The sequence below is a fragment of the Papaver somniferum genome, chromosome 2 (assembly GCF_003573695.1).
Source record: "Papaver somniferum cultivar HN1 chromosome 2, ASM357369v1, whole genome shotgun sequence".
Classification (NCBI taxonomy): domain Eukaryota; kingdom Viridiplantae; phylum Streptophyta; class Magnoliopsida; order Ranunculales; family Papaveraceae; genus Papaver; species Papaver somniferum.
Window position 1 is genome coordinate 63,801,370 of NC_039359.1, and position 72,089 is coordinate 63,873,458.

Consider the following 72,089-nt stretch of genomic DNA (forward strand, 5'->3'; position numbering starts at 1 on the left):
AAAATCGCAGGCTTTGACAATAAACAAATCTGTCTCACACAGACAAGTCTATCAAAGGATCAATCTGTCTCCCACAGAAAAACCCTAAAGTTTTTGTTCCGTCTTTTGATAATAATCAAGGTGAACAGGAACCAATTGAAAATCCTGTCTTATATTCCCGAAGAATAGCCTAGATAAATCAATCACCTCACAACAATCTTAATCGTATGGTAGCGAAACAAGATGTTGCGGAATCACAAACAATAAGACGAAGATGTTTGTAACTACTTTTTATATCTAGCCTATCGGAGATATTAATCTCAAGCCAATCAATCTGATTGTACTCGTACGATAGAAGATGCAAGATCAAATCACGCAACTACGATAAAAGTAGTATAGGTCTGGCTTCACAATCCCAATGAAGTCTTTAAGTCGTTAACCTGGTTTTAGAAGAAGAAAACCAAAGGTTAAAGGAGAATCGACTCTAGCACGCAAAGTAGTATCACACGTGAAGTGTGGGGATTAGTTTTGCACAATACTAGATGTCTCCTTTATATAGTCTTTCAAATCAGAGTTTCGCCTTGGTCATAAAGCAAAAAATATCCACCATTAGATGAAAACCTGATTTAGATTCAAGCTAATATTTCTCAACCGTTAGATCGAAAACTTAGCTTGTTATACACAAATGAAATGCACGCTTCTAGGTTTGTTAACCATACCAAAACGTGTACATTTGTTGGTTCAACAATAGTTAACCAAAAGGTTAGCCATATGAACATTTTATAACAACCATATTCTTCTTAACCATAACTAGTTCAAATGACTTCAAATGAACTAGTTAGAGAGTTGTTCAATTGCAAGGAAATCTTATGTACTACACAAGATACAATTGAAGCAAAGATGATTTGATTCACTTGAATCGGTTCATGAACTTTTATAGCCACGGTTTTCAAACTGCATCCCTTAGTCTTTATAAGTTTAAGTTCAGAAATCATCTTCAGATATATAACCTTCTTAAGTTCGCACACTAGGTTCGCGAACTTGAGCAACCGGTCAGAATTTACAAACTCCAGCAGAAAATCTCGGCAAAGACTTTCCGCCAGTTCGCGGACTGGGTTCGCAGACTGGTACTCACCCAACAAGTTTGTCAACTCCAGCAGAATTTTTTGGGATGAGAAGTTCGGAAGTTCGCGGACTGAGTTTGCGGACTTGGCAACAAGCCATTCTTTCGGTTTCTCTTGATCAACAAAGTTCGCAAACTTTGGTTCAAGGGATAGGACTTATGCACATATGTGTTTCCACAACAATACTTATGTCCATCATTGGTTATGTAATCTAAACTCTCATTCCAACCATTAAAACATTCTTGGAGGACGTTATACAGTTGTTACACCATTTCTTGTCAAAGCAATTTTCAAAGTTATTGAAACATAATATGACTTTCGTCACTAGGTAAAGATAAACATGATCGAAGTGAAACGCTTACCAACACATATTTCGAGATATAGATAGGCGAGGTATACTCTGCTCGAAATACCAAATGTATATAATTTAAGTTTATATATAGCATACGACTTTTTGTCTCAAGAAGTAGGAGATAGAGTAGATAGACTTTTGAGTGACAGCTAAGCTCAAGTTTTCACATACCTTTTTGTCGAGAAGTTCCATCGGTTCCTTGAGTAGTTCTTCTTCTTGTATGATGAATCGCCATGAAGTCCTTGAGCTCAACTACACTTTCTATCCTAGTCCGAGACTTAGCTATAGTAGACTAGAAATCAGGACTTATAGTTTTGATCACTAACATTGACAAACATGCTTGAGATAGCAATGCATGCGAGTTCGACCGAGCAATGCTCTAACAATCTCCCCCTTTGTCAATTTTAGAGACAAAACTATCAATACATTTGGAATACAAAAAAGATAAGGAAACTTTAGTAGCTCCTATTCCACATGTATGATCTTCAACATTCCTCGAAATCTTCGTCACTTCCAAGTACTCCAATGATCCCAAAGGTTATAAGTTTAGCATCACCGATGTTGAAGATCCGTAGCTCTAACAATGAGAAAGCATCGGTCTCGATCATTGTTATACAGTGTCATAGTATTACTACACAGTGTCAAAGTCCAATTGTATCACTACTTCAAAAATAATACTATGGTGATATGTATCACTCCCCCTTAGTCAATACTACATCTCACATGGAATCCACTCCCCCTTACACAATTATCCGGAAACCATATGTATTTATAGTGTGAATTACATATTAATTCTCCCCCTTTTTGTCAATAAAATTAGCAAAGGTACAAGAATGGGATCATAATGAAATTTCCGTAAGAGACATTTCATGACTAAAAGAAAATACATACCATCTAATTTAGATGCAATCATATAGCCGAAGCTAATAACATTCATCAAGGAGTTTAAAGATAGAAGATAACCCCTTTAAATTGCCATAGCCGCACACCCCTCAAGATATGACCATTAAGCACAAGTTCAAAATAACTCTCCCCCATTTGATGTCATTCCCGAAAGAACAACAAGAGCGACCTTAATTTCGAAAGAAAAGAAGGATTTTTATTGGACACCAAAAACCATAAGAATGATTTTCTATATCCAAAAACTCAATCAAATTAATCACAAGTAAACCCATGATTAATTTAATCGGAATACACAACCAAATTAAACACAAAAAGTGGTCAATTTAATTGATTATGATCAACATAAGAGAACTTACAGATCTACGACTAAGTTAACCATAAGGAAATGATTAGATTAACCGTTTATATACTCAACATAAGAAAAACTTATGGAGTATTGTAATATACACATAATATGGATCAGGGATGATCAATACTGCGGAATACACAAGGATTCATTCTATTTTACATCATTGTTTGCATAACGACAATCAATAGACATCATCATTGTTCACAAAAGATTTTAACCTATCTTCCATCAAAGAATTGAAAATATAGGCTTAACTTTTGTATTTGTCAAAAGTCCATTCATTCTTATATCAATACGTGAATATCGACAACAAACGACTTTACTTTTGAAAAAGTATGGGACAATCATAGTTCACGGACGCAAACAAAAATATCCCATAACACATTGCAATATATAAAATCATATAGATTAATACTGCAAAAATCATCTCTCAAATAGTTTTTAGAATTTAAACCAAATAAACCTAAAAAACAAGAAGATGAAAATAATAGCTATGTGTAGTCACAATCATTGCTATTCCAAAACACTAGTTATTCTTCCAACTAAACCAAAAAGAAGACATACTAGGCAAATAAACAGATGACAAGATAAAGAAAAGCAGGCTCCAGCGCTACTCCGAACACGAATTAAGATCATATGGACGGTTCAGGATCCTCACGAGACATAGGGTTTTTGAGCTTGTGATCGACAACATCCATTGCATCATCGAATAGGTTATTCTCTTTGCGAAGATCATTGATATGAGATTTTATGAGACCAAGGTCAGATGAAAAATTTTCCAACTCAGTTTTCAACGCATCAATACCTTTTAGAGCAACAATGAGCTGTTGTTTTGCTTCCTCAAAATACTTAAGAAAGTCATGAACAACTTCAGCAGAAATCATATCATCCTTCTCAGCATCCTCAAGAACATAGGCAAAGTAACATGAAGCGTTAGGATGATCTTCATCTACAAGTGTTCTTTTCCTCTTGGACTCAACAAAAAAACCTTTGTTTAGGAATCCCTTTGCAAAATCACCATAGCAAGACGAGGAGGAAGACATTCTTGACAATCCAGAAACCAACCTAGAGTATGCATTCGTGACTTGAACTCAATAGGTCGGTTATTTATTCTTAGGGAAGGGATTCTAGGGTTTCTTAACTTAGTTGACTCGTGCCAGAACAGGTATCCGTTCGAGAACAACATTTACCCAGAAAAATATAAACCCAAAAAAAAACTTTTGCTACAAACAAACAAACACTCAATAAAATCCATTAGGAAAGCAATTTAGAGTAGTTGTAGCAAGAACCAATAAAAGGACTTTTAAAGACGAGAAGCAATATTTTAGACACAAACAATACTTTAGGCATAGCAGATATGCAAACAAAAGGTTAGCTATGGACGATAAGAAAATAGGTTAACTTACCAGACGCATAAACCAAAAGCATACCTGATTATTAACACATCTTACTCAAGAGAATTTTTATGAGCAAGTTCTTTAAACCTTGTGATTAATTAGCACATGTATGAGCCACATGCTCATCAAGAGATTTTTGTTTTTGGTCAAGTCTATTCTTCCTCCTAAATTTAGAGAGGGATCCTTTTTTACAAGAAAAATTATCATAAAACTTATTGTCATCAAAATACGAGACATAGTTTGAGTTCTTACCAGAAGAGATTTGACATGAGGAGGAAGACAATCTGTTGATAAGTTCTTTATACCTTTCAATTATCTCTTTTAAATTTTCACTCAAATCGTCAATTTTCTTTCTTTCACATGGGATATCATTCTCATCAGGGACAACGATGCTTCCAGAGAACAAGACTCGATCTTTCTTTAAACGATGTTTATTAAGACGTCTGTTATGCTCTTGAGTGTTCGAGGAACTCATTGAACTGACTTTCCTGGTAACATACATAGGGTAGGTACGAAAACTAATTGGTTTGGTCATATGAATGTCAGTCACACCTTTGAGAATCAAATCTAAGGTGTGTTGAAGTTGAACCAAGGATTTTTTATTCAACCTAGAGTTTCTTTTTTGTTTAACAGAACTCTTTGTCTCACAGACAGACAAACTTTCTGATCATCAGAATGATTGGAAAGTGACGTCCTAATATCATCGTTAGAAGATTTATTTTTTCTATTAGGTGTGCAACATCCTTGATTGATGGAGATCTTAGGAACATCCGTTCTTACTTCTGAGCATAAAGCATCTTTAGTTGTGTCAGAAGTACTTGGAATATTAGATTGTTTTGAACATCCTTGAGTGGAGAGCTTACTAAAACGATGTTCAATTTCCAAGGCATCTCTTTCGAGGCTAGCCTCAAGAGTCGTGCATGAAGACTGATATTCATAATTACCGTTGTGTTGGCAATCTCTTAATACACCAAGAAAAACATTGACATGGTGTTTTAGTTGATTAAATCTATCATCTTGAATTCTAACGAGATTTAGAATCAATTTAATCTCTTCAGCTGCATCCCGTTCACTAGAAGAGAAAGTCTCTTTCGAAGGGTAATCAGGAACACACATGTCAGTGTTAGTCTGTCTCGTCAGAATACGCGGTTCATCTATATTTGAGACTGAAGAACCTTTCTCTTTCATAGAGTTAGACGAGAGATAGCTTTTATTTCTGGTGACGCGTTTATCAGAGATAGTACTCTTGTCCATAGTGTCAGATAGCCACAAACACAGAATTGTAAGGTCTTAAACGTGTTTTCCTGCTCTGATACCAATTGAAAAAGCGGGGGTCTAACAACACCACCCAATATTTCTCTTAGAAATCTGTATGAACTAACTCGAATAAACTTTTAAGAGAATCAACAAGACTCAATCAATTAAAAGTATATCAACGAGTTTATATCTCTTTCTTGATTTGGTTTACTCAAGCAGGAACTGCGAGTTCTAATCAAATACAAGGAATAACTTGGATGGTACCAAAGACCAATATCCAAGTGTCAATCAATGTAAATCAACAACCGAAAGGTCGGATATTCTAATTGATTGATCTTAACGCACAACCTGTATTATTTCAATTATAAAGATAAATAATATAATGCGGAAATAGAAATAACACAGACACCAGAATTTTGTTAACGAGGAAACTGCAAATGAAAAACCCCGGGACCTAGTCTAGATCGAACACGCACTGTATTAAGCCGCTACAGACACTAGCCTAATCCAAGCTAACTTCGGACTTGAAAAGGCTGAGGTCTAACAACACCACCCAATATTTCGCTTAGCAATCTGTATGAACTAACTCCGAAAATATTTTTTATAGAATCAACTAGACAGTCAGACTCAATCTAGGTAAAAGTATCTCAAGGAGTTAATATCTCTCTCTTATTTTGATTTACTCAAGCTAATAGAAATCAGCGAGTCTTTAATCAAACACAAGGAATAACTTGGATGGTACCAAAGACCAATATCCAAAGATCAATCAATGACAATCAACAACCAAAGGTTGGGTTACTCTAAATGATGATCTAACGCACAACCTGTATTATTTCAATTATAAAGATAAAACAATATAATGCGGAAATTGAAATGACACAGATACCAGAAATTTTGTTAACGAGGAAACCGCAAATGCAAAAAAAAACCCGGGACCTAGTCCATATTGAACAAACACTGTAATAAGCCTCTACAGACACTAGCCTACTCCAATCTAACTTCTGACTGGAATGTAGTTGAATCCCAATCAATCTCCCACTGATCCAAGGTACAATTATGCTCCTATGCCTCTGATCCCAGCAGGATACTGCGCACTTGATTCCCTTAGATGATCTCACCCACAACTAAGAGTTGCTACGACCCAAAATCGCAGGCTTTGACATTAAACAAATCTGTCTCACATAGACAAGTCTATCAAAGGATCAATCCGTCTCCCACAGATAATCCCTAAAGGTTTTGTTCCGTCTTTTTATAATAATCAAGGTGAACAGGAACCAATTGATAATCCGATATTGTATTCCCGATGAATAGCCTAGAGTTATCAATCACCTCACAACAATCTTAATCGTATGGTAGAGAAATAAGATGTTGTGGAATCACAAACAATGAGAAGAAGATGTTTGTGGTTACTTTTTATATCTTTCCTATCGGAGATATCAATCTCAATCCAATCAATATGATTGCACTCGTACGATAGAAGATGCAAGATCAGATCACACAACTACGATAAAAGTAGTATCGGTCTGGCTTCACAATCCCAATGAAGTCTTTAAGTCGTTAACCTGGTTTTAGAAGAAGAAAACCAAAGGTTAAAGGATAATCAACTCTAGCACGCAAACTAGTATCACACGTAAGGTGTGGGGATTCGTTTTGCACAATACTAGATGTCTCCTTTATAAAGTCTTTCAAATCAGGGTTTGCAATCAATGTTATATTAGTAACAAAGCATTCAATATTCACCGTTAGATGAAAACCTGATTTACATTCAAGCTAATATTTCTCAACCGTTAGATCGAAAAGTTAGCTTGTTACACACACTTGACAATGCACGCTTCTAGGTTTGTTAACCGTACCCAAACGTATGCACTTGTTGGTTTAACAATAGTTAACCAAAAGGTTAACCATATGAGCATTTCATATCAACCATGTTCTTCTTCACCATAACTAGTTTAAATAACTTCAAATGAACTAGTTACAGAGTTGTTCAATTGAAAGGAAATATCATGTACTACACAAGACACAATTGAAGCAAAGATGATTTGATTCACTTGAATCGGTTCATGAACTTTTATAGCCACGGTTTGCAAACTGCATTCCTTAGTCTTTTTAAGTTTAAGTTCAGAAATCATCTTCAGATATATAACCTTCTCAAGTTCGCAGACTAGGTTCGGTGACTTAAGTTACCGGGCAGAGTTTACAAACTCCAGCAGAAATTCTTGGGTATGAGAACTTCGCCGGTTCGCGGACTGGGTTCACGGACTGAGTTTGCGGACTTAGCTTCACGCAAGTAGTTTGTCAACTCCAGCAGAAATTCTCGAGTTTGAGAACTTTGGCAGTTCGTGGACTTGGCTCCCGCCATTCTTTCGGTTCTCTTGATCAACAAAGTTCGCAAACTTTGGTTCAAGGAATAGGACTTATACATAAATGTGTTTCCACAACAATGCTTATGTCCACCATAGGTTATGTAATCTAAACTCTCATTTCAATCATTGAAACATTTTTAGAGGATGTTATGTAGTTGTTACACCATTTCTCGTCAAAGCAATTTTCAAGATGATTGAAACATATCTCGTCACATGGTAAAGATAAACTTGATCGAAGCGAAAAGCTTACCAACACATATTTCGAGATATAGATAGGCGAGGTATACTAGGCCCGAAATACCAAATATGTATAATCCAAGTCTATATAAGTTCAAGTCTTCACATACCTTTTTGTCGAGAAGTTCCACCGATTCCTTGAGTAGTTCTTATACTTGTCTGATGAATCGCCATGAAGTCCTTGAGCTCAACTACACTTTCTATCCTAGTCCAAGTCTTAGCTATAATAGACTAGAAATCAAGACTTATAGTTTTGATCACTAACATTTACAAACATGCTTGAGATATCAACGCATGCGAGTTCGACCGAGCAATGCTCTAACAATCTCCCCCTTTGTCAATTTTAGTGACAAAACTATCAATACATATGGAATACAAAAAAGTTAAAGAAACTTTAATAGCTCCTATTCCACATGTCTAATCTTCAACATTCCTCGAAATCTTCGTCACTTTCAAGTACTCCAATGATCCCAAAGGTTGTAAGTTTAGCATCACCACTGTTGAAGATCCGTAGCTATAACAATGAGAAAACATAGTTCTCGATCATTTTTATACAATGTCATGGTATTATTACACAGTGTCAAAGTTCAATTGTATCACAACTTCAACGATAATACTATGGTGATATGTATCACTCCCCCTTAGTTAATACTCCATCTCACATGGAAACCACTCCCCCTTACATAATGATCTGAAAACCATATGTATTTGTAGTATGAGCTACATATTAATTCTCCCCCTTTTTGTCAATAAAATTGCCCAAGGCACAAGAACGGGATCGTAATGAAATTTCCGAGATAGACATTTCATGACAAAAGGAAAAAATACATACCAACTAATTTAGATGCAATCATAAAGCCGAAGCTAAATGCATTCATCAAGGAGTTTAAAGATACAAGATAACCCCTCTAAAATTCCACAGCCGCACTCCCCTCAAGATATGACCATTAAGCGCAAGTTCAAAATAACTCTCCCTCATTTGATGTCATTCCCGAAAGAACAACAAGAGCGACCTTAATTTCAAACGAAAAGAAGGATTTTATTGGACACCAAAAACCATGAGAACGATTTTCTATATCCAAAAAACTCAATCAAATTAATCACAAGTAAACTCATGATTAATTTAATCGGAATACACAATCAAATTAAACAAAAGAGGTGATCAATTCAATTGATTATGCTCAACATAAGAGAACTTATGGAGACACGAAAAAAACTCGACTAGATTAATTACAAGAGAACCCATAATTAATTTAATTGGAATACACAACCAAACTAATCACAAAAGTAATCAATTTAATTGTCATTTGTTTTTATCGATATAAGAAAACTTACGGAGCAATAACTAAATAACCAAACAAGATGATTAACTTAGTTCAATATGCTCGACATAACATATCTCACGGAACACCACCTAAGCTGATAAATCAACTTGGTTGTATAGTACTCAACATAAGATGCATTACGGAGCCTCACAGTAATACATAAAATATGGATCAGGGATGATTAATACTGCGGAATTCACAAGGATTCATTCTATCTTCAATCAATATTTGCATAATGACAATTAATAGACATAATCCTTGAAAACAAAAGATTTTAACCTATCTTCCATCAAAGATTGACAATTTAGGCTTAACTTTTGTATTTGTCAAAAGTCCATTCATTCTTTTACCAGTACGTGAATACCGAACACGAACGACTTTACTTTTGAAAAAGTATGGGACAAACATAGTTCACGGACGTAAACACCAATGTTCCATAACAAATTTCAATATAACAAATCATAAAGATTAAAATACTGTAAAACATCATCCTCCAAATATTTTTAGAATTTAAGCCAATAAACCTATAAAAGAACAAGAAGATGAAAAATAATAGCTATGTGTAGTCACAATCATTGCTATTCAAAGTACTAGTTATTCTTCCAACTAAACCAAAAAGAAGACATACTAGGAAACGTGAAGCTTTCCCAAGGCCTCTTCAGATAATTCCTTCTCGTTGTTGTAAAAACCATTGATAATGGGATCATTCAATTCTTCCAACTCTTTGGTAATAACTATCAAATTACTAAGTTCTCTTTCCAGTTTACGTACAGTGTTCATTGTTAGAGACAACATTCATTCGTAGTGAATTAGTTCTTCCAAAGACAAAGCGATTTGAGATTTTAAGTCGTTTGTTTTGCTGATGAATTCCTTTACCAGGTTCCTGAAGTTAACATCACTTTGATAAAAGAACAAGAACCAGTTTGAGGAAGGACCATTACCATTAAATGCAGCCTTCACTTTCTTCACCCGTGTGGAGGAAATTTTGTACACCGACGTACGTTAGCTGCTTCAACTACATCCTTGCTTGTGCTTCCTCTAGTTACAGGAACCATGAAACAATATTCCTTTGGGAAATAACACAACGTTTACAAACGACTAAAACCCTACACAAGAAGACTTTTGTAGTTCATTATTTGTATAGTTAAACAAAAAGTTTTAACCAGGAAAATATTACTTGAGCCATAAAGACGCAAAACTCCATTTTATCAAGTTAAATATGAGGATGCGAACGTCTATGGGGTTAGATAGAGACGTGGTGAGCCAAAAGCTCCTCTTGTTTACCACATAGTGGTTTACCAAGGTTTGTTGTATAAACATATTTCCTACCTCTTCTGATTCTGGAAGCACTGGTTTTCTGAGACCCATGTTGATTATCCAGATTCATCTTTTGCATGTTCCTTTGCAATCTGGAAATTCTTTTGTTGTTCCTCTTGAATCTCCAACACTTGCTTTGAACATGATTTGCATTTCGACAAAACGAAAAAATCAAGGATCCTTTGTCTTGTTGAATTGCCTTCTGTTTATCACAACTGTCGACCTTTATTTTTCTATGACAAGTAGAAACAATGGGGTTGACAATGCCAGCAGTTTTGTCTTTAAATCCTAAACCGTTTATATTTCCAAAGGACTTCTGACCAAATAGCATTGCTGAAATTTTGTCAGAGCTTCCAGACAATCTTTGTAGATCATCTTTAAGAGTGTTAATCTCTTTTTCCTTTGGAGCAATGGTTCTGGTGAGTTCATCATTGAGACGATCTATCTCAAGATTTTTCACCTGGATTAATGATTCTAGTTTCTTCAATGAAGCTTTTAATTGAAGGTTTTCTTGATGAACCTCTTTATTCAAGAATTCAAAAATCTCTGTGTCATTAGCAGCAAGAGCTAACAGTGGATGTTTATGACATCTGATGCTTCTCTTTACAAATTCATTGATCCTTTCTGTTGATAACGGTTTATCGAACCATTCACCATTTGAGCAACATTCATCAGCCCAAGACAAGTTAGAGGTTTTACTTGTGTCGGAAAAGACATTGAAGGCAATGGTTTGAGCAGAAATTTGATCAAGAATTTTTACCTTTCCAGAAGAAGCATTTTTGGAGAGGGTGTTGAGGTTATTTCCTCCATCGATGACATGCTTCCCAGAAACGTATATATTGTCTTCAAATACAGTTTCTAAGATATCCCAGACATCTTTAGACTTAGTGAAAATAGACACATAGTGCTGAAGATTTGGGGTAATGGCCTGTCTGATAGCATTCAATCCGTCAGAGTTTTGCATTGCAGCAAGAGATTCTTCAGGACTGTAACTACCAACATCCTTAGGTAGAGATACATCGCCTTCTGTATTTAACGGAGGATTATAGCCCTTAAAAATACATACCCAGGTTCGAAAATCACGTGCTTGAAGAAACGCACACATAACAACTTTCCACCATGGGTAGTTTGAGCCATCGAAGACCGGTGGTTCGTTAATAGAGATAACACCTTTGTCCATAGAGTCAGATCGCTACAAACACAGACTAGTAAGGTCTTGACGTGTTTGCCTGCTATAATACCAATTGAAAAAGTGGGGGTCTAACAACACCACCCAATATTTCGCTTAGCAATCTGTATGGACTAAATCCGAAATACTTTCTAGAGAATCAACTAGACAGTCAGATTCAATCTAGGTAAAAGTATCTCAATGAGTTAATATCTCTATCTTGTTTTGATTTACTCAAACTAATAGAAATCAACGAGTCTTTAATAAAACACAAGGAATAACTTGGATGGTACCAAAGACCAATATCCTAGGATCAATCAATGACAATCAACAACCAAAGGTTGGATTACTCTAATTGATGATCTAACCCACAATTATAAAGATAAAACAATATAATGCGGAAATTGAAATAACACAGACACCAGAAATTTTTTTAATGAAAAAACCGCAAATGCAGAAAAACCCTGGGACCTAGTCCAGATTGAACACACACTGTATTAAGCCGCTACAGATACTAGCCTACTCCAAGCTAACTTCGGACTGGAATGTAGTTGAACCCTAATCAATCTCCCACTGATCCAAGGTACAGTTATGCTCATACGCCTCCGATCCCAGCAGGATACTGCGCACTTGACTCCCTTAGCTGATCTCATCCACAACTAAGAGTTGATATGACCCAAAATCGCAGGCTTTGACAATAAACAAATCTGTCTCACACAGATAAGTCTATCAAAGGATCAATCTGTCTCCCACAGATAAACCCTAAAGGTTTTGTTCCATCTTTTGATAATAATCAAGGTGAACAGGAACCAATTGATAATACGGTCTTATATTCCCGAAGAACATCCTAGAGTTATCAATCACCTCACAACAATCTTAATCGTATGGTAGCGAAACAAGATGTTGCGGAATCACAAACAATGAGACGAAGATGTTTGTGATTACTTTTTATATCTTGACTATCAGAGATATCAATCTCAAGCCAATCAATCTGATTGTACTCGTACGATAGAAGATGCAAGATTAGATCACACAACTACGATAAAAGTAGTATCGGTCTGGCTTCACAATCCCAATGAAGTCTTTAAGTCGTTAACCTGGTTTTAGAAGAAGAAAACCAAAGGTTAAAGGCGAATCGACTCTAGCACGCAAACTAGTATCATACATAAGGTGTGGGCATTCGTTTTGCACAATACTAGATGTCTCTTTTATATAGTCTTTCAAATCAGGGTTTGCAATCAATGTTAGCGTAGTAACAAAGCATTCAATATTCACTGTTAGATGAAAACCTGATTTAGATTCAAGCTAATATTTCTCAACCGTTAGATCAAAAACTTAGCTTGTTACACACACTTGACAATGCACACTTCTATGTTTGTTAACCGTACCCAAACGTATGCACTTCTTGGTTCAACAAAAGTTAACCAAAAGGTTAGCCATATGAGCATTTCATATCAACCATATTCTTCTTCACCATAACTAGTTCAAATGATTTCAAATGAACTAGTTAGAGAGTTGTTCAATTGCAAGGAAATCTCATGTACTACACAAGACACAATTGAAGCAAAGATGATTTGATTCACTTGAATAGGTTCATGAACTTTTATAGCCACGGTTTGCAAACTGCATTTCTTAGTCTTTTTAAGTTTAAGTTTAGAAATCATCTTCAGATATATAACCTTCTCAAGTTCGCATACTAGGTTCGCGGACTTAAGTTACCGGGCAGAGTTTACAAATTCCAACAGAAATTCTCGGGTATGAGAACTTCGCCGGTTCGCGGACTGGGTTCGCGTACTTAGCTTCGCGCAAGTAGTTTTTCAACTCCAACAGAAATTCTCGGGTTTGAGAACTTCAGCAGTTCGCGGACTTGGCTCACGCCATTCTTCCGGTTCTCTTGATCAACAAAGTTCGCAAACTTTGGTTCAAGGAATAGGACTTATACATAAATGTGTTTCCACAACAATGTTTATGTCCACCATTGGTTATGTAATCTAAACTCTCATTTCAATAAGTGAAACATTCTTAGAGGACGTTATATAGTTATTACACCATTTCTCGTCAAAGAAATTTTCAAGATGATTGAAACATATCATGACTTTCGTCACATGGTAAAGATAAACTTGATCGAAGCGAAAAGCTTACCAACACATATTTCGAGATATAGATAGGCGAGGTATACTCGGCTCGAAATACCAAATGTGGATAATCCAAGTCTATATATATAGCAACTTCTTGTCTCAAAGAGTAGGAGATAGAGTAGATATACTTTTGAGTGATAGATAAGTTCAAGTCTTCACATACCTTTTTGTCGAGAAGTTCCACCGGTTCCTTGAGTAGTTCTTCTACTTGTATGATGAATCTCCATGAAGTCCTTGAGCTCAACTACACTTTCTATGCTAGTCCGAGACTTAGCTATAATAGACTAGAAATCAAGACTTATAGTTTTGATCACTAACATTTACAAACATGCTTGAGATAGCAACGCATGCGAGTTCAACCGAGCAATGCTCTAACAGGACTGGACTGTAGTTGAACCCCAATCAATCTCCCACTGATCCAAGGTACAGTTTCTCCCCCTACGTCTCTGATCCCAGTTGGATACTATGCACTTGATTCCTTTAGATGATCTCACCCACAACTAAGAGTTTTTACGAGCCAAAGTCGAAGACTTGCAATAAACCAATCTGTCTCACACAAACAAGTTTATCAAAGGATCAATCTGTCTCCCACAGATAAACCCTAAAGTTTTTGTTCCATATTTTGATAATAATCAAGGTGAACATGAACTAATTGATAATCTGGTCTTAATTCCCGAAGAACAGCCTAGAGTTATCAATAACCTCACAATAATCTTAATCGTATAACGAAAGAAGATGTTGAGGAATCACAAACAATGAGACGAAGATGTTTGTGATTAGTTTTATATCTTGCCTATCGGAGATATCAATCTCAAGCCAATCAATCAGATTGTACTCGTACGATAGAAGATGCAAGATCAGATCACACAACTACGATAAAAGTAGTATCGGTCTAGCTTCACAATCCCAATAAAGTCTTTAAGTCTTAGGAAGAAACCAAAGGTTAAAGGAGAATCGACTCTAGCAAGCGAACTAGTATCACACGTGAAGTGTGGGGATTAGTTTTGCACAGATGCTGAGTTCCCCTTATATAGTCTTACAAATCAGGGTTTGCAATCTAAGTTACCTTGGTAACCAAACATTCAATATTCACCGTTAGATGAAAACCCGATTTAGATTCAAGTTAATATTTCTCAACCCTTAGATTGAAAACTTAGCTTGTTACACACAATTGACATGTACGCTTCTAGGTTTGTGTAACCGTATCTAAACGCGCACATTTCTTGGTTCAACAATAGCCAACCAAATGGTTAGCCATATGAGCATTTCATATCAAACATGTTCTTCTTCACCATAACTAGTTCAAATGACTTCAAATAAACTAGTTAGAGAGTTGTTCAATTGTAAGGAAATATTATGTACTACACAAGACACAATTGAACCAAAGATGATTTGATTCACTTGAATCGGTTCATGAACTTTTATAGCCATGGTTTGCAAACTGCATTCCTTAGTCTTTTTAAGTTTACGTTCAGAAATCATCTTTAGATATATAACCATCTCAAGTTCGCAGACTGGGTTCGCGTAATTAAGTTACCGGACAGAGTTTAAAAACTCAGGAGAAATTCTCGGGTTTGAGAACTTCGCCAGTTCGTGGACTGGGTTCGCGGACTTAGATCACGAACATAGTTTGCCAACTCCAGCAGAAATTCTCGGGTTTGAGAACTTCGCTAGTTCGCGGACTTGGCTCACGCCATTATTCCGGTTCTCTTGATCAACAAAGTTCGCAAACTTTGGTTCAAAGAATAGGACTTATACACAAATATGTTTCCACAACAATGCTTATGTCTACCATTAGTTATGTAATCTAAACTCTCATTTCAATCATTGAAAGATTCTTAGAGGACGTTATACAGTTGTTACACCATTTCTCGTCAAAGCAATTTTCAAAGTGATTGAAACATAACATGACTTTCGTCACTAGATAAAGATAAACTCGGTTGAAGCGAAAGCTTACCAACACATATTTCGATATATAGATAGGCGAGGTATACTCGGCTCGAAATACCAAATGTGTATAATATCAAAGTCTATATAGCAAACGACTTTTGTCCCAAAGAGTAGGAGATAGAGTAGATAGTCTTTTTAGTGATAGATAAGCTCAAGTCTCCACATACCTTTTTCTTGATGAAGTTCCACCGATTCCTTGAGTAGTTCTTCGTTTTATATGTTGAATCCCCATGGAGTTCTTAATCTCAACTACACTTTCTATCCTAGTCCGAGACTTAGCTATAGTAGACCAGAAATCAAGATTTATAGTTTTGATCACTAATATTGACAAACATACTTGAGATAGCAACGCATGCGAGTTCGACCGAGCAATGCTCTAACAAGTTATACCAAGATACATAACATAAGTTAATATCGGTTCTACCATCTCACACATGTTGGTCATCCAAAGATGTGCAATGAATATCCGGACCAATAAGCCTAATGATTCCCTTACAATTCACGACACAAGTTCATGAATGTACGTCCTTTAAACAAATATAAAACATTGTTTCCTATGATGAAATTTTCTCCATAACTCATTCACATTATCATAATAATATAAGCCACTAACCCGGTGCATACTTACCAGAGTAATCATATTGTGTAAGGGTTTATCCAGAGTAAAGTGATTGAACATGATATAACGTATGACCCTATTATTTTCATCTCTATATAACCATATATATAGGGCCCTTCCAAACGTTTTTTTTTACTTACCCGATGAGAGACATGTGTATAAGAGTGTGTAGATGTGAGTTGAACCAAAATATGGAAACACATAAAGTAATTGGTTTTTTATGCGCCGAAATTCTTCTCGGACCATTTTGTTTTCCCTGTAACTGAATGCTTCAAAGTTCAAACTTAATAAAGATCAGGTGACGGATGGCTAGTAAGTAGTAATCCTTTCACATTTGATTCTCTTCTTCTCTGTTATTCTAAAAATTCTTAAAAATGAAAACGAAAACTACTCTTGTGTTGAGAAATGCGGATTGATTGGAATCATTGACAATGGGTATTGTGTCTTTTCATATTAAAAGCTTGGTAATATGGGGCGAAGACTAATGATACTTTTGTGTGAAAGGTATAAAAACATGAAAATGAGATGTATAATGGTGATGATGATTTAGAAATAAAATCATCATATTTGATTCGCTCTCAATAGACATGAGATGATCATCCTAGTGTGGTGCTTTAACCATATATATTTTAGAAAATTCACAGCCACCCTAACCGTTAATATTTTACTTGAAAATCAGCAAGAAACCAAGATTTAATATAGTCAGCCACCCTAACCATTAACGTTTATCACTATATAATTCTCAATAAATTTGTGTCATGTACAAGGTTTTGATTAAAAAAAATATGAAGTACGACAACGGGATATTGAAGTTTATTGGGATCATTAAACATACCTTGTAATATTTTTTGTTGAGCCTTTCATTGTTTATTGTTCTCGAAACATTTCCTTTGCTTTTTCTCGGTGCGACTTTCATAGTAGTACTCTTTCGTATCCTCAAAATTTCTGAATGGCGTTTTAGGAAATTACTCTTTGTAGCGTTGCATTGGCCTACTACAGTAAGTGGACTCTCTTTGTATTATTTTGCATCTCTGTGTCATTTTGTTTTGCATGTAGTATAACGTTTTCTCTTTCGAAAATCTTCGTTTCCAAACGATGTTTCGCGAAATGCCAAAATCTGGAATTTTCTTAAGGTTTATATTAATTCTGAAACTCCTTAATAAAAAAAAAATTTAAATTTTTTTTTGAAAATCGATCACATTGATGATATCTCTGGCAATGTGGTGATATTACAGCAGGTCCATCCTTCACCATAACAGTGTAGCCATAGAGCTACTCCCCTGAACGAACCCTGAGCAGACCCGACCCGTTTCTTAAAAAACCTTCGTACTTTTATTTTGTTTTAAAAGCTTAGCATAGACCTTTTCCTAGTGTTGGCACTCGATAAATACCACCAAGCCTACTCTTTTGAGAAATCCCGACCCATTTGTAAAAAAAAAACCGTTTTTTTTTTTATAAAAAAGTTTGGCATATGCCTGTCCGCCTACTCCCCTCAGCAGACCCGACCAATTTCTCAAAAAACCTTTCTTAAATTTATTTTTTTTGGCATATGCCAGTCATGCCCCTTGGGAGCAGAGCCACCAGTCCTACTCCCGTGAGCAGACCCAACTCATTTCTCAAAAAAACTTTTTTTTAAGCTTATCATATGCCCATCCTGTCCCATGGCAGCGTAGAGATCAAGCCTACTCCCCTGAGCGGACCACGAGCAGACCCAATCCATTTCTCTAAAAACCCTTTTTTTAGAAGTTTGTAATAGGCCCGTCCTGTCCCATGTAAGCGTAGACCCGACCTATTTCCCAAAAAACCCTTTTTTAAGCTTGGCGTAGGCCCGTCCTTCACCATAGCAGTGTATCCACCGAGCCTACTCCCCTAAGCGAGTGTCCCATTGGAAATTCTTACTCAATTGCATACGTCTTTAAGCAGAATATGACCAACATCAATACATTTGAGGTTGTATTGCTGATTTTTACTCAATCGACTAGGTTATTAAGAAGAATATCTCCAACATTGGTACATTTAGGATTCTAACAAAGATTTTTAAAAATGTAAGGCCAACAGGAAAGATCCCTTTATCGACTCTATATTCATAGGATTATTTCGATATCCGTTGAGATCGTTATAAGTATATATTCCTCGAATTTATAACATATACAAATATTATTATCAGTAAAAATGCAAATAACATGTATTTTGGAAGAAAAAAAAAGATACTGTAAGAGAATGTGTTATAACATGTATGAGCTTGACCACAAGATCTAAAATCGACGGGTGATAGCATTTTCCATGGAATCACGGATCACAATTTGTATGACTAAATATAATTAAATGGTATCTGTTGATGGATTTCAATCACACAATCACACGGCTCCCTCAATATTTTCATGAAAAAACCAATTTTTCTCACATGCTCCGTATGAGATTTATTTGACCAATAGCAAACCATTTGTTTTAACCTAATGGACAATAGTACAAGCAAAAAACTCACATGGATTACCATTGCATCCAACGACTGCAAATCTCTTAGATTTTTTTTTAGCGCTTAATTTTTTTGGGAATCAAATTTCCCTCCCATTTGACCGCCCAAAATTTCACATCCGGTCTCGTGTCACAACAAGAAAAATCCATATTTTGTTTTTAGAATTTTCTCAGATACCACTCTCAAAGTTCGGAAAGTCTAGATTGACTTCGACCATTCCACCGAGAAATCCACACCCAAACACAAGTGGAGGGTCCCCGCGGGTCCCATTTCTGCACACGCTTCTCTAGATGCTAATCACGCAAAAATATCAAGTAAAAATTGATGTTTAGTCCCAAAGTTATTGGGCTTTAGACAGTCTAGTCCTGCCATCTCAAGTCTGGTACACGTCAGTCCAAAAAAAAACCGTCTCAGACAGTTTGATCCAAAGTTTATCGAGTTAGTCCAAACTGGTAACGATTCAAAAAAATTCAGTCCCAAAATTACCCTTACGAGAGATTCAGAAATAAGAACGAGTTTTTTTTTAATTTTAGATCTCAGATTTAGCATTACGAGAGATTGAGAGAGAGAGCCAGAGAGTGATTTTGAGGCGATAACAGAATATTGGTGGAAATTCAAGGAGATAATGTTTCAGAGATTTCGTTGTTAAATCTTCTTCCGAATTGAAAAATCAAATTCAAATCTCCGGAGTAAAAAGAGATGAAATTAGAGCGTCGGAGATGTCAACATTCTCAGAAGTATCGAGCGATTATTCTCCAAATTAAGCTCTATTGGATCTCATATTAAAGTCTCCTCGCAAATCCACCAAGAGTTCACTGTAAGTTTTCATTCTCGATTTCTTAATTACTTCATGTAGATATGTCTGATCTATACAGTTAATCATGCTATTAACTTCATATTTAATTATCGAGATAAATTTTTCTAGTCTGAATCTCTTTACTGTTTTTTTCTTTGGTTTGAATTAATTAATTGCTTTTCTTACCCTTGAGAATGGATCTGTAGCAGACAAGTTTTGATTTATTAAGGTATCCCTTAAACTACTAAATTGATTTAATATGCACTATGAAATCTCTTAAACAAATTTATATGGACTTAAGGTTAAACTAATAGTGCATGTATAGTGCTCGTGGAAATGTTTTGACTACGGTTTGGTCGAAATTGTGTATAGATGAAAATTGAGTTAAGAATTGGATGATGTCCATTTAGAAACACTTTATTCTTGTTTACGACACAGTAAATATCTTTGGATGAGCATGTGTGAATGTGATTTCACATGATCTAGTGAGGTGATATTGTATAGGATAACTAAACAAGTGTCTCAGAATATTAATGTGGAGCTAAGCTTGTTGTGTTGTTTCCAATAATGTCATGATCCAATTTGGATCCTTGTTTCAACTTCCACTATCTACTAACTAATTAGTGTCATCAATCTTATAAGAGTAAATGATCCTGAGTGTGATGGTTATGTGATGGTTAGTACTATGACTTTTGTAAGAACTCAACTCTAATGGGGGGTCTGTGGATAGTAATGTGAGTACAGCTTGCATACCCATTATTTTACATATATTCCAGTTTTTGTGATTGGAAGCGTCGTCAAATGTTAAGAATTGTGTGTGTATGTACTGTATTTGGTTTAATTAATTTTATTGAGTGTCGAGTATTGACACTGTTTGGCATGTTTGTTTTATTCAGAAAGAGCATTTAGCTGATCTTAATTATTTATGTTTCGTTCTGACATGATACTGTTATATATGCAGTTATAAAAAATAAGATTAATGTTCCCAAATATATGTGTTGAGTGAAGGTCTCACATAAAATTTGACTTTCCGCTATTTTTGTATTGAATTGTTAATGTGCACGTAATTGTACACATGTTGATTCTTAATGTGTACATAATTGTACACATGTTGGTTTTTCTCCAATCTTAAATTTCGATAAGTTATTGAACCTCCCTTTTTTTCTACTTATGTGACCAGTTTCTTACTCAACTATTCACCCCTTCACCTTACATAAGTTTCTATCTATACTCCATGATGATTGGGTTGCTGATATTTAGTTATGTATATGTCTCAGTGTCAACCGGCACGTGACCAGGGATGACGTTGAATTTGAGATTCAAAATCTTGATTTGTAACTAAGATGTCTTGTGTTTTATTGTGATATGTGTTTTAATTTTTCCATTCCATTTGTATGTTGCACAGATTGGACGATATGCCAAGAATAATGAAGCAGATGCCACCACTTCCAGTGAAGATGAATGAAGATCTATCCAACTCCATACTCCCAAGGTTGTCCTTGCCCATGCATCAATAACAGTAACCACAAGTTATCAACTCTTCTCTCCTTGATTTTTTGGTTTGAACTCTAGCTCTAGCTTTATCTTTATATGTGTTAATCATTGTGTTGGTGGTATTGACTTCAAATCCATGGAGGATTGATTTCTTTAGCAATATTGGTAGGTACCCGCCTTTAGAAACCATGGATACTTCTACAACATTTTAGATTGATTAATTTCCTTTTTAGATTATTCTTACATTTTTAGGTACTTTAAATTTTGAAATGAACGCCTTAGTTAATGTTAAGGTTTTTAATGTCAACAGAGTGATACACACGTTGATTCTTAATGTGTATATAATTGTACACATGTTGGTTTTTATTTGTGTACATAGTTTTACACCTGTTACAACACTTAGCTTGTATTTAGTTTGCGAACTATAACATCAAAATGTGCATACAGTGTCACTCTAAGCATGTCAAATCCAGTGGCCAAGTACAAAAATGCTTATGTTCATTATTTCATGTAGTTAAAAGTGTAGCTAAAGTGTATACCAATGTAGTATAGAGCGAGCAGTAACTAAATAATCACTAAGTAATGATTGCATAAACTATAATTAGGGTGTACAATCTGGTCCACATGCGAAAAAAAATGACTTCATAAGCTTGTTTCTGGGGTGTACAAAAAATGCTTTCATAAACTATATTATATGAAAGAAAGCCATAATCACGCATATTTAACATTATCACTGTCATATTTTACTCAAACTAGAAACAGTCGATGTGTGTTGCATATGTATACATAGTTGTACACATGCTGAATATTAATGTGTACAACATGATACACCTGTATATTGTCAATGTGTATATAGTTGTACACTTGTTTATTGTTATTATCTACATGGTTGTTATACTTTCATCAGTAGTATTCATTATTAACAACAAATGATGCTTACTAGAGGTTGACATACTCCAGCCGTAACTTCTTTCGTTTTACCTTTTGGACACGATATTTTACAGCATAAGATACATGAGAAAATAAAACCGTGGATAAGATTTGAAGTAACAGAGCTTTTTAAGAAGGAAAACGCTAATGTGGTTGTCATCAGGTCTTCGACGTCATCAGAAAACAAAACAATCCATCCCAAATGATGAAGCTGCTTGAACCATCATTGTAAGATGATACTGAAATGATTGTCAAACGTCTATGGAGAGCAATTCTCATACTAGTAAAAATATTACAGGTACAAATGACCATGGCATGACATCCCCTGATCATTATTTCTTTCTTGTCTCTTTTTGATCATCTGATTGCTTGTTGTTCTTTCATGTCAATATACTGTGTTTAACGATTATGCTTAATCCTAATAGTAGGAATTAGCTGGTGTATTTTCTTGTACACCAGTTATATGGGTGCACATAAAAGTGCATTGTTTTATGCTTGTTATACTAGGTGTATACTAATTATATGCAATGCATTTTTATGTGCATTGTTTATTCTTTTGTATTTCCAATTCAATGTCGACACACATGGAAGGTAATTTCCTACTCACAAGATTGCAGTTTAGTCACTTTCCTATGAGGCAACATTACAACAGATTAGCTTCTCGCATTAAGGCTAAAATATTTTCTAGCATATTGATTTTGGTTGATTCTTGATCGTTTTGGTTTAGATTTTATAAAAATGTTATCAGTCATTGTGGCCCTTTATGTGTGCCCCATATTTATAGAAGTAAGTTGCTAGAATTACAACATACTATGAATCAGAGCATATTTATAGTCATCGTGGTCTTTTACTATGCATAATATTTATTGTTATAATGATTTTACAGGGTTTAGTCGAGGTGCAGTGATACATTATTGTTTAAAGGATTATGTGTGAGAGAATATTTAGCTGATTTTAAAGCAAAAGAACATCTTCATTTGGTTAGTAACTTCATTTCGAACTTCAGTTGATTTTTGTTGGTGTGTACATAGTTGTACACCATGTTTATTCGTAGAAAAACTTGTGAAATATCGTGTGTACTCTGTTTGACAGTAGTGCACCTAAAGTATCCCTCATGTCACAATAAGGACAAACCACATATTTATGTCAGATTTATAAATAGTGAGTGCATGAAGCAGAATACTTATTTGAATACTAAATCTTTAGTTATGCATAATACTTACTTGAATACTACATACAGGGCAACAACACGTACTTATCCAAGTAAGCACTTTGTTAGAATATTGACTGCCTGAAATAGTAGATTATTAGATTCGGGGGGGCTGGACAACGTCTGCAAACAAAAGGTTTATTTTGGGATAAAAAATCTTCATTATTGGTAGAACCTTATTTTACTTTTATTTCATATGATATATAGAAAAATCATATGTACATTATTGTACACTGTAGTTGTTCTTGGTAATTGTGAATATGCATTTTCAACATGTGTACAACTATTATTACTCGTATACTTTTGATTTGATTTAAAATTTTCAATTCGGCATGCAAATTTGATAATGGTAGACTGAAATTTATATCAACAGGTGAAACACTATCGTTGGACTGGAGAGAAGTGCCGCTAAGATTGGAAAGCTACAAAAACGGATGAGAATTTTGAGTTGAATGGTTGAGGTGTTGTAGTTGTTTGCAGCAGTAGGGTAAAAAGAGGTTGAGCGTTGGAGCTGGTGTTGGTAATGAGTTTGGGTTGTAAACAGGCTGTATTTTTGTAGATGTATACATGTTTATATACCAATGTAAACTATGTTTTTTTTTAAATGAGAACTATATAGTCATATGGTTACTCTTTTTGTAGTTCTCGGAAAGAGCTTTCCGAATATATAATGTTTGTGAATTTTGGACAAACAGTTCGAAAGATAAATTGATTTTAATTGATTTTTTTATATTATTTAAAACTGCTGACATCATCATGAGTCACTTTGGACTAAATCGCAAATATTTGGACTAAATTGTATACATGAAGGTTATTAGTGTAATTTCCATAAAAAAGACTAACTTGTACCTAGTTGAATGGGTTAGGACTAATTAGTATATTTGGATGAGATTTTGGACTAAATCGTATTTTTCCCATGGAAAGATGCTAAGATATAAGCAATAATAATTTACATCACCATGACGTGAGGGTCTAGAGAAAAATTACCCACGCTAGAAGGATATGCATATGAGGACTATAATGAGCAAGGAATGAAGGCGTACCCTATTCATCCAAGCTACATCACAATATGGGTGGTAATTAATAATTAGGATAAGTAGAAGTTGGAATTAATATGGGTGGCAAATAGGAAAAGTGTGGACGATATATGCATGCACAATGTCCTTGTTCTAACAAGTTTCAGACTCATCCCTCCGAGAACTTGATCTTAATCTGCCAGTTTATTTTTTGTGCTTTTTTCTTAGACATAAATCATTAAAAACTGGGAGATGCATTTCATTAGAACCAATGTAATTAGAGGTATAAAACGTGCCGGCCAGCACATCCCAGTCCACGTAGTCACGTGCTTAGCATGATGTGCGCCGTGTTGTGTTGTGCCGGAAATTAAAGTGTGTCGTGTTGTGTCTTGCTAAATGACATATTGTGATGCGCTGTGTCGGAAAAATAAACGTGTCATTCCGTTGTGTTGGGTCGGGCACATTTGTTTTTTGTTTTCCAAAATAACTATTTTTCAAATATTTTGAACGAAAACTCTCTTGTGAAATACATACAAACTGCAATGTATTTTGTAGCGTTATAGGCATGTTATGGCGTGCTTTCTTAACGTGTTGTGTTGTGCCACGTCCTTATCCGTACCGTCCGTTGTGTTGTGCCACTGTGCCGATTAGACTAGCAAGCATAGCCCACAAAACTAATGTGCTGGTTCGTGCTAGACTAAGTCAGCTGTTGGGATGGGCTGTGCTCAAATATTAACGTGCTGGGATGGGCTGGCACGATCCAAATCTGAAATTATTTTTAGGGTTTTCTCTTGCACTATCCGGTGATTAAAATTAAAGAGATCCCAATGATAAAGAAAAAAATCAATGACTTTATCATCTAGATTTTGCATATAGATGCTTGACGACTATCCCCCTCTTTAACTTCCTGTTTCATTCAACCAAAATACATAATAACATTTCTAGGTTAAAACATTAAAATCTAATGGAGCCCAAAATAGATCTTAAGAGAAAAGGGAAAGAAACTCATCTTCATGGGATAATCAAGAAGAATATCACAGAAGCGATTGAGATTTGAGCAGAACACTTGCAACAGATCTAAATGATTTAGCACTGCAAAAAGAAATTTAGCAAGAAAGGGATTCGGTGGTGGTAGTTAGAGTATGAAAGTAATAAATGCAGGCAAACGAATGCAGAAGATTAGAGGTGTTTTAGTGATTTAAGGGTTTTCTTTTGTTATGAGGCTGAAGATGAGATAAAGAGATGAGAGGAAAGTGAGTGAAGTGAGAGAATTTTTTATTTTTATTTTTTTATATAAAAAGATTTGGACGGTGATAAGGTGCACTCACACGGATTAATATCTTTGGACGATAGAGGTTTGTTTTGGGATTATCATACAGATTTGTAGATGGTGAAATTTGGATAAGGAGAAAAAGTATCATTTCAAGACCATAGAAAACTCTATTCTCACGGGAGAGATTAAGCCTTTGGTCCTCAAGGCACCCATAGCCACGATTTATAGTATACGTCCCTGCGAGATACTGCTGGTCGTGATGCCGTCACTCCTAGCGCACATCCTCGAAGAGTTACTGCTGGTCACGTAGGTTCTGTAAAGCGTAAAACGTCCCCGACAGACTTATGAACAATAACAACCATAATTCCAGCATGTCTTCGCGAGACGCAGGTGATTGTGATGCCATGATTCCTAGTATACATCCTCGACGAGATACTGCTGGTCATGTAGGCTCTATATATGCGTAAAACGTCCGCGATAAACTTGTGACCGAGAGAAGAGACATACGTGTCTCCCATAAGAACGACTCACCATATTTGTGATCAAGGACTTACTCCTAGTACATTATTGCGAGATACACTTGTCATGTTTAATCTAGGATCTGACTCGACTTACCGAGGCTTCCGGATAATTCCTAGGACATCCCCGCGAGATACACTAGTTATTCTTCCTCTGGACCTTTCGACAGATTCCTAGAACATCCTTCTGAGGTACACTGATCATGTGGGCCCCATAAATAAGGACACAAAAGATTCCTAGAACATCTCTGCAAGATACACTGGTCAATGACAAGTGAGCCGAAGTCTCACAAAGACATTATCAGGCGTGCAAGCCTTCTTTTCTCTGCCAAACATGTCCCAGATAACTTCAAAGAGATTCCATAACGTTTGCCAAGTCTCGAACATACTTCAACCCATCAGCTAAATATCTGACAGTCTCAGACCCGTCAGTTAAAAAACTGAAAGTCTCAGACCTGTCAGCCAAATTTCAGACGACCTCATGCCTGTCAGATAAATCTCTGGAAACCTCAGACCCGTCAGCTAGCTAAATCTCTGACATCCTCAGTCTCGTTGGCCAAACCTTAGACGGTCTCATCCAAACTGAGTCATCTCATCTTACGAGTTTTACATGCATAAAACTCAGGCACAATCCTCACCTAGGTCTCAAGCCTATTTCTCTGCGTCTCAAAATACACTCATGGATAGCAAAATTGGGCCTGAACGGTACAAGTCTATCCAAAAACGTGGATAACTTCTCTTGAGCTCCGCATGTTCATCAAAGGGACCCACAAGCAATAATTTGGTCTCCACATGACAATATGTGCTCGTCTATGGAGAGAAGGATCTCAACCTCATCTCCTCTCCACTTATCTTTGTTGTGTTAAATCGCTTGATAGGATGTTGTTCCTTGTTCATTGATGATAGTTGGTTATACTTACAGAGTGCAGTTTTTCGAGAGCTATCTGGTTTACGGTTCCAGGTACTTGTCACAATATACAAAATAACGGCAATAGTGTAGCAACATGGATACGAAGTTGGTTTACAGATACAATGAATGATCTAGTTGAAGGCTGGATAGTTAGAATGACAAATATAACATGAGAGATTTGGAAAGATCGATGCAACAACATTTTTCAGGATATAAGACCTAACCTAGTTAGTGTTGTTAAATGTATACAACTGTAAAATATAGGGACGAGAATAGCTATGAGGATGAAACACAAAAAAGCAATCAGTGACCAACAATGCATAAGATACGTACCTCACTAGACTCCCTCTGCAGCTCCTTATTATTCTATTTGTTGTGATGCTTCATACAAAAAACAACATGATATTCATAATACATGCATTGGACTAATAGTCCGTAATTTTGCAGATTCATATGAACATGGGAGATGCTTCTATGCAAATGAATATACGAACACAGAACACGCTAAATGTAGGGGTCTAGTGCTTCCTTTGGAATGGGAAAAAGAGGCAGGAATACAACATGCGTGTTTCGAACTCGACGCACATACAATAACATAAGAAATCGTTGGAGATTATCACAAAGTTGTACGATAAAATCAATCACTTATTCTAGATATCAAATTTTTGTTTAGCAGTAACCCTCTATGATGCTGCAAGTTCATTATGAGAAATTATAATAAGTTGGCTGATAAGATGACTAGGCATACAAGAACTTTTAAAACTTCGAGAGACTGGGTGATAAGTCCACCAAATTTTATTGATTTGTATAAAAAAATAAACAAAATAAATGATAATAATTTGAGAGATGCAAAAAACCAGGTATGGTCAAGGTGGTCCGTGCTTCTCAACCGTCCTCAAAGGCCCACCCATGGTAAAGGGAAGAAATTTGATCTTTGCTGTACGAAACCAAAAATAAGAAGCGAGAGAGAAACAGAGAGAGTCAGAGTGAGGTATGCATTGACAGACGGGAGCCGACCTCATTAACTCTCTTTCAAGAACCAAGACTCACATTTAAAACCCTAACTTGAATCAACTTCATTAACTCTCTTTCGGAATGTAACCCTAAACTTCTAAATAAATTAGTTGTAATATCATCTCCATTTCCAATCAATTTTTTATTTATTAGGGTTTATGAAAATTAGAGTTGTTGTTGTTGTTGGGGGAAAAAAGCTTCGATATTTGTATCATCTTGTAGTTGTTACAGATTGTTCATGGTAATTCTAATGGAGGAATGGCACCAAGGAAGCAGCAACTTCCAAATAAGGTAGGTTGGTTCAGCAACTTTGTAATATCTATAAAGATGGTTCCAATTGAAATAGAAATTTCTTCATTTTAAGTTCAAAATGGATTCTAATAAGAAAATCTGTGTGGATTGACAGAAGTTGTAACTTATATTGTCATCATCTCCATTTTCAATCAATTTCATTTCATTTTGATTTTGATTTTGATTTTTTTTTCCCTCAATTTCTCTTTGTTTGGTGTAGGAGATTGATAAGCAAAATTGCACCACCACCGGAGAAGTTATTACTTTATCGGACGATGAGGATCAAGATGTTGAATCTCTAGAGAACTTAACAAGGGGAAGGTGAAATTGCAAACTGATTTTGAGTTTCTCAACAAAGAAAAGTCTACAGTACAAAGTAAACCAGAGAAGGGATGTGACAAAAGGACAAGTGCCTGCTGCTAGGATTCCTATCAGTATTACCACATACCAGGTATGCATGATTTTAATTCTTATTCCAATGCATGTTTACAAGTGACTCATCTTTTATCTTGAAATGCATATTCTATTTTGTACTTTGTTCCATCCACGAATGAACCTCAGTCCAGCAATGGGTACTTTGTGTTTATATGTTTTTCTTAGGTCTGTTTAGAGGTAAGTTGCGATTTGCGAATGTTTTATCTAAATGGTGTTTTTTTAGTGTCAGGATTGGTACGTATCCCCTTCATAGGTAGAGGTTAATCACTATAGGAAAGAGATTGTTTTCTATAAACCACTATCCATGATTGCCAAACCTGTTCTTTATACCGGCAGATTCATTTGGAAAACCATGATTGTTGAATACTTGTTTCTTTAAATATTCAAGGATAAGTGCCACAACAAGAACGTTTCGGTGTAACATATTTTCTGCACCCATGGATTACAATGGTTTACAATGGTGTGGAACGTGCTGCTCTTCTATGTAACATGTATGTTCCTTTGTATTTGTGAATTTTATAATGTTTGATTTTATCGATGAGGTAACTCGTGTTTAGTTTTAATTGTGTAGGGAGCTAAAGCGATGGTTTTCATGTACCCAAGCAACACGTAAGAGGATTTTCTATTCTATTTTCTTTATTTAGGCTTGTCTGGAAGTCCTGTAGCTTCTGAGAATCGACGCCCAAAGAATGTTGAGGTTTCCCTTCGTGCTAAGTGGTCTGGAACTCCATTACTATTAGAAGCCGGGTATGTTACACTCTTTCATTTTATCTCTTCCTAGATTCATCCTTTGTCTCCTGTTGATAAATTTCTTAGTGTATCTTTGAATTGTTGGAATATCCTCGCCCCCTGCTTCTGGATACTAAGTGACCCTAGTCCGACATTGCATATCATTGAAGAGTCACCCTACTTTGAAATGAAATTTTGTACACACCATTCAAGTAGTTTGAAAGTTAAATGAATTTGAAGTAATTCAAAACAGTTTAGGCGCAATATACACAGACCAACATAGAGAGTTGCCTCTCAGTAACTATCATGATTAAATTATGCAGGACGTATGGGATTTTAAAAACATCTTAAATTGTCTGAAGTCACCCGAGACTTCCAAAACAATATGGAGTGACATGTTGAGGTCAACAGAGAGGGTTTCCATCTTGGTAATCGCTGCAATTAATTCTTTCAAACAACTAGGAATTTTGAACATGAAAGTAACATGAGTAGATTCTAAGGTGGTATTAGGTTGACAATATCAATGTTAGCTGATTCAACAGAGAACATGATTACATGCACTGAGATAAGAATGAAATGAACTAATGAAGTTGATAATAAAGTAGAGATGGTAATGACGCTACTTAGGATAGGTGTAAATATATATGCAACTGAGAAGGGTATGGATCTTCTGTATTCGGGCAGGAAAGGTATTTTATTTCCGACTCGATGAGTTTGTTATGGTAAATTTTATTTGCATGCTCATTGTTCAAATTGTTCTAGATTCTTTTATATCTTTTGAACCAAATATACTTTTGTGGGGCATTCGACTCTGTTAGTATCTTCTGCTCGTGTTATTTATGTGCAATCGTCTGTGGCGTTTGACGGTTTAGGTGTGGGAATGTAATAGTCTAACCCTTTAAAAATATTGTTGAGACTGCTTGACGTCAACCTTTTCACATGTCATTCAATTGCTTCTGATGTTTCTCTACAGCTATCAAGCGTTCACCTCCGATAATTTCTAATTCTGTGTTTTCTTGATAGTGAATTGCTTTCTAAAGAATGGAAGGACTTGTTCTAGGAATTCGTTGAGGTCTGGCTACGTTCCCAGAATGATTCTGAAACCTCTTCAGCCAAACATTGTGCTAAATAAATTGCCAAACTTGGACGCTCCCTTCTCAGTGAACCTTTATCATCAATATTTGAGTTTTCTCTCACTCTCCGGTCATCATCCCCCAGATTAGTGCTTTATCGGCAGTTAGCCGAAGAATCTATATCTTCTTTTCCTCAAGCAGATGAATCCAACTCGAGGCATGTGGCTGCTGACACTCTAGAAGAAGGTGTTGAGAGCTTTGGAAGCAAAGGAGCAGATAACATGTTGATAGGCATGAATCCAGAAGGTCCTAATGGAAAATGTTGCTGGGTTGATACTGGTGCGGTTCTGTATTCTGATTTTTCCGAATTGCAATTGTGGCTTGGCTCGCACACGGGATCGTAAGTTCTGCTCTCTCTTTGTTTCCTTTTCTCATCACTTTATCTCATTAGGATAACTCGCGTTGAAAATTGCATCCTTATGAAAATTACTCTTCTGTTACCAGGTCTGGAGATTCATTTGAGACGCCTGAAATTTATGATTTTGATCATGTGCATTTTGATTCCATTACTGAGAGTACAGTTGCGATTTTGTATGGGGCACTTGGTGCAAATTGTTTTAAAGCTTTTCACGTTGATCTAGCCGAAGCATCTCGAAAGGTCTGTTTGAACCTTCTAGTCAACAATGCATGTGTATCATGGTGTATTTTTTCTGTGGGTAACGTTATTTTAATGTCTGGCTTTAAAGGTTGAATGGAAAACTAATATAGTTGGATTGAAAGGTTGATGTCATAAAAGAATGTAGACGCCCTGAAGCTCTCTTATGGCGAGTGTTTGCTAGTGTACCTGTATCTTATCAGAATTTGGAATAGTGTCAGCCCTGCAACTCTGCAACTTATCCGCCATATATTTATATTATAATAACACCATTGCTTCTCTAATTTTTTTATTCGTATAGCGAACTCACATTGGCTGTTCACGAAGGTTTCTAGCTGTAGTTGCTTAAATACCAAAGTTGTCTGATCTATTCCTTGAATGATAGTGCATTTTTTGCAGCAAATAAATCTAACTGATCTTGTATCAACCGTTTTTGTTTCATTTTATAGTGTTGTTGTATTATCATGAGGTTACAGAATTTAGGGCTCATGCTATACCCCATTGTTTCCCTAGTTACTGTCTTTGTCTTTTCTGCATGGCATGGGGTACCGTCTTCGTCTCTTTTATCAGGCACGGGGTGCTTATATCCTTTGATTTGTAATGTCTGTCCCTACTTAAGATTTTCTAGCTTTAGATGGTCTGGAGTTGTCTTCATTATTAATAACTCCTTTCAGATGTCCTCTACTTATTTATGTTGTTCTGTCTGAAATCTTCACTCATCTCATTACCATGTCACCTTTTACTTGATGCTATTGGTTGGTTAAAATTGAAACTTTAGGCTCTAGGTACTGTTAGGCTCATTTGCTGCTAAAGTAACTCCTAATGTATCCAGGGAAGAGTTAAATACGTTGTCAGGCCTGTATTACCTTCTGGATGTGAAGCAACAACTGGCTCCTGTGGTGCTGTTGGTACAGGGGATGCCCTTAACTTGGGTGGTTATGGTGTAGAACTTGCATTGAAAAATATGGAGTACAAAGCTATGGACGACAGTGCAATAAAAAAGGTCGGTATCATTAATTTTTAGCATCATACAGCTAGTTACTGAGCGGTCAGCACGTTGTAGTTTTATGATGTCGAGCTTGTAATTCGATGCAATCTTGCGTCCTGCTAGTATAATCTCAATTGTCTCGATTGGCTGGCTAGGCCAGTTTTCTTTGTAGATCAGATTCATGGTTTTTAACTAAGAGTTGTTTGTCGTGTCTTCACTACCAGCACTCAATATTAAGTAAAATTGTCTATACTATAATATGACAGATAACATTAGCCTTGTAACCCTGTCGACTTGCTTCTCTTGTTGAATACTTGAATATAATTTTTACTCTCTCTTCATATATGTTCGCTCAACTTGGGACTTATTTCAGGTAGGGATTTCAATTGCTAAAATCTGTACATGTTGCCCAGGACACTCCTTTGAGACCCATTTTAGGTGTTTTATGTTTCTTCTTAAGTATTCTAAACCTTTCTTCTAAACCCAAAGCAGACACTGCATTAATCAGATCATACACTTTATTCTGCTCAACAAAATTTTAGGGATTGCCTTTAGTAAACATTTAAGCAATGAGACACTTGCTAACACAGCATTATTTCAAGTACAATTATTTCAACTTTAATATCGTCATTTAAGACAAATATATTTTTTTATTTCATCAATGCTTGATACAGTCTTGGTGTACATCAGTCTATCATGAGATATTGTTTCTATATTGTTAGTGGTCAATATGTATCTGCCATTATACTGTCTCTTAATACTTTAACTAGTTTGGTATAGCCAGGCATTAGTTCATTTTCTAAAAGCTCCAGACAATATTTATTTTGTTTTCTTACGTATGCAGAAAATTTGGTTGCCACTAACCAGATACCTACCAAGAAGCAACATATGTACATTTACTTTTTCTTCTTTGTATTGAAAAAGCATGGGCATGGTACTGCTATGAGATAATTCATACATTCACTTGTTTTGATCTTTTAGTCATATGACAGTAGAAGCCTCCTTTTGTGTTATTATTTCTCATGTTTGGAAGCCTTCAGAAGTTGCTTGTGCTGTAATAACTGAACCGTATAAGTTATCTAGACATCTTGCTTTTAGAACTGCAAGACTCGAAAATTGAGTTTTTTATATGGATGTTTTGCCTTTATCTCTGACATATAGTTTCCTATCGCTACCTACGGTTATTAGGGTAGAAATTTGAATCTTTCTGGATTTTGATCATGTGTAATTATGTATATCAACATCTCAACATGAGCCAGTTTTAACATTACTTTATCCAGTTTTCAGGTGTTACTCTAGAAGATCCTCAGACTGAAGACCTGGCTCAAGATGTTAGAGGATTCATATTCTCGAAAATATTGGTTTGTATTTTAAAATCTAAATGAAATCCCCGTTTCCTATATATATAGTACCTTTCTTTGTTAAACTTAAAAGAAACCCCATGTGGAGAAACCTGTGGTGTTGGCTAGTACATTAATTTCCCATCATAATGTGGTTGTGGATGATAAATATGCCTGCATTTTTACCATATAATGTAGTGAACCTTTTTTCCAATCATATTATGGTTGCTATTCAGGGTTTGTATTACGTAATCATAAAGAGGTGGTCAAACTTGACGGAACCATAGGTTTGTAGGCTTTATTTTCTAGTACTGTGACCTACAAGTGTGTAATAGTTTAGCTCCTGGTGAATTGTAAAATGTAACTTTGTAGCTGTAGGCTCGTCTTGAAGGTGTTGTTCTTTGTTTTCTACTGATGATATCTTGTCGACATGGAGCCATGATTTGATGTATCACCCCTCTTCAAAATATCTCTGTTGAGATATATTATAATCTTGATCGACTTATTTTGGGGTGTTTTTCTCAATTCCAGTGTTCTGTATTGGATTTTTTTTTTGTTACAACATCTTGTTGTTCGTTGACTTTTTCTGAATAAGAATGAAAGCTCAAAATGTTACTGTTGCAACTGTAATTTGTGTGCTTTCTTTGAATTTGCAGGAGCGCAAGCCTGAGATGACAGCTGAAATAATGGCATTTAGAGATTATCTTTTATCCTCAACAGTATCGGAAACACTGGATGTTTGGGAATTAAAAGGTGAGTTTCATTGTATTTGTCGACTTGTAGTCTTCATATTTTTTCTGCAATTTTTTAATATCCATCCTTTTTACAGATTTAGGGCACCAAACTGCACAGAGGATAGTTCATGCTTCTGATCCTTTGCAGTCGATGCAGGAGATCAACCAAAATTTTCCTACTGTAGTTTCATCCCTGTCACGCATGAAGGTATAGCATCTTCTTAGGCAGGATTTTGTGTCGTAAATGTATGAAGTATTTGTCATAGTTACCTGTGTTCTATTGATGCCACTTAATCTCTTCTTTTCAATTTGCCAGATCAATGAGTCTATTAAGGAGGAAATTCTATCTAACCGGCGAATGATTCCTCCTGGAAAGTCCTTAATGGCTGTGAATGGTGCTTTAATCAATGTCGAAGATATTGATCTGTATCTGTAATGTTTCTCGACTCTCTCTCTCTCTACACATACACATACACACACGCACAAATATATTTATCTGCTACTTTCTACAAAAAAATTTACTCCTGAAACGTGCAGTGAGTGGTCATCCTATCCTTTATCTTTACGCTCTATCATGAAATTGGGCATAAAGTGCCAGCTCACTTGTCTTGAGCTTGTGGTATAGCGTTTGAACTTTATCTTCTTGCCCACAACATTGTGAAAAAAAGAAGAAATTTGGAGATTTTAAAGTTATCTGAACAGACTGAAAACTCTAGATAATATCTGCATATTGGGGTCAGTGTTGTAGCACAAGATTAAATGCTGATAGGATTTCTCGTACCATTGATGTCATATGAACAGACATTTTCGGATCGGCTCTCAACTGTTAGAAGTGGGAAGATTGTCTGATAAGTGAAATCGGCAATTGTCCATGAGGTTGGAGTGTAAACTAGAAGTTGTTAGTTACATTCATGTTCTTTAGGGTATTACTTATGTCGCTCATATATTATGAACTTTCTCTTCATTAAGACGACGGCTCTTATTTATAACTTGGCAGTGCTCAACCAAGTTTCCAATTATTTCTGTAAATGTTTTCTTAACCTAGCTAGAAATATGTTTTTGGCAAAGATTATTGCTCGTTCTTTTGGTTATACCTGAATATTTTATAATCAGTATTCGTTTGTACAAAATATATATTCAGCTAGCTAATGCAGGTTCATCGTCTCCCACCTAAGGCCCCACCTGATTGGTTCTGCTTAATATCTTTCGTCTTTTATTGTTTTATTTTTTAATTTGGGGTATCTTATTGCCTCAGGTTGCTTGACATGGTTCATCAGGAAATCTCTTTGGCTGACCGATTTTCAAAATTTAAGGTCAGTAATATTGTTTACTGCTTTACTTGCGAGCTTCATTTTCCAAAGCCTAAACTCCAGTCAATCTTCAGTTTGACTTGAATTTATTTTAGTTATAGATGGCATACCTTTTCTGTTAGCCCATCTTCGCAATTATCCACACATGATTTCTTCAGTATCTTTTATTCAGGTAGTAAAGCAAGTTCTCTTTTTTACCTTAAGATTTTCAGCCTTCCACTCCTTCATGCCTTAATTTTACATCTGTTAATGATTTGGTCATATTGTGACAGCCTCAATCAGTATTGGTAATAATTAGATAATTTTATCTATTTTTCTCCATCCTTATCCCCGAATAAGTCAGTTGTTCTTAATGTCGTGTGCTGTCCTCTTATAGTGTTTTCGGATCATTTCCAGTTCACTAGCATCTGTGTACATGTGATCCTTCCCCGAATAAGTCAGTTCTTTAATGCTTAAGGATTGGCCATTTTATATGTGATATCCTTCTTCAGTGTGCCGTTAGTTGCGAGTGCAAAAAATGCTTGTGTTAGTTACTGCAGATAAGTAATTTTTTTTTTCTGTTGGACAACATGTAATGGTCCATTTGCCATCCTCAGTATTTTGGCGGGGTCCAGGTTCGTTACAAACAAGATTCTGACTGAAAATATTAGTGGTTGCTTGGTATGTGATGATGTAGTTATCATAGTAGATAGTTTGGTTTGTATGCCAGCGATTAAGAGGGGAGGAAAAGTAGGGGGGAAATAGGAGGTTGGGTAAACTTGATTGCTTCTTTGTTGTAATATGTTAGAGAGAGTAAGCCAAAGTCCTTCCTATGAAGTTTTCTTTCTTTGAATACCAGAATGTCTGGATGATCGACATAACCTTTGCTATGTGGTTCTCAGTTACGAGGAACTTTACCGTAGCCTTTACCATGCTTTATCACCGATGCAGTTTTTATGTTTGATCTTCGCTAACTTGTTTTACCTGTTGTTGAGGAGCCAAGTTTCCAAGTTATTAACTCAATAACCTTTTCAGATTCCAAGACGGACTATAAAAAAACTTCTGTCAACTGTACTACCTTCTGAAGCGTGTTCCTTTCGGGTTTGTTTTTGTTCAACCCACGTTCGTTATCTCAACAATCTGGAGGAGGATGATTTGTACAAGCGATGGAGGAGCAACTTAAATGATGTAGGTCCTTACTTTTGTTATGTGTGGATTCAGAGCTCATTTATTTCAATCCTTGCTATCATGTTTTGTGCTCAGAACTTGACACTGTTCCTTCTCCTATTGTAGCTTTTGATGCCAGTTTATCCTGGCCAAATGAGATATATCAGCAAAAATTTGTTTCATGCAGTTTATGTTTTTGATCCAGCTTCTGTCTGCGGGTCTGAGGCAGACTAGTTTCCCTGACTATTTCCAGTTCATTATTATTGTATTTCTGCTGAGGTCACTAAGATTTGTTGTTTTCTTTTTTCATTTTAGCATCTTTCAGCCTGTGGACACGATTTTATCAATGTATGAAAATAATTTTCCCATAAGATTTGGTGTCATACTCTACTCAGCAAAGTTGATCAAGAAGATTGAACAGCAAGCTGGTGAACTACCTCTATCCTCTGCAGGGAAGGATGACAGTATGGAGGATATATCCAGCCTGGTAATTTGTTATCTTGAGATTCCATTTTTTTTATATTTGTAATTTTTATTTTGGTTTTTCTGAATTACTGTGTTTGTTCTTCATCAGCATAAAGGTGGCAGGGTTTAGAAGTTGTTCACATGTTTGAGCATAATGAAGTTGTTTACTAGTCTTGAATCACAACTCTCACTTGTTGAATTTGAAATAATGAAAATACATCTTTATTAGTTTTCAAAATCAACAAAATCACAAATCCATAAGTTTCTCCAACGTACCTGGATGAACATGTTTGAAATTATTTTCATGCAGCACCTGGTCAATTTAGGTTTGGCAGTAGCATATTTATTATCTTATTACAAATTACATCGTCAACCAAAAAATAAAGCTGTATGAAAGATGAAATGGTCTTTGTCCATAAGGGTGATCGACGATGCTTCAAAATAAAAGAAGAAGAAAAGGGCGATAGACGAGTGCTCTTTATAACCATAAAGATATCACTCATCTACAATCAACTGCCTGCTTCATTTTTCCATTATGTTTCGTTCTGTTTTGATTTGGTTGTGTTGGACAACTAAACTGTGGGTTAATTCTATATCCATGTGCAGATTACACGTCTATTCTTATATATTGAGGAGAATCATGGGCCTCGGCTGGCGTTCCAGTTTCTGAGCAATGTGAGTCGGGTGATTTGCACTTTTTCTTACAAGTCTAATCATTCTGGTTTTGGAATTTAGCATAGTGGATCAGCAGGCTCTATTGTGTTTTGTAACTCTGTACATATTTTTGCAGGTAAATAAATTGCGAAGCGAGGAAGATCTTACTGAAGAAACACTTGAGGTGCATCATGTTGAAGGAGCATTTATTGAAACAATATTGTATGTCAAGTACTGGGATCTTCAGTGAAATTCATTTCATCCAAGCATCAGTGCAGATTAATTATTTGCTTACTTAATCTATATTAAACACCGTACGAGTTCTTTATCATCATGTATTGTGTTATTTTGTTTGGCTTAATGATAGTATCTGTTTTTGCACAGACCAAAGGTAAAATCTCCACCTCAAGATGTATTACTGAAACTTCAGAAGGAGCTGATGTTCAAGGAGAGAGCTGAAGAAAGCTCCCTTTTGGTTTTCAACCTTGGCTTGTTTAAGTTGAAATGTTGCCTCTTGATGAACGGGCCTGTCTCTGAGTCAACTGAGGTATGTAATGGCATTTTTGACAGACATGTTTAGCTACCTGGGGTTGTGACTGATTCATAGTTTTTGCATCATATTACGGTTGCAACTGTAGATGTTGTATGGATCTTTCCTGTTTAAGGTTTTCTCGTTAATCTCCCTTTGTGGCTTCCTATATGTTGACATACTGCTTAGTTCGTTCAACCTTTTTTTTTTGTTGAGAGTTTTTGCCGAATACCCTAGGTGCTATTAGGTTAATCTGCAAATAGTTATGATTCTTACCTCTAGCACTCCGACTCCATTTTCAAGTATTAACCCCTAGTTAGCCGCACTCCTCAAGAAATGTCTATACAGTACTTTGTATCACCAAAAGCCCATTTTATGCCCGGAATCGTGTTTTCTTGTGTCTTCTTCTAAAAAGGTGCATATAAGGTGTGTTTGTACAGTTAGATCATCATCGTTATTACAGCTTTTTTTTTTTTTTGCACCGTAGATCTTTTCCCAAATGTGTCTTACGAGGGTTTCATGTTTTTGTCTACCTTTATTTGTATTTTTCGAATATATGTGACAACTCATCATAATGCTTTTGAAATCCAACCTTGTTTAGGATGCTGTGGTAAATGCTATGAATGATGAGCTACCCAGAGTTCAGGAACAAGTTTACTATGGTCATATAAACTCGCACACTGATGTTCTGGACCATTTTCTTGCTGAAAATGGCTATCGTCGCTACAATCCACATGTACATCTGCTTTTCCGTCAAGTACTTGACCCTCCTATCTTGGATTAAGGTAGTCTTGTTTTTCTATTAAGCATGTCAACTAGCTAACTCTTCCATTCTTATGTGATGATGTAGATTATTGGTGAGGGGAAGAATCAGAAAAAGTTTAGATTGCTTGCTGCCTCCATTCTTGGAAGTGATTCTGTGCTAAATGATATAAGTTACTTGCACTCTCCTGGAAGTAAGACTTGCTGAAACTTCAGATACTACTACTTACTTGCCATAAGTGCTGTTACCCTGGGTCATTTATTGCGCATGTTTCTCATGGTTCAACATATGTTTCAGCTGTTATTGATGTGAAGCCAGTAACTCATCCTTGTTGTCAACCTAACATCGAAAAAAGGGATAAACTTACTCCGCGGAGGAATACATTACCTGGTTATTATTCTTCATTTTCCAATTGCGCCTCTCGTTATATTCCTTATTTTCATGTCTGTTCTTCTATATGTTGTTATCTGAACGGGAAAGGGGTTATGCTAATGCAGATGGGGGGATCCAAAAGAGCCCGCAGATGTTGCAGGATCACTAACTCCTCTTTTTGTGAACGTTTTCCACTTCACTGTAGCCAAATTCAAGTTTGTCATGTCTCTGATAATTCTAATTATTGGAGTTTTCCTCTCCATAAATTGGCAGTTTCTGTTCAACACACCTATAAAGCTAAAAGTTATTTTCTTATTGGACACAGTTATAAAAAAAATGTGTTGGAGTTCTTGGACCAGCTATGTGTACTTTTTGAGAGGGACAATCTGTTTACGGTGGACTCTGGGAGTCCCTTGTTCGTAGAGAAAGTTATTGAGCTAGCCAAAGCAAATAACTTGCCTGCAGAAGAGTTTAAAGCTTCTCTATCAGATGTTTCCAAAGAATTGGTTAGGAGCCATTTGGATAAGGTATGTTTTTATGCGCTGTACTGTGATTGTAATTTCCCGTTTGAAAAGCTGTACTCATTTTCTTTCTTGTGACTTTTCTTTTGACGTATGACTTTTCTTTTGAGATAAATAACTTTAAAGGTGAGCTGGATTCGTGATTGATGTTATGTTCTCTCTGTTGCAAAGAGTTTAGTAGTTAATCTGTATTTCGCATCTCCACTTAGATTCCGAAATCCAATATTAACTGCCTCTTGAAATTTATTGCTCGAGGCCTTAGAATATCACATATAGCATGTGTGGTATAAGTTAATTGAGTTCTCATATTCCATATGCAGGTTTCACAATTTCTATATAGAGAAATGGGGCTCGACTTTGGCGCTACTGGAGTGATCACTAATGGAAGGGTGGGTGTTAGATTTATATTTGGTTGTTGTTAGGTTGGGAAACCTACCCTATGGATTTCGGTGGAGTTGCATTAAATATTTTCGTTGTTGCTTACATTTTCTTATTCGATATTACAGATCATGCTTCCTGCCCACAGGAGCACTTTTTCGCGATATGATCTTGATCTTCTGGAATCAGTAGAGTTTGGACAAAGAATAAAACACATAATGGAAGCTGTCGAAGAAACAAAGTGGGATGATATGGACCCGGATATGCTTACAAGGTCTGTCAATATCAATGTTGTTTATGTATTAGCATGTTATTGTGATAACCTCTTTGTTGTTCTATGAGCTCTGTTGTCATTTCCATTGAATATCTTGCACAATCCTTGCCCTAATTGTACGTTTCTGCCAAACAAATCCTAATCCTCCACTGAAATGATACGGGAACGATCCATGATTGAACTTGATGGAATTTCGAGGATCACTGATACAGTTCTATTGAAAAATCTAGTGAGCAAAACATGTCTTCAATTGAAAGAGAAACCACTCAGTTTACAAGCGGATAGGCCAGACCTTTCTTTGCAGTAAAGCCAATGAACAATGAAGGGTCAGCAGTAAGTGTTTTTGTTGATCTTGGTCTCCAGTCTTAGGAATTTCAATTAGACTAGATGCTGATGCCAGAAGGAGATAATGATGGTGTATCGTTTTTGGGTGGCCTTACATATTCCTTCTAGAGTTTGGTTGACTGAAAAATTGTTTATATGGTGCCTAGTTTGGTTGCCATTATGTGACAAATGTTGTCATTGTCAAAACTGTGTTTCTTATTTCAACTCCTTTTCTCTCTGTTAATTTTTTGGAACTGCTTTCATCTGATTTGCTTCAGTTTATTTATCTATTTAAGCTTTTGAGCTTGTGTATTTTGCTTTCATTATTATCTTATGAGTTTACTCATCATACTGTGTTTATAAACTTTATATGATATTAAGGTGGAAGATTTTAACTTCTAATTTAAATGGTACCTGCAGTAAATTCCTTAGCGACCTAATCATGTTTGTTTCTTCTTCAATGGCTATGCGGGAGCGGAGTTCTGAAAGTGCTCGTTTTGTAGTTCTGAATGCCAAATACAGGTATCCTATTTCTTTAAATTTTAAGGATATATAGTCACCGACTCCTGATAATATTATGTTATACAAATTTAAGATATCTCAAATCCTTTAGTTTGTCTGAGTTTCATCTTAGGTCCAGTATATATCGAGTTTATATTCTATTATGACGTTTATTAGGTATAAACTATTCAGATTACCTTAATTATGTTAAAAGTTGATAGTTTTATAGGTATTCTTCGGAAGGTACCTTTTCCGATTTGCATCCCCTAGAGCATGCCTTTAAAGATTGTTTGAACAATGTCTCGTTTTATAAATACATTTTATGTAACTAGTTGACTAAGCTATGGGAAACCTCTTTGTGATTTAGCTAAGGGAATACTGTCGTTCCTGTTACAAGATGATTCTTATTGATGCAGTGTTGTTAGTCACCTTGTAGTCGTGGTTGAATAAAATTTTGAGTTTTTATTTTGCAACCAACTCTCTTTAGGCATACATCTTTAAAAATTACATTTTTTTTTAAATATGATACCTGTTGAGTTGAGTTTTTTCTTTTGCTTGTTATTTCACTGGCATATAAGTTATAACAGTCTATATTGTTTAAAATTTCGCCTCTATTGTCAACTCTGATTTTCATTTTTTGTTTTATAGTGCTGTTGTTTTTAACAATGACGACGCTAGTATTCATATTGATGCGGTCATTGACCCATTAAGTCCATTGGGTCAAAAGCTTGCTCCACTCCTTCGCTTACTTTCCAAGTTCGTTCAACCAAGGATTGTGCTTACTCCAATGGTGAGTAGTAGAAGGCTCTTAAAAGTACTTTGTTTCCTGCAAACAAGACATTAAACTTCTCACATAAGCATAAAGCAAAAGTAGAACGCTACCAGTTTTAAATATCTATCTATCTGTATATATATTAGTCTCTTCAATTTTCTTCACAGCTTATCATATCACTTTTATCTAACTTACATTCATGTTCTTGTCTATGGCAGAGTTCCCTAGTTGACATTCCTCTGAAAATTATTACAGATTTGTATTGCCAACAATGGTATTGTGAATGCCTTTTCAACAACTTCGCATTTTCATACAAGTTTAATGTTCTCTGTGTGTATTATCCTAATTGTTACATTTGTTTATAGGATGACTTAGCAGTTCTGACTTTGCAATTAATGGTCCTAAAGCATTCTTTGCAAATATGCCGTTGTCCGAAACCCTGACAATGAATCTGGATGTTCCCGAGCCATGGCTTGTGCAGGCCTGTTATTGCCGTGTATGTTTCTACCAAACATAAGTAGTAAAATTGTTTGCTTTAAATTTCCTTATTTTTCTCTTCCCAATACAACCAAGGCATGAAATATTAATCCTTTTATCTGTTCATCATGTTTCAGATGTGATTTGGATAATATTGTGCTCGAGAACCTAGGTGATACACGGACATTACAAGCCGTCTATGAACTTGAATCGCTTGTTCTTACTGGTAATTCTTAACTTATGCAGGTCTTCACTAAATTTATGTCCACTGGCTCCCTGAAGGTTTTGCATTATTGAGGAATGATCTCCAGTTATTGTGTCTGTAATTATAATATGTTTCTTATGGATGAACATTTCATGACCAGGTCATTGTTCTGAAAAAGACCATGAAGCACCTCGAGGTCTTCAGTTGATTCTTGGCACTAAGAGCAGGGCCCACTTGGTTGATACGCTTGTCATGGCCAATTTAGGATACTTTCAAATGAAAGCCTCTCCTGGGGTTTGGTACCTGCAACTTGCGCCTGGTAGAAGCTCTGACCTATATGTACTTAAGGAACACGAAGATGGAGATGAAGTCCTACCATTCAGAAAGCAGATAACCATAGATGATTTGCGGGGTAAACTAGTGCACTTGGAAGTAGTGAAGAAAAAGGGTAGGGAGCATGATCAGTTATTATCTTCATCTGATGATGCTAACAACTTGGACGGAAGGAAGGTTAGGTTTTGTATATACCTGCTATAGCATGTACTTTTCTCTGTAAGAAATTGTCCAAGTCGTTGGATGTGTGAAGTATATAATTGTAAGCTGGTTTTCAAGGAGAGTTGTGTCCACAGTTTTCAACGTCGTGTCAGACCAGGTATTTAGTGAACGGTCACTTGTTGGGTTTAGTTCTGTTTTTCTTGGCCCAAGTAAGAAGTTGTTTGCGTGTAGGCCTAGCTTTGCAAATGGTAGTGTTAAAAAAGTCCCACATCACCTAGATTCTCTGACAATCCTGCCCTGTAAGTTAGTTTCTAGGAGACTGGTCCATGAGTTACAGTATTCTTCTCTCTTTTTTTTTTTTTTTTTTTTTTTTTTTGTATATTCCTTTGAATCTATCTTCTCTGTTAATCTTTTACAGGGGAATTCCAAAAGATGGAATACAAATTTGCTGAAATGGGCATCTGGATTGATTGGTGGGAGTGAACATGAAAACAGGAAAGGAGGTTCTGTGGTAATTATCTACTTCTCCTGTACAATAAATTGGTTTCAGTCTCCGTAAAATCTGCAAAAGAAATTGTTGATCTTAAGATCAAAATCAAACTGGGATGGAAGCCCAATTATTATCTGTTTATTTTTAAAGAATGGGCCAACATTTGAACTACAAATGCACCTTTTGAACCACAAATCGGATTTTGACGTTATATAGGTTAATTGTACCAGCAAAACCATGAAAGACTGCAAGGCTTGCGCTGTGGTTTCAAAGTCTGTGTACATTGCAAACAGTGAAAGCCTTGTAGTGGAGAGTAAATAAAGGCCGCTAGGCAGAAACAACAACGCTGCATTCGTTGTGCGTTTTAGGATAATTTTGAAACTAACGTTTCTACCGATATAAAAATATTTTGGTCCATAATGTGTTGAGGTCCAACTTATATCTATTTTTAGCAGAGCGTATCCTTCTTCTTGTCACTACGTCATGGTAACACCACATACAGCTGAAATGAGGTTTCTTTAGATGTCAGTTCCCAATTCTGATTAAGAGAAAGCAGGGATTGCATGCATGCTAGACGGAGAGAAATAAGAATGATAAGTAAATGATTAGAATAATTAGTATATATGCAAAACAGATTCATATAGAATGATCGTGCAAAAGGTGGGCAATAGTAGAGAATAACAAAACGTAGACTGCTAATTTGGTTTGTTATTTTCTGTACTACTGAATTTATTGGCTTAATACTTGCTACCCATTTCCTGCAGGAGCGAAAGGATGGGAGACATGGCAAGACCATTAACATATTTTCAGTTGCTTCTGGGCACTTGTAAGTCTCTCTCTCTCTCTCTCTCTCTCTCTCGTATCTGAACCGAGATCTAATATTCAGTTCTATCAAACAATTTCATAACTATATGGATCTGTTCTTTTAGGTATGAACGGTTCCTTAAAATCATGATTTTGAGTGTTCTTAAGAATACACATAGGCCAGTGAAGTTCTGGTTTATCAAGAATTATCTTTCTCCTCAGTTTAAGGTTTTATTCAAAACTATACTTGAAAGAGATTTCAATTAAAACTTTCTTGTAAATGGATTCAAAAAGTGTGTAAAATCTATAACGAGCACGTGTTTTCTTGTTTCATTATTTTGTATAGAATATTATACCACATATGGCACGAGAGTATGGATTCGAGTACGAGTTAATCACGTAGAAGTGGCCGACATGGCTGCATAAACAGAAGGAAAAGAAAAGAATTATTTGGGCATATAAAATTTTGTTCCTTGATGTTATTTTTCCACTTTGGTTGGAAAAGGTCAGTTAATTTCTTGACTTACTACATTTTATATAATACGACGATGTTTTTTCCTTTCCTGATCTGTCTTTCACAGATGTGATTCTGACAATATTGATGCATGCTATGCAGGTTATATTCGTTGATGCCGATCAAATTGTCAGGGCAGATATGGGAGAGCTGTATGACATGGATATGAAAGGAAAACCTTATGGCTATACACCCTTCTGTGATAACAACAAGGATATGGATGGTTTTCGGTTTTGGAGACAAGTAATTTCCTCCTTAACTACATGAATACTATCCAGAACTGTACTTTTTATGCTGATTAAAACACTGAGCTTACATTTTTTTTTTTAATGTATGTATAGGGATTCTGGAAGGAGCATTTGCGAGGAAGGCCATATCATATAAGGTAGTTACCGACATACTTTAGGGTTTGTGACATATTTTAGGATTTGTGAAGTCTCTCTACAAAGCAGTCTGTTCCTTACGTGCGTGATTCTTTCTGTAGCGCATTATATGCAGGAGACAATCTGAGGGTTTTTTATGAGACTCTCAGCAAGGACCCAAACAGTTTATCTAATCTTGATCAGGTGAGCCTAGCAAAGTTGCTATCAAATTGGTTCTGTTTCTTCAAATTAGGCATTTTGGACAATGATCTCAAATTCCTAATGAGTTGTTAATTTGCTTAGTTTAAGTGTCTTTGTACATTACATATTGATAATGTCACTTTATTACCTAGTTAGTAGGACTGAGAATTTCTTTTCATGTTTCCAGGATCTTCAGTACCGATATTTTCTCTCCCACAGGAATGGTTGTGGTGTGAGTCGTGGTGTGGAAATTCCACAAAAGCAAGGGCAAAGACCATTGATCTCTGTAACAATCCCATAAAAAAGGAGCCTAAGCTTCAGGTATTTCTGAGTTGTAGAACTTCATATTTGGACTTGTTGTTGGATTCTGGTTCAAGTTCATATGTTTCAAATTGCTTGATTTATTCTAGGCTAGACGGCACATATCTAACTCCAAAATCCATATAATCATAACTATTCTTGTCCTGAGCAGGGAGCCAAAAGAATTGTTACCGAGTGGCCGGACCTTGATTTAGAAGCACGCCGATTCACTGCTAGAATTACTGGTGAGGAAATAGATGATGCAAAAGAGACTGTAACAACTTCAACTCAGGCAAAGAGTGAAGCAAGCTCTATTGTAGAAGAAGATAAAGAATCCCAGTCAGAGTTGTAACAAAATTTCATGTGATCATCAATACTTATTTTTTGAGATCACCAGAAATTTAGCAATATTGGAATGTCAGATTATTCCATGGCCGTGTCTCCCCTGCTCTATAAATTTAAGATTTAGGTTAGCTTCTCATTTCTCACCTGCAAAGATAAAATTGCAAGTGCTACCTATGTGATATCCAGTAGCCAATACAAGTAAGAGAAGAGGTTAAAACTTAAAACAAACCCTCTCAGGATAGTCAGATTAGTCAAGTACGGAAGAAGTTTTGCAGCTAATTTTTGTTATGCTCTTGGATAAATTCCAACAGTGGTATATTGTTACCAAATGTAATCTATACAATAATGAAAGAGAGATTATATCGATGATTTCTTATTTTCCCGAGTTCAACTAACCCATTTATCACTGTCTGTTGGGTGGATGAAACTTGTAGATGATTTTTGACAGATTTCTAGAACACCCTTATACACCGATCTTGTTTCTCAAACCGTCTGTTTTAGCATAAAACGAAACCGAAGTCAATCAAAAGTCAATACTCCAGGGCCATTTGAACACATGATGATGGGATGACAGAACACACTCTTGAAATGTCACCACAAAAAGATCTCTCTCTCTTTCTCTCCAGTCTCCCATCATCTTCTTTCTGGCAAGAAGCATTAAAATCATATATCTCAACCATCAATACATCCAAAACTAATAGTGAGGTCGACCTCACAATGCCCTATCAATCTTTTATCTGTCACCCTTTCTTTCTTCAGAAATGCAATGCCATCATCCTCTGACCTCTGTCCTGTATTTATAACAGTTTAAATACTCATAAAACATGGGTATTAGGGTTTGTTCTATTTGTATGAAACTGTTGCAGAGTGAATGAAAGTAAGAGAGACAAAAAGAAGAGTCAACAAAGTTGAAAGCATTTGTGAGTATGCCTATAATAGCTTCAGTCTTTGGTTCTGTTTACTTCTCTCTTCACTTTCATATACTAGATGACATAAGAGACAGGCAGTAATAATACTTTAGAGAGAGATCTGAAGAAGTGAAGATGGTTGTTGCAGCAGCAACTTATTTGCGAATGCATTATACATACTCATCATATCACAGACAAGTGGGTGTTCCATTGGTCAAAGTTCTAATAAAAGTTCTCGTCACTACTAATTATTTACTACTTTTTATTTGAATTTCAGCTTTTCATTTTGATCTTCTTCCATTTTTTTTTGTTTTTGTGATAATACATACAGAGATTGGTGATTTTGATTGCATTTGACTAATTTGAAAGTACTTAAGTGCCTTAATGGTGGACGACATACTATTCATGCAGAAATCATGCCCTTTTTCATTTCCTTTTTTCTCTTTTCCATCGTGGGTGTGCAAAGAAGGTTGATTGTCCCCAACTAATAACATCATACTTAGCAGCACCAAAGTGACTTTGATTTACATATCTCTAATGAGCAGCCGAGCGGTTCCCGAGATGAGACTGTATTTTAAAAACATGCAAGATCACACAGTTGCTGTAGATGTGTGTTGTCACTTCCTCTACTATTGTGCCTATCACACTTGGTGTAGTCACTTCTACCCTACTCTACTATGTTATTGCTGCTTTAATATTTGCTTATCGTATCAACTTAAGCAAAGGATTGTCTGACAAGAACGTATTAATTAAGATTGTGTGTCTGCGCAAGCAATGTGATATGCCACAGTTTCAAATGAAAATAAATAAAATTTACCAAGTTTCTTGACTTGGGGTTGGGGGTAGAAAAGGCATGCACGTGACTTCTGATTTTCCAGGCTTGACCCATGCATGTTGATGATGAGAAAGACAGTCCTTCAAAATTTTGCCTTTGACATGATTCTGATTTCTCCATTCTGTCTAGAGCTGCACAAGACCCGGTCCATTTTAACTGTACCGGCCCGGAACCGGAAAACCCTGCCGTAAATCATAAAAGATCTCTTTTCTGAGAATGACCTATCAATCCTAGAACAGTCAATTTTTTTTAGTTTAATTTAAACAGTCGATTTATTTATTATCCTTGTATCTTATTTTACTGTTTTATGCTGACACAAACTCTAATATAAATTCATCATCCACACCACCTTCCTATCAGCCATCACCTCTTCTTTCTTTTCAAAGACTCCAGTGTTCTGCATCATCATTATCAAGCCTACTAACTCTTTCCTTTACTACTATTTTGTGTTTCAGAACTGATGAAGATGAATCCTCAGTTGGGGATGATGGTGCGTATGTTTTGGAAAATGATATTTAGCAGGATGAAGATGATGATGGAATATAGTGTTTTTGTATAAGTAAGAACATGGCGATATCTTAACTGAGCTTTTATATGATCTACTACTTTTGTAACGAGAGAAGGAGTTTTCTTGACCTTGCAAGTCCGAAAATCTAAAATTTCAGAATGTGGCCGCTCTCTACACCCTTCAAACAACTCCGACTTGAAGATCTCAGTTATCTCTTTGTAGTAGTTTCTATCTCCTATCTATCCCTCCTGAGCTTTACTATTCGTCTTCCCTCTCATCTCTTTCTTCAACTAACTTTGGTAGCATGCATTAGTATGTAATTATTTTTCTTGTTTCTTGTAATAACAATTGTATCCTCTGTACTGTCAAGGTTTTAAGTGAAATGAAAATTTCGGTTTCAAGTTGTTGATTTTCTGTGTGTTATGTTCTTAAGAATAAGATTTAGTTTTCCTCCTGCATCTTTAAACAACGAGAAGGATAAACTTGAAATTGATTTTGAACTTACCAACAAAAAAGAGATGATGCAAAATGATAATGAACTTCTCGGTATGGAGAAGTACAAATTGCAATCTGATATGGAAATTCTCGATGGAAAAAAGGCTTAATTTATTCGTTTCACAACGTCTGATATTAATGAATCTTTTAATAAACGTGCAAAGACATTGGATGAGAATGAATAAAATGCCCATCGAGCTTAAAGAGATGAACCATGGGACGTTAACGGTAAGCTTATTGTGATGTGAAGTTAAATTTTGGATTCTGTAAATGTTTTGAATTTGAAATGCCAAACTGCTGCCGGATCAGCCCTTTCAGAGAATATATATGTTTCTTCTTGTTCTATGTTGGGATGTGCTTATTCAGTTGTTTGTTGTTACCTGCGGAAAATGGTGTATGTGTACTCTTGTTTAATTATCATCTAGAATCCTTGTATCTGTCTAATTTTCCTTAAATTTGTGCACATGACTGTGAACCGATCTGCTAGATGGTTAAAATGCTTGTCCTATGCTGATTTAGAATCTCTCTTGTTTAACTTGGATTAAAGACAGTGCAGCAGCCAAATCATCCAGATGAAGTTACGGTCGGCCAAAAATTAAGGGTAGGACTAACGGAAGAAGGGATATGACAGAAAGGAAAAGTGCCTGCTGATGGGATTCCTATCAGTATTACCAGGTATGCATGATTTTATTCCAATGCATGTTTACGAGTGACTCATCTTTTATCTTGAAATGCATACTTTTTTCCATCCACGAATGAACCTCAGTCCAGCAATGAATGGGTAGTTTGTGTTCATATGTTTTTCCTAGGTCTTTTTGGAGCGAACGTTTATCTAAATGGTGTTGTTTTAGTGTCAGGGTTGGTTCATATTGTCCCCTTCATAGGTAGAGGTTCATCACTATTAAGTGGGATTGTGGTTTCTGAGGTTCAGGTCTAAAGACAAGGACAGAATCTGAGCAAATGGGACATCCAGAGATGAATGTGTTGTTTGCTGAATCGGCTCGGGAGGGGGAGTGGAGGGTTCATAGGTGAACGGTGAGAAACCTGGTGGTGAAACTGAATTCTTTTCATGTGCAGGACCAATTGCAAAAGTTAAATTTGGCCCAGGAGAAAATACATTCGGCCCAGGACCAATTCCAAAAATTGAAACTGAATTCTTTTATACACGAGCTTCAGCAATAATAATATATTACCAGAAATGAAATCCGTGCATGTCCAAGAGTCTAGAATACCACATCATGTATAATGCAGCTGGTATGATAAGATTTCTTTGCAACTTCAAGATGTAGATGTGGATATTCTGTTGCACATTGGTAATAGAACCTAACTTATTCTGCCATGTAATGTAAGTAGGTAACTCAATGCGTGGAGTCTCTACTTCACTACCACTATGAATGTTCACTAGGTCTTACTGCTGCTGGTTGGTGGTCTGAAACACTGGTGATCAGAAACTAGTGCCTGAAATGTAACATATACAGAAACTGACACATTCTTACACACTGAAACAGATGGGATCTATAAATTAATCATACAAATTTACAATCCAAACTTCTTGGGTGTTATTATATACGTTGAAGAACATTTGTTATATCCAGGCACTACAATCTGTTATACCTGCTTTGCCATTGCAGTCTTCACATCATTCTGCTTCTTCTTGACATCCAACATCGAAATATCCGAATCCTTGACTGGAAAACATTGACCCATCTCTGCCAATCACTGTGGTTGCAATACCCACAATTGGTACATCGAGATAAGGATGTTATCTTGAGGCGGCGGGTCCATGAAGTCAAAATCCAGCAAGTTCTCAATCTTCATCGATTTCAGCAATATAACAACATTACCGAGACTGGTTCTTTGGATCTCAGGTACAGGACTGGGAAGCATTTAATTCTCAAAAGCAGACTTAGTGTAAAGCCCAAAGCAGTTGTCTGGGCCTGTTCTCCTTGCACGACCTGCACGCTGTTGAGCACTTGAGCAGCAGTAGCGCTGACTGGAAACACTTGCATCTTGCTGTAACCACTGTCAATAACATATAAGATGCCATCCACCATAAGTGACGTCTCAGCCATGTTAATAGCAACAATGCATTTCCGCGCACCGTCTTCAGCTTTTTGAAAGATTGAGAGTATCGAAAACTTAGGAACCCGTTTTTCTCTGTGGTGGGAACAATTTGATGCATACAGTCTTGTAGCGCAAAGCAAGTTGCTTCAATATCTTCTTGACCAGTCATAAAGATTAAGATATCGACAGGAGGCTGCGTGATATGAACAGACATGGCCTGCTTCACGGCACTTTCGACGTAGTCTTCGCAACGGCACTTGCTTAGTAACATTGAGAATCCTCATGTCTACATTGCTTACGGTTTAATCAATTTGATTGATAAAAGAAAGATATTTTGTTTATAGGACAGGCTCGAGTTTATATACTCAATTTTCTTTTCTCTCGACATTTAGTCTCACACGTGCACACGGCACATACATGACTCACAGGACTTTCATGTCTTGCACACTAACATGGCATACACTAACAACCTCTTGCTATTATTGTTGTGCATGATATCGACGTCAAAGTCCTCCCCTTGATTTTGAAAAGTGGAGCACCTCCAAAAAAAAAGATTGGAAAATTTCTCTGCGTCCAGTGTTGCGGATGTCACAACGATCTTAAAGGCACGACGCTGAGCAGTAACTTTTCTCAAAGTTCCAAACAACACATCCGTATTCAGAGATCTTTCATGTGCTTCATGTTGGATATTTTCAACAAATCCTTGAACTGTAGGCATTTAGGCTGTTCCAGGGTTTCTATTATCAGTTAGAAAAACTGAACAAAAATTTCGTTTCACCAACGGACGCATTGAAGGAAGAGACGCGTCTGTTCACTCTGGAAAGATGCCTGTAGAGATGAAGAGTCATCTCCAAAGAGTGTGATTTCCTCTTTAAATAGGAGACTTATTTTCCACTCAAAAGAACATCTCAATTCTCTCTGTTTTCTTTCTTACAAGCATCATCAGAAACAAAACCAATGTGTTCTTGGTTGGATCAAAGTCGTACAAGCTTTGAATCCAACACTGTTGTGGGGCTTCAAGTATCCTGACGGCGATATTCACTGACCTGTTTGTACTCGCCAATTCAATTGGGAAAGGGTCGAATAATTGTCGAAAATAATCTTTCATTAGAGCCTTGAACCCTAATACAACATTCTTTTCTTCACCCTGTTTTAGTGTCAATTTTCCAACACTTCATCCATGACTATGACGCATTACTTAGCTAGATCAGAATCTTTTGGCGACTCTCGTAGAAGTATCATGGTATTTGGACCTGTCATGTCCTCGAACCGAATAGCATAACCGACTATATCACCAAGCTCAGTCCCCATATCTTCGCTGACTCTCTTTACAACACTCATTGCCGCAACACAAAATTGGTCAAAAAGACCAAAACAAACAATTCATGGGTGAAATAGTTTTCTAGCTTTTGATACTGTTTATATGGACAAAAATCAGAAAAATACTGTTCAATTATCCATTTTAGATATTTCACCCAGGAAAATAATAATAAAAAATACGTTCTACCTAAAATAGCCCTCAACCCTTTAAACAACGTTTTTAAACATGATTTTTTTTTTCTTTCTATAGAAGAAACTTCTTCTCAGTCGACAGTGACACAAACACCTTCGTATTTTCTTCTCAACAAGATGGATTTTTAGAGAAAGGGACCAGTATGCCCTTAAAGTATATCCTACCACAATGAATCACTAAAATTTACATTAAAAAGACAGAGTAACATAAAACAGAGTATGTGGACATTTCCTACAACAATTGGAAAAGAAAACAGAGTAACATAAATGATCGTGGAAGAGCTGATATAGCTACTAGTCCACTGGAGAAGGCTGCAATTGCTCCTACAGCAAAAGATGATTCCGCACCAGCAAAAGTTGACCCCATGGTCCACTTCTTAGGGATACAATCAAGACCCACTTTCATAATCTGTACATATTAGATTTACATGAAAAGAAAACAGAGCAACATAAAACAGATAAAAACCAAAGTAATTGGAAAACAGAGTAACATAAAACAGATAAAAAAACAGAGTAATTGGAAAACAAAGTAACATAAAACAGAGTAACAAAAAACATACAAAAAACAGAGTAACATAAAACAGAGTAAAGGATGCAATTGCTCCTACAACAAAAGATGATGACTTCTGCACCACCAAATAGTTGACCCCATGGTCCACTTCTTAGGGATACAATCAAGACCCACTTTCAGAATCTGTACAAATAAAATTTATTAGTCATACAATAATCAAATTGGTTAAATCATCAACACTATATTTGTACATAACTATCCACTGATTTTCTACAACCATGAAAAATCAGCAACTAGGAACACTCAAAACTCAGTCGATGTCCTAGATGATAATACGTTCAAACAACCATTGATGTGCAAGTAATATGGAAACTTCTTTCTGTTGAAGGCTGAACAACCAACAAACCTGTTGAAATCAAGAGCTTCTGCTACTATATTTGTAATATAAAACATTCTTATCATTAAAAATTGAATTTGCATGATCAATGGTTGTTGGTTGGAAAACCAAGTCTTGATTTAGTTTGTATTATATAAATGAAAAAATAGGTCAATACATGATAAAACATGGATGAAACCAGGATATTCCAGTGACATCACATGATGAAATCAATTTCATCCAGTAAAAATATAAGATGTAACCAGTTGTATCCAATGAAAACACAATAAGAAACCAGTTTCATCCTTATTTAAATTTGGATGATTTTTTTTAGCTTAACCTAAATCAAGATGAAACCAGTTTCATTCAAGTATAAGCATCATTAGATCTCACGTAGTTATATAGTTTGAGCATGTATGTATTTCATCAACTAATAATACAATTTTATTCAAAAAGAAAGGACGAAACCATTATCATCTTTGTTAAAGTTATACGAAAAAAGTTTTAGCTTAATCTAAAACATGATGAAACCAGTTTGATCCTAGTATAAGCATGGATGAAAATAACTCCAGCTCAATCCAAAACAGGATGATACTGGTTTCATCCTAGTATAACATGGATGCAAATATTTTCATGTCAATCCAAAATAGAATGATACTGGTTTCATCCTAGTATAACATGGATGAATATAATTTCATGTCAATCCAAAACATGATGATACTGGTTTCATCCTAGTATAAAATGGATGCAAATATTTTCATGTCAATCCAAAATAGAATGATGCTGGTTTCATCCTAGTATAACATGGATGAATATAATTTCAATTCAATCCAGAACAGATGAAACAAGTTTCATCTCACTATAAATCATTGATGAAATCAATTTCAAAACAGACTACATCAATACATTATTCCAACAGTAATCAACAAGGAAACTAACATGTACATAAACTTGAATCTCTAAATTAAGCTAGTACATAAACTTGGATGAAACCATATACATCAAATGTTAAACCTCGATGAAATTGGTTTCATCCTAATTTAAACATGCTGAACCAACATAAATTAACATCAGATTAAACATGAGCTAGTTAAACCTGCTGAAACAATTATACCTAGAGGTCTCTATTCAACAAACCCAAAAACAAATGTTTTCTTTGGATGAAATCGGTTTCATCCAGAGAAAACACATGGTGGAATCAAGTGCAGATTTAACTAACTGTAAATAATGATGCATATATGTACACCATTGCACCAGATTATAAACCAAGATGTAAAAAAATTAAACAAAGTATTTATGTAAGCAAAAGAATAAAGTAGATTTCCAAATCCTAACTTCAATTAAAACAAAATTAGAAAAATTTAATCAAATTAAAAGTGGATTTCATGTACTCATAGTTTTAATTTGATTAACTCTGTAAAGCATGATGTATAAAATAACACCCAGGTGCTTCAACCAATTCAAAATTTTAAACATTCAATTTTGAAAACCATTTTCATTCAATAGAGATACAACAATAAGATGCAAACCAGTTTCAAAATGGAGTTAGGGTTTGGGAACTTACGAGTTGTAGGTGAAATTCTCTGAAATTGATCTGTTTCAAACCCTAATTAGGCTGCTCGAGATGGTGTTTGCAGAGCCAGAGAAACTAATTTCAACAATAAAGTCTTCAATTTTAACAGTTGATGTTGACGGTGGACAAAGATGATGATACTGTTGATGTAGACGGTGGAAATAAACGATGAAAATGGTGGATAACGATGATGAAGACGGCGGAGAAACCAATTTCGGCGTTGGAACAAGATTATTATGGTGGAGAAAACAGAAGGGGGAGAAATAGATCGGTGTGACTACTGTTTGTGAGATGGCGGAGAGAATGAGATGGCGTAGAGAAAATAGATATAAGATAGATAAAGGGCATTTATGTTAGTTACACTTTTATATATCTCCCGTACATTTCACCCAGGCGGAAAGCTTACTCGTCCATATCAACCGGGAAAAATGTCCTTTTGGCTATATAGCCCATTTTCTATTGCTGCAATACGTCGTGTTTGTGTGCAACCGACAACCTCGTTTGTGGTATACCCATTTTCGTGAATATACGGTGTAAGTTGAGTCGTTTTTCCTGAACCAGTTTCTCCCAAAATGACTATCACCAACTCATCGCGCTGAGAGTAAATGACCGAGTCAGATCTATGAGAAAGGAAAAAAAACTGACATCTAACTTTCTCGAGTCAGACGCAAATCACGAGTCAGACTCAAACAAACATGGCGATAATTTTCTTCTACAATGCATAAATAGGATTTGGATGGTCAATTTTTAGTCGGAGAGCGAATTAAAGGCCTTAATCTTTGCCGCGGCTGCTGAACCCCTACAACTTCTGAGTGCTAGTCTCAATTAGTATTGGAAAATTTCTTGTTTGGTCCTAAGCCCATAAGGTTATTTATAGCATGGTCCAACTAGATTTTACTCTTATTCTAAGGTCCAAAGTTATTTGAAAACATGAAAATGACTAATATACCCCACTGTTTAAGTACGTGTGAAATAACATACTTCTACCAAATCGGGATTTTATTTATCTGGAGGTCCAAATTTAACTAAAACATATAAAGGACCATAGATTTGAGTACATAACTGCTACACTGTTTACAAATTTGAGTACATATTTGCTGCACTACTTAGGAATCTGAGTACTCCTCAATTCACTTTACTTTATTGCAGCACCAGCACCTCTGCAGTCAACCATTCACCACTGCCTTCAGCTCCATCTTCTCAATAATCTTCTATCTTGCTGCATCACAATCTTCTTAGCTTAAACCACAACTGCAACAGCTACATCAACACCATTGTCATTTCAATTCAGCTGCAACACAGACTTGTTCTTCTTCCCTGTTTAAACAGCACTACCATCTTCATAAACCCATTGAGACGAACATCTCATCCACTGATTTTGTTCACAGTAATCACCACCTACAATTCCTCCTTTATCTCATCTGTATCTTTAGTTTACATCAGCAACCCAACCTTTTATGTTCCTCCAAATCCATTTGCAGCACACCTTCTATCAAACACACATCACAACCAATTTGTAACTTCATCAAGACCACCACCAATTTCACAAGCTTGCAAATCTGAACCAACAACAACTCCTGTTCCTATCATTCAAAATCTGTCATTTCTTGCAATAAGTTCTGAACTGCAGCTCCAGATCATCTCCATATCCAATTACAGTACTGAATCAAACGTAACAAAGAGCATCTATTTCAGTATTTCATATACGTACTGAATCAAACATAACAAGGAGCACTTCCTATCAGTATGCGATATATGTACTGAAGATTCATGAACTACAAATCAACAGTATGACAACAACAGGTGACAGATCTATGAAAAATAAGAGAATCGAAAGACATATTACAGTATTTCATATAAGTACTGAAGGGTAAGACTAAAAAAGGAGCAAAAACACAGCAAATAACACTTCATATCAGTATTTTACATACATACTCATGGATCGAGCCAAAAAAATTGGAAAAACTTCAAATAAAACAAAATTAGAAAAGTTTTGTATCAGTACGCCATATATGTACTGTCAATTCATACACGAAAAACAACTGTAACAAACCTAAAAACCGTAAAAGTGTCAATCAAATCGATTTGATTATCAGAATACAATCAAAAAAACAAATCAAAAGAAGAAAAACCGAACAAAATAATCAAACAAGATGATTAGAAAGCATACCTGGAAACAGAAAACAAATATTCTCCTCGTAAATCATAACGATGCACCATCTTGTTCTTCTTCATTCAAAATAAGCTAGGTTTCTGTCAATACAGGATATACGTACTGTTGTTTCATACAAAAAAACAAATCTAAAAACAACAAAATGGAACTAGTATGATCAAATCTAATAACGAAATGAACCAAAAACGTGATTATTCATCTAGATCTAGTAAATAATCAAGAAATCAAACATGGAGATCAAAACCTTAATCAAACACCACAACAATTAGACCAAAAAAAAAACAGTTTGTATCAGTATGCCACATATGTACTGCTGATTCATGAACTAAAAAATAATTGTATCTAAAGAATCTATCAAAATAACATAATCGAGAGAGTCTTATTTCAGTATCGAAGATATATACTTATGAATCAAACAACAACAAGTGATAAAACTAAGAACAAAACAAAATCAAAAGCAATTTGTATCAGTATGCAACATATATACTGTTGGATAATACCCCTGAAACAACAAACAAGCACGATTTTGATAAATAAAGAAGCGAAAACAACAAGATAATCAAATCGAAAGTTCAAATATGTTAAAAACATCATAATCTAACTAAAAAAATTGAATAATTACGATCAAGATTCATAAAAAACAAACCAAAACAAAAATAAACGCAAAAACAAACAAAAAACGAAACAATAAAGTGAAAACGTAATCAAAACGACCCGATCTTCACAGATTCAGTTGAAAAAAACAAACAAGAACAGCAAAAAGAGATATTACATAACATACCTTTAAATCTTCAAAGATCTTCAAAAAAACTCTAGCTCGTAATCCAAAAGAAGGAGCAAAAATTGAGCAGAAGTAGAAAAGAGGAGGAGACGGAACCTCAGATTTGGAAAAAATGGTGACTTTTTTTTTGAAGAAATATATATGTACTATCAGGGAATGGGTAGTTTGGGTATTTTTAAAAGTGGATTATGACATCCCGCACGTGTACCGGACCAGGGGATAAAAAATTTGGTCCAATTTCCTCTTTTTCTTTTTATTATGGACCTCTGGTTACTGGACTTTAGTGGGTAGACCTGCCATTAACTAAGACCTATTGGTAATTTCTACATTAGTATATGGTAATCAAGCCACCTAGCATATCACAAAGGATAAAAGTAAAATAGTGAATTTATATCAAATTTTGAGAAGAGTGGAAAAACAAAATGAAAGAGGAGACCGAGCTTTGTTAAATCCGGGTGTTAATGTTTGGTTCGAATGGTGGCTATTGGCTAAATGAACGGAGGGCAGGAGAAAAATAAAACAAAAGAGAATGCATGTTCGCATGGTTGAAGATTTCTATCTGTAGGGAGCAGTGAAACTAGATTTGCGCAGAAGAGGAAATCCAGGATTGGTTATTGAATGGAATTCCTAGTTACGTTTCAAATTAGGAACCCGCAAGGATTTAGAATATAAATAAAATGCTCCACTCCTGGAACTCCCCAAACTTGTCATTAATTACGTACCTCACCGGAACTCCCCAACTTCTGCAAATAGTGCTAAATGCTAAATCTAACAATTTGTCCCTTGGGCATGATTTGCAGAACAACACTGCTACCTCTCTGATATGCTACACCATGGTCTGAAATATGGCCAGCCAGGGACCAATTATCTACTCATCGACAATATAACCCAAAATTTGCCACAATGTCAACAGTTTTTTACACTCAACTCACACCACCCAAATTTGACCGTTCAGATAAATATTTTACCCTCTTTTTTGACACCCAACTTACGATCACGAGCTTTATTGTTTGGGTGCAGTGCAACCAAATGGTTCATGCTGATGGATTTGTATGTTATATGTAGCGAGGATAATTACGAAAGTAGTGTTGTTATGAGCTCGATCATCATATCATTTTGGAAAGCCAAAGAGTTATAAGGGATTGATTCGGGATTACTGACGGAAAGGAATACAAAGTATTCACAAACGGCATAAACGCTAGTGGCGAATGATAATAAGTGGTCTGTCGTGGAGAGCTTCCAAGACTCATGCCATGAGAAGCACGCACTAGAGTTACAAGATAAAATTTAGCTCCACGGCACTTCACATTGCTGCTAAGGCCCAAGGTTATGGTGGAAAAGAACAGTAATTTGACGAAAATACATATGACAGGATCCGTACCATTACAACGAACCATTTTTTGGGACCATGGCTTTTTTTGGGACCATGGTTTTATTTTGGGTAAAGACATTAGAAGTAAATCTACGTCATCCCTTATCTAGATATTTATATTAGTACCTAAATTACCCTCCTGATTAATTTTGGATAATGATTAGTTAGTGTTAATAATAGTTAGTGTAATGATTATTGAGATGATTAAGTTAAAGATAATTAGTGAGATTAAAAAATCAGATGTTTTTTTTTTAAAAAAGAAGTAGAATTATTGAGAGAGTAAAGTTAGAGAAGATGAAGAAGGAAAACATGAAAAACGATGGATCTTACCAACCACAACCGGAGGAAGGGTATTTGAGTACCCAGGTATGCTTCAAACTTAGATAATGTTGGTTGAATTGCTCCAAATTTTCAAAAAACTGTAAATTTTTAGAGTAGATTTGGGCTTGTTCGGTTACCTTATGTGAAGAATAGGTTACCGAACTCATCTGAAAGTGTAGTTCGGTTACTTCTTCCAAACATGCAGGTTACCGAACTCGCTCTTTAATGGAGGTTTTAGTCGTTCGGTAAACAGACATGTTACCGAACTTTGTTTATAGGATTTACAGAGTAATGTTCGGTTGGTTCGCAAACTCCCAACAACATATCTAACCGAACTCCACATGTATGCAATTAGTGAAGAGTTCGGTTTGTCAAGATTTTTTGCGAACAAACCGAACAGAGTAGGCAAAGTTCGGTTAAATCATAACTCAACATAGTGGGAAAAATAATACGGTTCGGTTACATCGTTTTTTTTTTCTTTTTCCTTTTTTTTTGTATTATGGGTAGAGTTCGGTTACTAACTAGTTTTAGAATTTTTTGCGAACCAACCGAACACAATATATTGGTTTTAAATGAGGAGTTCGGTTAAAACTATTTTTTGCGAACAAACCGAACACAATATATTGGTTTTCAATGAGGAGTTCGGTTAAAACTATTTTTTACGAACCAACCGAATTCGGAGTTCGGTTACGAAAAAATAAATTCGTAATAACCGAAGTGTTCTTCGTGTTCTTGGTTTCAGAATGTTCGGTTACAAAACTAGTTTTTTTTTAACTATTCCTAACCGAACATGCAACTTTAACTTCCATTTAAACCATATTTTGATGATTTCTACTCAATTTACCCAATCATTTGATGATTTCTACTCAATTTACCTTATCAAAAAACGAATTCAAAACGATTGATGGGTTTTTCAATCAAACGAGGAACGTCAAGGAAAGAGAGAAGAAGAAGAGAATATTTTTTTTTCAAAACTAAAAAATTTCGATTCCTCTCCAATTTTTTATTATGATTTTGATTTTGATTTTGGTTAATAGATCCATTTTGATTAGATGTATATGATTAGATTTATATAGTTATTAGGTTAGTTTTAATTTAAATTAAAGTAAAGGGTAAATGTGTATTTATCTAACTTTAGTACACCCCTTATAAATATAGGGAGGTTGACCTAATAAGACCATGGTTCCCCAAAAAAACCATCGTCCCTAAAAAAAAATCGTCCATTACAAACTGCTGCTAGACTTATTTCATACACAAAATTAGTTAAAAAGACCAAAATCAACAATTCCTGGGTGAAATGGACAGTTAGATTTTGATACTGTTTAAATGGACAAAAATGTAAAAATAGTCAGGATGTAACCAGTTTCATCGTGCCCATTTTCAAATATTTTTTCTTATTTTTAATTTACACAGGATGTATCCAGTTTCATCCTTGCTATTTTTTAAATTTAAGCTAGGATGAAACCAGTTTCATCCTTACTATTTTCTTTTTTGACCATTTCACCCGAACTATTTTTTACTCGTCCATTTGAACCGTGATTTAAAAATATTTGGACAAATGACCCATTTTCCGTATATAATAAGTAAGATTCGACATCTCATCAAAACACAAAATACAGGTTCATGGACTAAACTGATCCCCATACATCTTAACTCTACTCCAAGAAACCCATCTCTATGAAGTGCATGCATCTTCATGATAGTTTTGTAGCGGATTAGCTTCTAATAAGGTATAGGTACTGGCACGTTATCTCCAAAATAAGTACCCGAGTGAAATGGAACTAAGCTCTTCTCATAAGTTTGGAATAGTGATTTTGAGCATAAACACCCCGGATTCTTTTTTGAGCATGAACACCCCGGATGTTTTTTGAACTTCAAACCTTTAGCCTTACCATTCTTTGGATTGTATAAAACCAAAGCCTCTATATTATCGAATTGAGCTTCCAATAGAATCTCGCCCGTTTTTAAACACTCTATCCTTGTCAAGTACTGAAGCGGTCGTCTTTTACGTAAATTCAGTTTTGAAATGACGTAAATCTTAGTCCATGATTCTCTATTGCCGTAATCTTTCATTACCCGTACATCGAAACCAGTTGTTGAGTTACTAGAAAGCATGCATAGGCACCCGTCCAACACACCGATACGTCTATGTTCAAAGTTATTAATGACGTTATCGTCTGGTTTCGAGATTTCTCTGGTAGTCTCGTCTGTCATATCTAATGCAATCAAGACTATGGATGGAAAAGTTGAATGATCAAATCCAGACTCCATGAACCAATGAAGAGCCCAATTACAAAACACCCCCCACCCTTGTCCTTGTGATTTGAAACTAATAAACTTTTAAGGAATAAGTTGAATTCGTTTCCATGCATTCGATCTAAGCGAATAAATGATACCTTTAGATTGGCTGACGCGGTTGACGGGTAAATCGTCTGTGATATCTCTTTTTTTTTTTTGAAGCTGGAAATTTCATTGATTAAATGTCAGAGATTACATGATTGGCATCCTCATTTAGTTGAAATAAGATGTCATCAGGGGTGGACAGAATCCATACACTACTTAAGCAAGAAACTCTAGCTAATTTTGCTAATCTATCTGCAACCTTATTTTTTTCCTTTGGTACATAAATGCATTCCCAGGAAACATTATTCTTAAGAATTCTTTTAATATCTAAGATTAAAAAACGAATTCTCCAATCTGCATTGAAGTCTTCGCTGTTTATTGCATCAGCAACCAATTGAGAGTCCATTTCAAAAACTACCTTATCTAGCCTCATATCTTCTGCCCATTGTATAGCTTCTCGTAATCCCTTGCACTCCACTTGCTCTGGACTCAGAGCTGATTCTAGGAAGATACATTTGGAGCCCCTGTGAGTACCTGCAAAATCACGTAAGATTAGACCAATCCCACATGTTTTTAAAGAGTAATTAAAAGAACCATCTACATTAATTTTATGAATTCCTATAGGAGGGGGACTCCAATGCAGGTTTAATCTATTTTGTTTAAGAATGGGAGGTATAGTTGTTTCTTGTTTTGTCTTCAAGAGCTCTATTTCTTTTTTACTTCTATGAATGATTGTGTCTGGAGTTATCTTCCACCCTTTGAACACATTATCACACCGTGCAGACCATATACACCATGCAGTTATTGCTATTTTGCAAAGATGATCCTCCTATATCTGATGTGAAAAAAGCACGTCAAACCAGTTGCATAACCATTCTACTAAGTTTGCATCAGCTTGAATATGGATTCCTAAGACTGCAAACCAGACTGCTTTAGAGAGATTGCAATGAAGAATGCAGTGTGAAGAATTTTCCAGAGTTTGAGCACAGAAAGGGAAACCATAATCACCGTTTTGAATCACATAAGTTAGTTTATCTCTGGTTTGTAGAATGTCTTTAAGACATTTCCAGATAAACTGAGCTATCCTTGGCAGGATAGGTAGCTTCCATAGCTTCTTGAAAATAGCTTTCATCCTTTGTCCAATTATAGGATTCACATTTTGCTCTTGAAACATCTTATTATATGCTGATTTAACTAAGAAGTTTCCATTTCTCTACAAAGTCCAGACCAATTTGTCTTCATACTGAGAATGAATTGTGATGTTAAGAATTAATCTTGCAACTGGAGCTTCAAAAAGAGAGAAAATGAGAGAATAATTCCAACCTCCTGGAGTTGAAAAAAGTTGAGAAACATGAGTATAATTCTGATAATTGTTGACACCAGCTTTTGGAGTGGGTGGTGTTAATAACTTTGGGATCCATCTATAACTCCAGATTAAGACAGTTTGGCCATTGCCAATGTTCCAACAACTGTATTTTTTGATGAAAGACAACTCTGAGCTGATGCTTTTCCATGACCAAGTGGAGTTAGAATTCTCTTTTATATCAAAAACCTTTCCATCTGGGAAATACTTTGCTTTGAGAGATAGAGCACACATTGATGTATTATTTGTGCATAATTTCCATGCAGATTTTGCAAGTAATGCTCTGTTGAATACCTTGAGATTTCTGAAACCAAGTCCTCCTTCTTCCTTTGGTGTACTTACATTATTCCAAGAAATAGGGGGCCTGCCCTTGTTTGTCATTTTTTTCCTCCAGAATTTCTGCTGTGTTGAATTCATCTTATTGATAGTAACATCTGGTAATTTGAAACTGATCATGTGGTAAACTGGAATAGCATTTGTGACATTTCTCACCATTACCGATCTGCCAGCTTCCGACATATTAATAGAACACCATCTAGTCATCCCATTCTCCATTTTTGTGATTAAACTTGAGAAAGGAATTTTTTTGTTTCTTCCCACAAAGAATGGCAGACCCAGGTATTTTTCCTCAGTGATGCTAAGCTCCCTAACTTGGAGAAATCCACTGATGAGTTGACAGCAAGAAGTACTTGTATTTCTACTGAAAAAGACTGCAGATTTGTGGAAATTTATAACTTGTCCAGAACAGAAACTGAATTCTTCAATAACTTGTAACAGTTTATTAGTTTGAGTCTGATTTGCCTTGCAAAATAAAAGACAATCATCTGCAAACAATAAATGGTTAATTTTTGGTGCAGATCTGGAGATTTTCATACCTGTAATTTGACTCATATTCTCATGATAAAGTAACTGTCTTGAAAAGGCTTCCATTGCAAGGATGAAAAGAAAGGGAGAAAGGGGATCTCCTTGTCTGATTCCTCTTGAAGGTCTGAAAGAAGAAGAGGGAGAGCCATTGATCATAATCTCCACAGTTGTAGTGCTGATACATTGTAAGATGAGATGACAAAACTTCTCAGAAAAATTAAATTTTCTCATAACTTCAATTAGAAATACCCACTCCAGCCTATCAAAGGCCTTATACATATCCATTTTTAGAGCTAGATGTCCTGTTCTTCCTCTTTTTTTCTTCATGGCTTTCACTAATTCTTGAACTAAACAAATGTTCTCAGAAATCAGTCTACCAGGAACATAAGCAGACTGCATTGGAGAAATTATTTTAACCATGTGTTTTCTAAGTCTAAGAGCAATGATCTTAGAGATTAGTTTATATGTTGTATTACACAGGGCTATAGGCCTATAGTCTTCCGGTTTATGAACTCCTTTTGCTTTTGGAATTAAGGAAATTCTTGTATTGTTGATCTTCTTGAGTAAATAACCAGAAGAGAAGAAGGCTTTGACCATTTTGCACACATCATTGCCCACAAGATTTCATTGGTTCTGATAGAATCCTGGTGGGAAACCGTCAGGCCCTGGAGAAGTCCAAGGCTGCATAGACATTAAGGCTTTATGTATTTCCTTATCATCTGGGACTCTAGTAAGCTCCTCATTATCTTGAGTAGAAATACAGGAAGGAATACGCTGTAAGAAATGAGAAGAATCAGCTGGATGAGAAGTGGTACCAATATTTTTGAAGTGTGAGACCAAAAGAGACTCAATGGAATTCCTATCTTGACGCCAAGTGCCATCTGGTGCTTGTAAAGAATCTATTCTGTTTCTTATCCTTCTGAAATTTGCTCTGATGTGGAAATATTTAGAATTCCTATCCATATCATTATAGAAGTGATCTCTGGATTTTTGCATATTTGAACTTGCTTGAATATCATTCAGGATATCAATTTCTTTTTCCAGCTGTAATACTTTTTTTGTGTTATTACCATGAGTATCTTGAGCCTGAAGTTGTAAGAGATTATCTTGAAGCTGGGTGATTCTAGATTGGATATGACCAAAAGTGGATTTACTCCATTTGGAAAGAAGATGTCTAGTATTAGAAAGCATGTCAGATAATAGATAGGCTGCTGAACCTGAAAGATTAGATTTCCAAGCACACATAATTTCATTTTTACATGCATCATTATTCAACCAATGTTGGAAAAACTTCCAGTTTTTACCTGAGATACTAGACAAGTTATACATGGACAACAAAATGGGAGCATGGTCTGAACCTTTTTGGGGTAAATGTAGAAGTTTGGCATCAGGGAAATTAAGTAACCACTCACTATTCACTAAAGCCCTATCAAGTCTAGATTTGGTTTTTCCAGTGCCATGACTGTTGCTAGTCCAAGTGTAGGGATTTCCACTATAACCCAAATCATTTAAGTCAGAATTTCTTATATGATCTAGAACTTCAGAAGCTGTTGGTTCAGTTTGAGTATTTCTTTCAGTAGCACACATTGTGATATTCAAGTCTCCTATGAGAACCCAAGGGATATGAAAAGCAGAACTTAGATTTTTAGTGTAGTTCCATTGACTAGGTTGGTCATTTTTATATGGTGTACCATAGACACAAGAGAGGAACCATTCCCCTTTACTAGGATCATTTGTAACTAATGCATGAATCATGTTACTGGAGGTGTTTTGTATGTCTAAGGTGAAGCCATCTTTCCAAAGTAAAATAATGCCCCCAGCCTGACCAAGAGATGGAACAAAACAGTTATTAGGCACTTTGAGGCAGCTAGTGAGTTTCAAAATCCTATCATCATTGATTTTAGTTTCACACATAAAGATAATATCAGGGGAATGAGAATAGTTAAGATGCAACAGGTGATCTCTAGCGTCTTTTCTAAGGAAGCCATGACAATTCCAACTGATGATTTTCATGATATAACAGGTAAAGCAGTACTTTAGCTTGATACTCAAGTAAAGATTATAACTAAGTACGGGACTAAAACGAACAATATGAGAAAAAATGGGAGTACACAACAGAAGATTACAAGCATTTCTAATTTTAAAATGTAAATTGAAAGGATAAATAAAAAGATTTAGGGAGATGTGAAGTACCAGATTATTTGGAGCCTCATTCATCTCATGGGGGTTCTCTTCTTCTCTTGCATCTCCTTCTTCTATTAAGTCATGTTCCATTTCATCATTGCGATTAGGGGATTGAATTGTTTCAGTATTATTTTCCACTATATTTCCATTAGAGTTTTCAGTTCTAGATATTTTATTGTTCCTAGTTTATTTTCCCACAGATTGCTCCGCTTCATTGGCTTCTTCCTCATGTTTCTTACGGCTAGCATCACAAATTCTTTCAATCAGAAGATCTAAATCACAAATTTCTACTTCATAGGCAACGGCAAGATCATGGAAATAGTTGATGTATTCTTCATTAGTGAATCTTCTCAGCATTAAGTCATGAGCAATATTAGAGCAGTCATCTTCATTATGATCAATCACAAAGCAATTTCAACAGAGATTATGCGGTTGTCTTTCCCAATGAAATCGGATCCAAGTAACTCCACCAGCAGCATTGTTCCACCATCCTCCTCTGTGTAGAGGTTTGGAAATATCGATTTTGATTCTAGCATTAACCTGAGAACCATAAATTGGTTTGCAGTCTTCAGGATCAGTGGATATTTTTTCACCTAACTCTTGAATTGCTTCATTAAAAAGTTCAAGAGAATGATTTTCTGGAAGAATATTCTTGAATTGGATATCCCATTCTTGGTATTTGAAGACCCAATCCTTAGCTGGGATCGCAGGATCATATTTTTGCAGATTTAGATGACTCTTGTTGACGTTCCAAGGACCATTAGTAAGAATATAATTCATGGCATCTTCAGTGAAAAACTTGAACAGAAATAAGTTTCTATCCAAAGCACGTACATCTTTGACTCTGAATCTGTTCCAAAGTATGATGACTCCTTTCCTTACTGTATCCGTTTTAACTGCATCTTTGTCAAAGACTTTTCCAATAAGAGTGGTATTCCATTCATTTTTAGCTTTGGTAATTGCTAAATTCGAACCAACTGCTTTTCTAAAATTTCTAGCACCGATATCACGAATCTGAGCACTTTGCATCTTTCCAGTAATAGCAGTGACTTGGTTATTATAGGAAGAGGCCATTTCCTTAAGATTTTGAGAGCTAGAGTGAAGTTGGGATCTATGGAAAAGATTATTGACAATATAAATACTGCAGTTATAACCATAATTGGTTGATATCGGATGAAAATCTTTCTCTAAATAAACTAAGGGGATTATTTTTGAATTAAGATAATAATGGTTGAGTAAACCAGAATTTATTTTGAATGGAGTGAGTTTCAGTAAGACTTGGGCTCCATCTATTACGTGACTTTGAAGAGGGAAAGTTTTCAATTTTGAATTTTGAGCAAACTAGATCTTCAACTAGGTTTTGGATCGGTATCTGAATCAGAAAATCTATGGAGATATCGTTTAAATCATAAACATGATATAGAAAATAATACTTGTACATACTGTAATAATCCATCCTTAAGTGAATGTCTGGCAATACTGCTACAAACTTGGTTGATGAAACTTGACTCAGTGATCTCCAACTCAAAAGAAGAAGGAAAATTGTTGAGATTGGAGTCCAAAAATGAAAGACCCCCATGATTTGATGAACTGGTGAGGCCCTGCAAAAATTAGAACTCCATAAGAATTAGTTAAACAGGAAAGAAAAAGGGAAAAGATAAAAAGTGTTAAAAACCGACCTACACCTAAGACCTCAAATTTCAGCTCTAAATCTAATTCCTGAATTTAAGGATGAAGATGATGATGAAATAACTTTTGGATCCAGCTAAACTTGATGAAGGTTGTACGCAGATTATTGTACGCAACATTAAACAGAAAGGAAAAGAGAGCTAGACCATGGACGTTAATTACAACGATGAAGAACAAAGACCGAGCACTTTCTAGATTAGGAAAAGAAAGAAAAAAGAGATTCATAAGTTTCGAGAAATCATTTTTTAATCATTTTTTTCGTTAACTCTAATTGAAACCCAGTTGATCTAATGCTAGTTTAAATTGTTTAAATCTATTAGTTGGCAGTATAATTTTACTTTTTTGTTGTATAGTCGGTGATGAGTTCGTCTGTGATATCTCTTGTAGTAACTACATTGCCTGTAAAACGCACAAGCTTGTAATCATCATTCTTTGAGTCATAACCAAACCCATGTACTCTCGCTGCCAAGATAACACGTATAAATTTGGATTCAAATTCAGATGGTGGTCTTGGTAGCAGTTTGTATTCATTCGTAAAAGGGTTCCATAAACAAAAACAATTACATGAAGAATCAACGCAAATCAAGCCATTACATGTACCCACAAATAAACTTTTAGAATTTAGCAGCGCTGTGCTAGTGAGTGAGGGTTCTATCTTATTACCGCGTACTGCAATAACATCAAGTAATGGTGATGTTAAGGAATCATTATCTAAAGTATATACTTCATTACCACCTGTGAGCACGAGCTGTTTAGGTTTATTAAATCGGATGCTCCAGGATTTGCATACACACCTGAATTTTAAGCGATATCCCAGTGGTAACCTGGAAGTAATCTCAAAGATGATTTCTTCTGGGAGATGCGGCAGCAGTATTGGTTCCCATATTGATGAAAGAGGTAACAATCTGGGGGAGCTCTTCAAATGCAACTAGAGATTCAATGGTTTAAGGTAAGTTCATAAATTTCATCTGAGAAATGTTTCGGGACATAACCATATATAAGCAAAATTCAACTTTTCATCAAAATAAATAAATAAATAAATACAGGCTTATGGTAAGGTATATTTAACCATCCTTCTTAACCCTACTCCAAGAAATCCATCTTTTTGATCTGCATCCTCATGGTAAGGTATATACTCCTTCTCAATAAAGTTACAAGGGGTCATCTTCTAATATTTATTACCGGTACAGGTACCGGCACATTATCTGCAAAATAAGTACCCGACTGAAGTGGAACTAAGCTATTCTCAATAGTTAGGAATAGTGATTTTGAGCTTAAACACCCAGGATTCTCTTCGAACTTCAAAACTTTGGCCCTATAATACTTAGGATTATATAAAACTACAGCCTCTGCAAAACCGAATTTAACTTCTAACAGAATCTCGCCAGTTTTTAAACACACTATCCTTCTCAAGTACTGAAGCGGTTGTGTTATACTTTTACGTAACTTCAGTTTCGAAATGATGTAAATTTTAGTCCATGATTCTCTATTGCTATAATCTTTCATTACACACACTTCAAAACCAATATTAGAGTTACTCAAAAGCATGCATAGACACCCATCCAGCACAACGGTACGTCTATATTCATAGTTATCCAAATCCAAATCATCTGGTTTTGGAATTTCTCTGATATTTTCGTCTGTCATACCTAATGCAATCAATGCCTTGGATGTAGAGGTTGACTTACCTAAAGGGTACTCCGCAAACCAATGAACAGCACCATTACAAAACTCCCCGAACTTTTGTGAATTAGAATTAAACTTATAAGGCATGTTTCCAATTTGTTTCCACACATTGGTTCCAAGCGAATAAGTGACACCTATAGATTGGTTAAAGTTTTCAGGGCTTGAAATACGTACGAGCTTGTAATCATTTCTCTTTGTGTCATAACAAAACCCATATAGTCTCGCTGCTTGGGTAAGACCTCTAGGATTAATAGCAAAGAATTGTAATTCAGGTGGTGGTCTTAAGCTTGATATCAGTGCCAGTTTGTATAAACAAATATGATTGGTTATTGGAACCTTCATGCAAATCAAGCCATTACATGTACCCACAAAGAAACTTCCAGCAGTCAGCAGCGCTTTACTAGCTGGCGAAGATCCTATCTTGTTACTGCGTATTTCAATACCTTGAAATAATGGTGATGTTAACGAATCATTATCTAAGGTGTATGCATCATCGCCACGTTTAAGCTCCAGCTGTTTGGGGTTATTAAACCGGATGCTACAAGATTTGCATACGCACCTGCATTTGAAGCGATATCCCAGCGGTATCTTTGAAATAATCTCAAAGATGATTTCTTCTGGGAGATGCGGTAGCACTATTGGGTCCAATAATTTCTTGTCATTGTTCCTTTTCCTTTTCGTTATCTTGTTCCTTATCGTTTTCTTGTACGCAGATGAGCACGACGGTAATTTCTTTTCCTTGTTCCCCTTCATCATCATCTTCACCGGCTTCTTCTTCTTCGTCATCTCTCTTTTCTTCGTGTTTTAGGGTTTGATTAATTGTCTGAATCCACTCAAGTTTTGTATTATATATGTAAGAAGAGGGGTTGGTAAGGTATGTTGACATGGGTTTGCTAGCTCTCCCCACGCGTCTTGATCCAAGCCAACTCATATTGTGAGACTTTTAACATGACGCGACATTTTCTACGGCACCAACATATAGCTGATTTTCTAAGATATTTATTAGATATCCCTGGCCAGTTTGGTGGCTCTCCCTTACACTGAGAAATGTCGCGCCATGTTAAAAGGAGTTGGCTTGATTGAGACCATACCGGTACGAAGGCCCATAATCCTGATATCCACGAGATTTATTTCATTCTATTATTGAATAACGTTAGCTCAAGAGTTGAAGCAGTAGTTTCAACTTCCAAGAACCAGGGTCTTGACCAACTAACTAGAAGTACGATCAGGGGCGGAGCCGAGAATTATGGGATGGGGTGCAAAAAAAAAACAAACTAAGGGGTGCAAAAAAAACAAAAGCAAAATAAAATTTATCTAATTGGGCCTGAAATATGTTTTGGAGCTAGCTGGACAGGGTGCAAGTGCACACTCTTAAAGTCGCACCCCAAAGACTTTCAGTATATTAGGACAAACCCAGGATCCCTCTTTGGATATGGATGGGTCGTCACTAATTTGCAACCGCAAGGTGGCCAAAGCCTTCGATAATTTCTTTTGCAACGAATTTCATAATTAATGTCTATTTTTAATCTACAAGTAGAATAATAGATAAATATTTAACTAAAAACTATATAATGTACAAAATCAATAACGAGAGGTGACCACTAAAAGAAAATATATCCGTAAGCAAAATGAAAGACAATCACATTAGAAGAAGCTCATTTTGTCTATAAATTAGAATTTATATTTAGTAGGCTAAAATTGTATCATAAATGGGCTAAAAATCATTTAAGGGGTTGGAATACTTGATATGCATGGACTAAAATAAAGTTACAGAAAATTTCAATACAAAAATGAAGGAAATTGTTTTGAGGAATACCAGTAAAGACAAAATAGAAGAATTACGTATTAAATCCAATAACTCATTATCCATCATATTTTTATAATGATAGCAATGTCCTTATCAATTTATAATTTTTTTTTTCTTTTTTTTCTTAACTATTAAACTTTTAAAATATTTTTAAAGAAAAGA

At 35.8% G+C, this 72,089-nt stretch overlaps 1 pseudogene; it reads left to right on the plus strand.

Annotated features, from left to right (window-relative positions):
- Window positions 1–26,870: 26,870 nt before the first annotated feature.
- Window positions 26,871–46,953, plus strand: LOC113351227 (annotated as a pseudogene).
- The last annotated feature ends 25,136 nt before the right edge of the window (window positions 46,954–72,089 follow it).